The following is a 72,089-nucleotide window of genomic DNA, read 5'->3' as shown; positions in this document are numbered from 1 at the left end:
CCACACTCCTTTCCAACCGACCACGACACAGTGGGAGACGCGGCCTCCTGGTATTCGGCCCTCATGCGCTCATATATCCACTCGGTCTCGACGTTGGAGTCATCCTCTGGTACCATCGGGTTTAGGGATTTTCACCCAGGGACATCTATGGCGCCCGTATGCTAGAACCAAGTATTTTCGGTATCCAATCCTGCCATCCACGATGTGTCTGTGAAGGCTATGGCCCTGATGTCGCTAGGGCATACAGTAACTACAATCACACAAATGCAAGTGCATGAATCACACTCTCAGTCATGCAACAGTCTCGCGTGTACCATGCACTTATATGGGGCAACTCCGCCTATCAGGGAGCCCATAAACAGTCCGCCCGAAGGCATATGCTATGATCGGTCACTCCTCACATCAGGCATACATATGGTGCGAATGATCATGAATCATGGATCTATACTAAACATGTATAAAGAGATGGGCTCTAGGTATAATGGAGATGGCCCTAGACGGCCTACTTACCATAATTATGGGCCTATCAGTGGGCCTTAGGGAGAGTTATAATGCGGACATTTAACCAACATTATCCATTCAATGTGGACATCAAACCAACATTGCTCCCAAGGAATGACCTTCTATGAATCACACATTGTAATGGGCCTTTTATATATCTAATTGGGCCTTGACCCAAGGACCCAAATACATCAAATGGGCTACATAACATGAGCCCCATATCTATATCAAGGTGGGCCTCAATGGGCCTCATAATATGGGCCTAATATAAATTAAGGTGGGCCTCAACAAGGACCACTAATGCATGAAGATGGGCCTCCATAATGGGCCTTAAATTATCTCCAAAAACAGTTGGACAGTGGGATGAAACACATACATTATGATGGAGCCCACACTAATAGAGGGTGTGGTTTACAATACTTACATAAGTGGGGCCCACCAAAATGCTCATTTTCCACCCAGCCTAAGGCCCAATATGATGTTTATTTTCCAACAAACTATTCATAGGGTCATGTGGACCAGGGTAGAGCCCACTGTAATATTTATTTATCATCCAATCTATTCATAAGGTCATGTGATAGGGCCCACTGTAATATTTATTTATTTTATTTATTTATTTATTTATTTTATTTTATTTTTATTTTTATTTTTCATCAAAATGGCCCACTGAAATGTTTATTTGTTTACCATCCAAACTATTCACGGGTTGTGAGGACCAGAGGAGGGCCCACTGAACTGGGGCCCACTGCATGTTTATTTGTCATTCAACTATTCATAAGGTCAAGTGGACCATGGTAGGGCCCACCGTGAAACTTATCCATCATCCAATCTGTTGCAAGGTCACGTGGACCAGGGCCCACGGAAACGTTTATTTGCCATTCCAATGGCTGATGAGCCACCCAAACTTGGGACCCACCGAGATGTGGTCCACAGATCCAGCCCACCCATTATGTGTGTCCCACTGGACTAATGGTCCAGACCGAATTTCAGTGACATCCAAAACTCTGGTAGCCCCCACCAAGTGATTTTACATGTTGTGGCATGTCTTCACATGATTTTAAATGGTATGGCCCACCTGAGTTCCGTATAAGGCTGATTTTTGGAGTGGACGTGTGGGCTGAGGGGACTCATCAAATGCACGGTTTTGTGCTTTTATTTTCTCTTCTTTTTTGTGGGAGAGATGACAGGTATTCTTGATGGGAGAGGTGGCAGATATATATATATATATATATATATATATATATATATATATATATATATATATATATTTAAAAGGTTTCTTGCAGTTTTTCATAGGTGGGGTCCACATCAGCAAAATCCACTGGCTCGATACAAACCCATAGAGCCCAATATTGGGCTGTTTCAGATATACAGGAGCATCAGGGAGTAAATCAAAGGTAGGAAACTTGTTCGCCATGCTATGGCCCACCAAAAGTTTAGATTGAGATCATTTTTCGGCTCAATGCCTAAAATGATCTGGAAAATAGGATGGTCAGCTTGGATTACATAAAAACATCAAGGTGGGGCCTGCATGAGTGGTCCACCTCTCCCTTCTCTTTTTTTTTAAAGTACACACCCATTGCTTGTGCACACACTCCTCTTGCCAACGTCCAGCGTCCAGGGACGCTGGACGGCATACACAGATATATTATTGGGGTGGGTCCCACGTAGATGTGGCCCACCAACCTATATACATGTAATATATATATATATATATATATATATATTATATTATATTATATATATTATATGAAATATAACATATATATATATATATATATATAAATACATTGGGCCCATCCAAACAGTGGATGGTGTGGATCATCACCTGCAATAGGGTGGGCCACACCGTCTGATATAGATGGACGGGGTAGATATAACACATATTGGTGGGATCCACACCATCACAACAAAAGAGAGAGAGAGAGAGAGAGAGAGAGAGGGAAATATACGGTGAGATAGAGAGGAGGGACCCCGCCACTATGGGCCCTCCATTGATACATCACACACATCAAAATGGGTCCCACCAATAAGTGGGCCCTAAAATTTAAAATAATGACAAATCACCCACCTTATCTTCCTTCTCCTTGCTCCCTTGGACTCCTTAGCTCCTTACCTTCACTTTTAATGGAGGTTGATGAAAGATGAATGGTTGAGATTGGAGATGAGAGGGTGGGCCACACTTGAAGTTGAGAGAGTGTGTTGGATGTGTGAAATTTCTCATGGGATTTGGATATTTGCTAGAGAATGAGAGAGAGAGATAGAAATAATGGGTGTAAGGATGGATGGAGTGGTGTTGTAAGGATGGGAGATAGATGGGTATGGGTGAGTTTTGAAATTTTGTAAAAGAAGTATGACCTTAGTTGAAAATGAGGTAAAAGAGGAATGGTGAGGTGGAAAGATGGTGGACTTTTGGAAAAAGAGGGAATGGGTGTAGTACTTGATGTATGGGATGCATTAAATGTTGATTGATGGGACTAATTGTGTAGAGATTCCCTCGAAATCCGCAACACGCGGTGTTTCTTCGGAATAAATGCAGATCGGCATCTTCTTGCCTGGGTATCGGTTCGGTGCGCAAGTCACGGCGTTGGAACCGCGGCGATGACGCGGTCGCTATGATACAACTTTCGGATCAAGCCGACGTCGGTGCGCGGGACCTGGCTTAGGATCATGCGCAAACACTGAATACGGTGCGAAGGTTGTCGAAATTTGACTGGAAGGACCGCGGAAGCTAACGGAACAGTACGGATTAGGACACGGGTCTTACACGGCAAGCTGGCATAGAGTGTAATAGACCCTGATGATGATCCCAGAGATGAACCGTACTGATATGTGGACTTATTAAGTAGGAGTTGCATACTCATTCATTCATTCATTCACTATCCACTTGGGCTGGTGATGTATAACTATTTGTTACATGTACCTTCGCAATGGTTAGGATTTCGGTTGGGGCGCGCGACTAACTGAGATCAGGAGTTTACCACATTGAGTCTGACTATCCAAATTTAGGTATGGGACTGGTTTGGATAGAAGTCCCTTGTGATGGACCCCATAGCCTGTGATATTACGTACTATCATCCCGACTTCACACTCCAACATGGTCATTCCATTCGCACCGCAATTGCATTACATTCGCAGTATATGGCATTTTGGGTTACACGTGTTTCTGCATTTATATGGTTTAGATACGACATTTGATATTTGACTCTTTATGACTCCTCGTTATATAGTTGATCTATATCGCGTATTCTGATACATTCCTCATTTGTATAGTTGATCTGTATTGCGTATTCTGATATTGTTTGACTCATGGACTTATCAGTATTTTCGCTTACTCTGATAACGTATGATTCATGACCTTGCGCCTATTTCGACATTGTATGATTATGACATTGCGTTGAATACTTGACACTTACCTTGTGCACACACTTACACTACCCTCTAAGCTTTCTATAAGTTTATGCACGATAGATGCGTGCAAGTGATGTTAGGTTACAGCAGTGTTGAGCTTGGAGCGTGCAACAGTCTTTTAGAGCTTGATTTTTTATTTATGTATTTCCCTTTCAGCATTGTACTCAAATGATTATGTTAGTGGATATGTGATGATGATGTTGCCTTTGTGAATTGGGTAATCTTGTGGTTATGCTTATTACGAGTTAAATGTAAAAAAAATCCTTCTTGTAGGATCCTAGGATCGAAATCTGGTAAATGAGTACCGGGAGCTGAGAATGGGGCTCTACGGAGGCTGTCGGTGCCGAATTCGGCGATCGAAAATTTTATGAGCTCAATTTCTGAGTTTGGGGCGTGACAACAAATTTGGGTGAAATCTGTCGGGTGAAATGTCCTAATTTATTGTCCTAAGTGGCGAAACCATTTGTTTTAAAATTCAGATTTTAGGCTTGTGCTAGGGCGAGTTGCACTTTACAAGTGCTGACTTGAAAGTGTGAATCGTTTATTTCTGAGCGTCATCTGAGTCTGTCGTCCGCGGTGAACCACAAGCCTAGTGGGACGGACATTACTCTATAATTTCAAAACTAGCGTCCCACTAACGAGCGGTCTAGAGCTTGTTCAGGTAATCAAGGCACTTCTGGAATAAATTGGATAGTGAGATTTCTTGTGCACAGTTGTTGAGATATTGATTAACTAAGTTCACAGTATGGTCTATTCAAAATTAGTGAAAGTGGAGATCTGGTCATGATCACTCTACATTATTGATTTTAGGCTAAAAGAGTAACTGGGTTGATTTAGTCTGTTAGTCAAGATCCGAGTCTCATATGACTCGGCTTCGGGTAGATCTTTTAATTTAGTTACGATTGTTTTGATTAATCAGTGGTAGGTCGGTTAGATTTGGCCCCTATGTGAGCATATCATGGAGATAAACTTGATGTTTAAGTGATCGGTTGAGTTCATTGGTTTTCTACGGTTGATCAATCTTATTTGTACGGTTCTTTATCGGTACCAGTCGCGTGTAAGCTCACCTTGAGCGTCAATAGTCCTTAAGTGATGACGTGGCTAGTTATTAAAAAAAATTAAAGGGTTTTTGACAAATCCAAAACAGCGAAAATTCGGGGTGTTACAATCTACTCCCCTTAAAAACAATTTTGTCCTTAAAATTGCTTAATGTAATTTGGTAAAAGTATTGTAATTTTATATGCTTAAGTTTTGTTGGTTTCACATTCATGTACATGGTATGGTGCCTACTATCTATGCTAGTCTGGCTCATTTTAGTCTACCCCTTAAAACTTTTCACCCTGATGGTTTACTATAATTTATTTATTCATCTATTTATTTTTAAAGATTTGAATTCATGACGACGATTTTCCTCTATCCAAAATAAAAATATATATTTCAATGTTCGACCAACGAGGAAGAACGGTTGTAGTGGGCTTGAACTCGATAGATCGATTATCTACCTAAGCAGGGTACACTACACTAAAACAGTGAAAAAAGGATGGTCCAAAACCATCTCAAATGACCAAAAAGGACGGTCATGGACCGTCGCATGGGCCATCAAATTTTGACGCGTCGTATTACTTAAAGGACGGTTGAAAACCGTCATTCTTATTGACGAAAAAAGGATGGTCATGGACCGTCTCTTATGAGCCTTCAAAGGATGACCATGGACTGTCCTTTAAAAGGAAGGTCATGGACTGTCCTTAAAAAGGACTGCTATGAACGGTCTCTTATGAGCCTTCAAAGGACGGTCATGGACCGTCCTTAAAAACGACTGCTATGAACAGTCTCTTATGAGCCTTCAAAGGACGGTCATAAACTGTCCTTAAAAAGGACTGCTATGAACCATCTCTTATGAGCCTTCAAAGGACATTTTTAAATTTGAGACGATCAATATACACCTGTTACAATATATTTCATCGTATTCTTCCTGATATACACCTGTTATATAATATATTTCATCATATTCACATTCACATCCATCTAAACCCAAACTACGTAAATTCATCCAAACATAAACTACATTAATCCAAACATAAACTACGTCCATCCAAACATAAACAATCTTATCCACATTACATTCATCCACGCATAAATACATATAAGTTTAACATTATAAATAAAAAAAGGAAAAAAAATCAGTAACAATTTTCTTTTTGTGTCTTTCATCTAATAAAAAAATATTCAACCAACAAAATATTATAATTCATAATCATGAAGAATTGCAGAAACTTCTTCCAAAAAAGTGGGCACTTTTTAAAAATAAAACTGATGATTAAAATAAACTAATGCAAGAAAATAATGCAAAAAAGTGTTTCAATTCAAGTTAATAGAAATAACAACAAAAATTAAAGCTTTGTAAAAAGGGGCATGTGTTAAAGGGGATACATTCTTGTTTGTTGCCATGTGATTGGGCTACAATTCAAGTTAATAAAAACAACAACAAAAATTAAAGCTTTGTAAAAAGGGGCATGTGTTAAAAGGGATACATTCTTATTTGTTGCCATGTGATTGGGCTACATTATTACAGCAATCGGGTTCGGGTTTAGGTTTGGGTTTTCAAGTTTAGGTTTAGGTTTAGGTTAGGGAGTTGAGATTAGGATTAGGTGTAGGTCTAGGTTTAGGGATTTGAGAATACATTTAGGTTTTTGGTTTAGGTTTAGGTTTTAGGTTATAGGTTTAGGTTTAGGTTTAGGTTTTGGTTTTAGGTTTAGGTTAAGGTTAGGTTATAGGTTACAAGTTTAGGTTATAGGTTATAGGCTAAGGTTTAGGTAATAGGTTTTAGTTTAGGTTAAGGTTAAGGTTTAGGTTTAGGTTATAGGTTATAGTATATATGTTATAGCTTTAGGGAATTGAGAATAGATTAAGGTTAAGGTTTAGGTTTAGGAAATCGGGTTCGGGTTGAGGTTTGGGTTTTCAAGTTTAGGTTTAAAGGTTAGGGAGTTGAGATTAGGATTAGGTGTAGGTTTAGGTTTAAGGATTTGAGAATACATTTCAGTTTTAGGTTTAGGCTTAGGTTTTAGGCTTAGGTTTAGGTTATAGGTTTAGGTTATAAGTGCAGGTTATAGGTTTAGGTTTAGGTTAGGTTATAGGTTAATGTTTAGGGAATTGAGAATAGGTTAAGGTTTAGGTTTAGGAAATCGGGTTCGGGTTCGGGATTGGGTTTAGGTTTGGGTTTTCAAGTTTAGGTTTAGGTTTAGGTTAGGGAGTTGAGATTAGGATTAGGTGTAGGTTTAGGTTTAGGGATTTGAGAATACATTTAGGTTTTAGGTTTAGGTTTAGGTTTTAGGTTATAGGTTTAGGTTAAGGTTAGGTAATAGGTTATAAGTTTAGGTTATAGGTTATAGGTTAAGGTTTTAGGTCATAGGTTTTGGTTTAGGTTTAGGCTTAGGTTAAGGTTTAGGTTTGGGTAATAAGCTATAGGTTTAGGGAATTGAGAATAGGTTAAGGTTTAGGTTTAGGAAATCGGGTTCGGGTTCAGGATCGGGTTTAGGTTTTGGTTTTCAAATTTAGGTTTAGGTTTAGGTTAGGGAGTTGAGATTAGGATTAGGTGTAAGTTTAGGTTTAGGGATTTGAGAATACATTTAGGTTTTAGGTTTAGGTTTAGGTTATGGGTTATAGGTTTAGGTTTAGGTTTACTTTAAGGTTTAGGTTTAGGTTTAGGTTTAGGTTATAAGCTATAGGTTTAGGGAATTGAGAATAGGTTAAGGTTTAGGTTTAGGAAATCGGGTTTGGGTTCGGGATTGGGTTTATGTTTGGGTTTTTAAGTTTAGGTTTAGGTTAGGGAGTTGAGATTAAGATTAGGTGTAGGTTTAAGTTTAGGGATTTGGGAATACATTTAGGTTTTAAGTTTAGGTTTAGGTTTTAGGTTATAGGTTATAGGTTTTAGGTTTAGGTTAAGGTTAGGTTATAGGTTATAAGTTTAGGTTATAGGTTATAGGTTAAGGTTTTAGGTCATAGGTTTTGGTTTAGGTTAAGGTTATAGGTTGTAGTTTAGGTTTAGGTTAAGGTTTAGGTTTAGGTTATAAGCTATAGGTTTAGGGAATTGAGAATAGGTTAAGGTTTAGGTTTAGAAAGTCGGGTTCGGGATCGGGATCGGGTTTAGGTTTGGGTTTTCAAGTTTAGGTTTAGGTTAGGGAGTTGAGATTAGGATTAGGTGTAGGTTTAGGTTTAGGGATTTGAGAATACATTTAGGTTTAGGTTTAGGTTTAGGTTTAGGTTATAGGTTTAGGTTAAGGTTAGGTTATAGGTTATAAGTTTAGGTTATAGGTTATAGGTTAAGGTTTTAGGTCATAGGTTTTGGTTTAGGTTAAGGTTATAGGTTTAGGTTTAGGTTTAGGTTTAGGTTTAGGTTTAGGTTATAAGCTATAGGTTTAGGGAATTGAGAATAGGTTAAGGTTTAGGTTTAGGATCGATCGGGTTTAGGTTTGGGTTTTCAGGTTTAAGTTTAGGTTTAGGTTAGGGAGTTGAGATTAGGATTAGGTGTAGGTTTAGGTTTAGGGATTTGAGAATACATTTAGGTTTTAGGTTTAGGTTTAGGTTTTAGGTTATAGGTTAAGGTTTTGGTTTTAGGTTTAGGTTAAGGTTAGGTTATAAGTTATAAGTTTAGGTTATAAGTTATTGGTTAAGGTTTTAGGTCATAGGTTTTGGTTTAGGTTAAGGTTATAGGTTTAGGTTTAGGTTTAGGTTTAGGTTAAGGTTTAAGTTTAGGTTTAGGTTTGGGTTAAGGTTTAGGTTATAAGTTATAGGTTTAGGGAATTGAGAATAGGTTAAGGTTTAGGTTTAGAAAATCAGGTTCGGGTTCGGGATCGGGTTTAGGTTTGGGTTTTCAAGTTTAGGTTTAGGTTTAGGTTAAGGAGTTGAGATTATGATTAGGTGTAGGTTTAGGTTTAAGGATTTGAGAATACATTTAGGTTATAGGTTTAGGTTATAGGTTATAGGTTTAGGTTAAGGTTTAGGTTTTGGTTTAGGTTAAGGTTTAGGTTTATGTTATAAGTTATAGGTTTAGGGAATTGAGAATAGGTTAAGGTTTAGGTTTAGGAAATCGGGTTCGGGTTCGGGATTGGGTTTAGGTTTGGGTTTTCAAGTTTAGGTTTAGGTTTAGGTTAGGGAGTTGATATTAGGATTGGGTGTTGGTTTAGGTTTAGGGATTTGAGAATACATTTAGGTTTTAGGTTTAGGTTTAGGTTATAGGTTAAGGTTTAGGTTTTAGGTTTAGATTAAGATTAGGTTATACGTTATAAGTTTAGGTTATAGGTTATTGGTTAAGGTTTTAAGTCCTAGGTCTAGGTTATAGGTTAAGGTTATAGGTTAAGGTTTGGGTTATAGGTTAAGGTTTAGGTTTAGGTTATAGGTTTTGGGATTTGAGAGTAGGTTTAGGTTAAGGTTATAAGTTTAGGTTTAGGAAATCGGGATCGGGTTCGAGTTCTGGTTTAGGTTTGGGTTTTCAAGTTTAGGTTTAGGGGTTTAGGGTAGGGAGTTGAGATTAGGATTAGGTGTAGGTTTAGGTTTAGGGATTTGAGAATATGTTGAGGTTTAGGTTTAGGAAATTGGGTTCAGGTTCGAGATCGGGTTTACATTTGGGTTTTCGGTTTAGGTTTAGGTTATAGGTTATAAGTGTAGGTTTAGGTTTAGATTTTAGGTTTAGGTTATAGGTTTAGTTTTAGGTTAAGGTTTAGGTTTAGGTTATAGGTTTTGGGATTTGAGAATAGGTTTAGGTTATAAGAATAGGTTTAGGTTATAAGTATAGGTTTAGGTTTAGGTTTTATGTTTAGGTTAAGGTTATAGGTTTAGGTTTAGGTTTAGGTTAGGTTATAGGTGAAGGTTTAGGGAATTGAGTTTAGGTTATAGGTTATAGATTAAGGTTTAGGTTATAGGTTAAGGTTTAGGTTTAGGTTTAGGTTTTAGGTTTAGGTTTAGGTTTTAGGTTTTAGGTTATGGGTTTAGGTTATAGGTTTAGGTTAAAGTTTAGGTTTAGGTTATAGGTTAAATAGGTTTAGGTTATAGGTTATAGGTTTAGGTTTAGGTTATAGGTTTAGGGATTTGAGAATAAGTTTAGGTTATTCGTTATGCGTTATAGGTTTAGGTTTAGGTTTAGGTATTTGAGAATAGGTTTAGGTTATAGGTTATATGTCATAGGTTTATGTTTAGGTTTAGGTTTAGGGATTTTAGAATAGGTTTAGGTTATAGGTTTAGGTTTAGGTTTAGGTTATAGGTTTAGGTTAAGGTTATAGGTTAAGGTTAAGGTTATAGGTTTAGGTTTAGGTCAAGGTTATAGGTTTAGGTTTAGTTTAGGTTATAGGTTTTTGGTTAAGGTTTAGGTTATAGTTATAGGTTTTGGGATTTGAGAATAGGTTTAGGTTATAAGTATAGGTTTAGGTTAGGTTATAGGTTAAGGTTTAGGGAATTGAGTTTAGGTTATAGGTTTAGGTTAAGGTTTAGGTTATAGGTTTTGGGATTTGAGAATAGGTTTATGTTATAAGTATAGGTTTAGGTTAGGTTGTAGGTTAAAGTTTAGGGAATTGAGTTTAGATTATAGGTTATATATTTAGGTTAAGGTTTAGGTTGTAGTTATAGATTTTGGGATTTGAGAATAGGTTTAGGTTATAGGTTAAGGGTGTGGTCCCTGCAAATACAGATATAAACACGGCCTGCTCTAATTGGCCAGGCCCTTTCAATGCTATCCATAGGAAAAGGACAGCTTCATCATGGTCATAACAGCGGTTCCCACCTTTCAGGGACCCCCGCTCAACATCCAAATAGCTCCGACGCACATCCGGGTCTGCTCCATTAATTTCGAGCAAATACATAAACACGGCCTGTCCAAATGGCCAGACCCCTCCAATACTGTCCATAGGAAATGGAGAGCTTCATCATAGTCATAATAGTTGTTCCTACCTTCCAGGGACCCCCACTCATCCGGATAGCTCTGACGCACATCCGGGTCTGCTCCATCAATTTCGAGCTAATACATTTAAAAACAACATAAATATATCTAAAAGCATCTGGATACCTGAGGAAGGCCTCCCATATTTGTATTATTGGTTACTAATCTCTTTGTCTACAAGCCACAATCGACTAACAATTTCTATCGCTAACTGTACTCTGAAAGTAATACAAATATAACTGGGAAACAATATAAGGAATAAGAAAAAATGAATTTACCTGTACACATCATTAAATGTTTCCCTATAAGGAGGTGATAATATATCTTTGATAGCCACAACCTGTATGACAGAGAAAAATGTAACCGATACTGTCTGTTACAATTCAAAGGAGAAAAAAGATTTGTGGCTGTACCGATATTCTAGTACATTACGAACGTTTGCCTAGTACCCAAAAGTCAGATTGGGATCAAGCCACTACATAGTTCTTTTTAATTAACCAAGTTACTAAAGGTCATAAATTTCATATTTAACAAAGTATCATTGAACGTCGTCTCAAATTGTTTCTGGTTGGGATTTGAGAATAGGTTTAGGTTAAGGTTATAAGTTTAGGTAAAGGTGGTTATAGGTTAAGGTTTAGGTTAGGTTTTAAGTTTAGGTTAAGGTTATAGGTTTTGGTTATAAGTGTAGGTTATAGGTTTAGGTTTAGGTTAGGTTATAGGTTAAGGTTTAGGGAATTGAGAATAGGTGTAGGTTTAGGTTTAGGAAATTGGGTTTGGGTTCGGGTTTAGGTTTGGGTTCGGGTTTAGGTTTGGGTTTTCAAGTTTACGTTTAGATTTAGGTTAAGGATTTGAGATTTGGATTAGGAGTAGGTTTAGGTTTAGGGATTTGAGAATACATTTAAGTTTTAGGTTTAGGTTTAGGTTTTAGGTATAGGTTTAGGTTTAGGTTATAAGTGTAGGTTTAGGATAGGTTATAGGTTACAGGTTTAGGTTATAAGTGTAGGTTATGGGTTTAGGTTATTATCTACTATTGAACCTAGTATTATCTACTACATACTAGTAACATACAACCAATATTGGGGCACCATACCATCAGCTACAAGAATTTCATGTCTCCCTAAACAAGGTATCCTCCATTGATAACAAATATATATATATATATATATATATATAATAAGTTTTTTTTATTTTCATTTACATTTGCAAATACATTCATCATCCATCCAAGAAAATTGAAACAAGTACTATCACTCTTTGAGGGAAGGGAAGGGACATGATATTTCAGTGACAGCTCACCTTGGCATTTATCTTCAAAAGAACATTTGTCAGGTATTGGTCATTGACTCTTTGAAGCGCAATGCATTGAGTGACAATACCAAATTCTAGCAGGTTCTTTTTCTTCCATGGACCTTCAGAAATGGCACAAATATCATCTTGATCTAAAACTTTCGTGGCCCTTAAACAGTTTAAAAGTGTGAAATTCTCTAGAATGAGAAACTAGAATGAAAAAAGACTGAGTCAAGCTTCTCAAGCACATATGGAAGCCATCAAGGATGAAACCAGAACTTACATTCTCCACGAGACACCAAGGACATCATCAACAAATCCGAGCATAAACATGAAGCAGATTGATGCTAATGCTGCATTGTACTCGACATGACACCTCATGAATTAAACATCTAGTGCTCAGCCAGGAGTCCAAATAACAATATAAGCAATAGTTTTGCAGCCATATTAGTCAAGCAACACTTCACAAAAAGAGTTGATTAGACTAAAATGAATATTTTGCAAGGAAAGACACTACTAATCATCATAGTCAGAGAATTACCTAACAACAGCAGCAGAAGCAATGGCTGTGGTCCCTTCATAATTGAAGCAGTAGTATAGCATATATAGTATGTGATGGCATACTGTCCCAACAGTCACATTTGTGACAGTTGGCTTGGCATATAGTATGCGCATAGGCAACCTGGGTCACTCAAGATGGCTAATGTCATTTGACAATATTGCTGGAAAGTGAAGACACCAAAAAAGATATTGCTTCATGTGAGATTTCAATGTCAAAGCAACGCACTTGAAATTCCATGATTAGAGAAACAACTCAGGTTGCATTTAGCTGCACTATTGAACTCAACTATGATTATTAGCTCAACAGAGAGGAAAATGATCAAATTCCAAATACCGACCTCAGGCTGCATCTGGACACATAAGTCAATTTGATTGGGAGCATTCAGTCTAATCAAGATGGAATGATCAAATTATAATCATGATACCAGGCATTCATGGCAAGGAACTAGCCCAAGTTGCATTCCTTTCAAGTTTTAGGCCCAACTAGAAATGTAGTAGCAATCCGAAGCCCGGACTCATAATATGAAGAGTTATTATACAATGTTTGGGTTGAAAAAAATGTATTGTTCCCTTTGCATTTCCGGTTTGCACAAGTAGGGGCAGGTTGCAGCCACCTTTCAGTCTTATAAACAGTTGATATTATGGGTCCCATAGGTCCTATGCACCAAACTCCCACAGATTGTTAGAATGCTAACCCTTCAACAGACGGTTAAGAGAGAAAATACAACAACTATGCAAATTCAACCAGGAAAAGGCCAAATACAGATAGGATCTTCCAAGTCCACAACAGGGCCCATATATCAACTATTTGGATCACTGAACCATTAGCTCCAGCAGCATCCAGTCAAGCAAACTGAAAATCTGAACCGTGCTGCTAACCCTTTTAGCCTAAACATGGTAAATTACCTGTAATATGAATGCTAAGGAAAATACAATCTTTCTTTCTTTTCTTTTCTTTTCTTTCTTTTTTTTTTATTACTTTTTTTATCAGCAAAATCAATTTTATTAGAAGATCCCAAAGGGGAAAAGTTTATCAGCAAAATTGCATGGGATGTGTTTGGTTCGAGGGATTGAAAGGGATTGGAAGGCTTAATCCCGGGATTGGCCGGGCGTGCCAAACAGACCAGATATAGCAATCCCGGGATATAGAAATCCGATAGATCTTGCACCAATCCACTGACGCAGATAGCATTACCTTCAAATCCGTGCAATCCACTCTAATACCATCCAATCTGCCCGGCCAAACAGGCCCTTATTGTACTGAGTAAACTCAATAGGGCCCACTTAAACCCTAAATCCCCAAATCCCTAAATCCCTAAATCCCCAAATTGTTTCAATCGGTATTGAGATTGAGAGGGATTGAGAGAGAGAGAGAGATAACTGTTTGAGTTGGAACCCCGATCACGGTCAACCGAGCTTTAGAGGATGCGTGAGAGAAAGAGAGGACCAAGAGAGACAGAGAGAGGATGCACGAGAGAGAGAGAGAGAGAGCACCGAGAGAGATAGAGAGACAGAGAGAGAGGGCGCGGTGGAGAGAGGACCGAGAGAGAGAGAGAGAGAGAGAGAGAGGACAGAAAGCGAGAAAGTGAGAGAGGGTGCGAGAGTGAGAGTGAGAGAGGACAGAGAGCGAGAGAGACTTCAAGTCTCTCTCACGGTCTCACAAGCGGGTTATGTGGTCGGTGCTCTATGGGCCCCACCATGATGTATGTGTTTCATCATTGCCATCCATCTAATTTTCCATTTCATTTTATGGTATAAGACAAAAAATGAGGTGTATCCCAATCTCAACTGGACCACATTATAGGAAACAGTGTTGAATAAGTGTCAACCACTAAAAACCTTTTGGGGGTAAAAACCAATCTTTGCGATCTTGTTCAATTCTGCCACCTAGGCATAGGTTGTTGCCACCCCATGAGACACATTGGATGGTCCAGATCATGAAAAGTGATGTTGGGTGGGGCCCACTGTCAAAACCCAGTAGTAAGCACGTCCATCACTGGACGTTTTTCACCAGAAGGGAACTGTTTGGATGCTTTCTTCAAAAAATAGGTAGGGCCCACTTCTGATGATATTCTCGGGGATCTACTCCATTCATCATTTTCTCAGTAATGTGTAAGCCCATGGGTCAAAGTATGAAGTAGATCCGAACTCTATGTGGGCCACACTATCCACTTGTGATGAGGCACTACCCATCGTTGAAGCAACCCTATGTTATCCTTTACATGCATGCATATGGAATTTTGTTTATTTACAAATTTGCCACTCTCCCTTTTAGAATAGTCTGTCATTCGTTCCTCCTTACTGCACCGTTCAAAAGAAGTGAAATTTGGTGAATATCCACCGTTTTTCGTGCTCTTTCCATCGGTTCAGTTTGGGTCTCGATCGCCCAAGGATGTCTAAGATGCTTTCTTAATGGTTATTGTCTGATCTTGCCCATAGGTTCAGTTTTGTGGGCCCCACTATGATGTTTTTCTTATATCCACACCGTCCATCCATTTTGAGATATCATTTTACATCATGAGCCAAAGAATGAGGCAGATAAAAATTTGTAGTGGACCCCACCACATAAATCTTAGGTGCACCACACCACATGAAATCAATAGTAATTGGATATCCATCATTAAAATCCTCCTAAGGCTTACTGTACTATTTATTTGACATCCAATATGTTGATTAGGTCATACAAGGCCAGATGAAGGGAAAAAACAAAAATCAGCTTGATCCAAAACTTTTATGGCCCCAAAATGGTATGACATCCAATATTGTACTGTTTATATTTTTTTAGATGTCTTCACATAGTTTTAGATGGTAATCAACACCTGAGTTTCGTATATGGATGATTTTTGAGATATCTCATAAGCTAAAGGGGAGACATCAAATACATGGTGTTGATGTTCGACACACATCATGATGGACCCATTTTACATGTCTGGTCTATTCACTCTATTTTACTGAATCATTACCCTCAATTTGACTAGTTACTCGCCTCGATCATACTACATATGATAAAGATATTGGGCAAATAAGATTGATCAACAATTTGAGTGAATTTTGATTTAAACATCTGAAGTTATTTACTCTTCATGTCCGGACTAATCAGATTGTCCAAAAACAATTAGAGGTTGTTCATAATATCAAAAATATATAAATGAATAGAAAACACAAACATCAGCTTGATCCAAAACTTCTATTGCCTTCGAGAAATTTTAAATGGTAGAGGTTCAATCACACTATTTCCTGTGGTGTGGTCCACTTGAGCTTTAGATATGCTTCCTTTTTGTTCTTTAGACCTCAAATTATCTGTTAACATGGATGAATGGAGTGGATAAAATAAATAAATAATGGTGAACCCCACAGAGTTTACTCTGGTAAAGGTAACGAGTAACTCACTTAAATGTAGTGGAGAAAGGTTTCCTTAAAACATTCATAATCATATATTGGGCTTGCCTAAATGTGATTCGCATATCCAACCCACTCATTATGTGTGTCCAACTTGGATGAGGGGTTAGACCAAGTTTCAACCGCATCCAAAACTCATGTGGGCCCCACCAAGTGCTTTTATATTTTTTAGGATGTCTTCACATAGTTTTAAATGGTATGGCCCACTTGAGTTTCATTTACCGATGATTTTTGAGATATCTCATAACCTAAAGGGGACATCAAATCCACGGTGTTGATGTTCGACACACATCATGATGGGGCCCACAAAACTTACTAACATCAATTCTTAGGTTCTCACGAGGTCAGTAAGTTGGGTCACAATTTTAACCAGAAGATTTGGCCCATTTTATGTCTGGTCCATTCACTCTATTTTACTAATCGATACTCTCAATTTGACTACTTACTCGCCTCAATCAGGCTACATATGAGAAAGATATTGGGCATACAAGATTGATTAACAATTTCAGTGAAATTTGATTTAAACATCTGAAGTTATTTACCCTTCAATTTGAACTGATTAGATTATCCAAAAGCGATTAAAGGTTCAATTAGTGAATGTGCCTAATAATTTAGTAATTTTATTTTTCACAAATAAATTTAACATTTTTTTTCAAAATGTATATTTTTTTTCTCTTTTAACTAAACATCATTTTTTATTATAAATAATTTTAATATTTTTTTTACAAAATCTAGTTTTCCTTTTTAAAAAATATATTTTTTTACAATTTGTCAATTTTTTCACAATTTTGTTTAATTTCTTAAATTTTCTTTTTCAAAATATCATTTTTTTAATCTCACTTTCGTTATATAACTTTTCAATTTTTCTTGTCAAAATACAAAATCTAGTTTCCTTTTTTAAAAAAATAATTTTTTTCAATTTGTCAAATTTTTCACAATTTTGTTTAATTTTTAAAATTTTCTTTTTCAAAATATCATTTTTTTATCGAAATCTTTTTTTTTTCAAAATTTAAATTTTTCTTAAACATTGTTAATTATTTTTCTAAGCTTCTCAACTATTTTTTTTTTCGAAATTTGTAATTTTTTTGAGCTTCTTAATTTTTGATATTGTTTAAGAAAAATGATATTTTGAAAAAGAAAATTTAAAGAGACGGTTTAGGACCGTCTCTAATAGAGACGGACTTTGACAGTCTCTAATAAAGATGGTCTTTGACAGGGCTATATGATGGCTAAGGATTGTCTCTAATAGAGACGGTCCTTGATAGTCTCTCATAGAGACAGTCTTTGACAGTTTCTAATGAAGACGGTCTTTGACAGGGCTATAAGACGGCTAAGGACCGTCTCTAATAGAGACGGTCTTTGACAGTCTCAGATTATAAGTAAAAGACAGCCAATGACCGTCTCTAATGTGAACGGCCAATAACCATCTCAGATGACCGCATATAAGACGGTCAAGGACTGTCTCTAATGCGAATGGTCTTTGACCGTCTCAGATGACCGCATATAAGACGGTCTTCGACCATCTTAAATGATTTGTGGACGTTCAATATTTTAAGACAATATTAGGGATGGTCAAGAGCCATCTAAAATTTTAGAGACGGCTTACGGTAGTCTCTAAACCATCTTTAAACCAAGGAATTTTAGAGACGGTCTTAGACCGTCTCAAAATCTGTCCTTTTTTTTCATTTTTCACATAATGGTAGAAGACTCATTGTATCCCTTCTTAGTCCTGGTGGATCCTGGTCTTCTACTCGGTCAAAGCAGTGAGTCCATTGGTAGTCGCTCAGGATTGAGAATTAGGTTAAACCGCGAATGCTTTGCAGGTGTATAACTCCGTAATTTCGTAGTCGAATTAATCTAAATGTTCAGGAAATGTCCATCATTAAAAAGTTTAAATATCCTATTCATAAGGTTGTCCTTTGGGTCTTGATCTAAAAGAGTTCTCGTTTTAATTTATGTCCAAACTAGGGGTTAATAAATATCTCAGTATGCTTATGGTCAAAGATCATCCTAAAAAGGTTTTTAATGGCATAAAATTTTATATGTATATCACCATTTCGATCTTATGGCTAGTGGGTTATGAGCAGACTGCACTTCAGTTTCATAAATTTTAAGGAATGAATAATCGAAAGTTCTAAGGTATTCTGAAGGTTTAGAGTGCTAATAATGATAATAAGGACGCAGAAAAGGAAAGATGAAGAATATCATCTTCTCGATGTTGTTTGAACCTTGAGTTCATAAGAGAATAAGAACACTCAAAACATATTTTACCGTAGTCTGCCTCTAATATAAGCTTCCAGAGTATTAAACCATGAAACTCAATCCTACTCATGGGTCCTAACTTAATTACACAAAAACAACTTAAATAAATAAATAAATATATATATATATATATAGATATAATCAAATTAATTACGGGATGATTCTTAGTACGATTATAAATAATTCCTAAATAGGCACCAAATACTAAACCTTGATATAAAAAGACACGACTAGACTATTGACAATCCTGAAGTTGCAGAAATTTCTGGTTTCAACCCTTCTATTATTTGTAACATATTCGTCATTTTTTGTTACTATATTATTATTATTATTATTATTATTATTATTATTATTTATAGCAATCCATTATTAAGCTTACTTTTATTTTACCAAATTTCGTTTCATCTGAAGTTCTATAAAAATTATAAGAAATAGGGAAGTACTAGTTGTCCAAGACCAACGAATTTTTATTTGTTTCTAACATACCCCTATTGCTTGTAATGTTTTTCATACTTAAGATAACTAAATTATTTTTAAAATTTTTATAGTGAGTTATCAGTAAGTTTAATTTAATATTATAAAATTTTATATCATTTTGAGTTGTAGAAAAATTATTAAAATTCTAGAAGTGATAGTTGTCTGAAACTAACGATTCTTTATATGATTGCAAAATATCCTATTATTTTTTTAAAAATTTATTACAATTTATCATTAAGTTTAAATCCATCTCACAAAATTTCATCTTATTTGGAGTTGTACATAAATTATTAAAATTGTAGAAGTAACCACTGCCTGAAATTGATGATTTTTGTACAGTTGTCAAATTACCCTAACTTTAACTATATTAAAATTTTTATTTTATTTTTTATTTATTTTTATATGAAATTAGACTTATTAATCTTAAATATGGATTTTGAATCACCCCAATTGAAGTTATATTGAGGGAGATATGACTTTTTGAAGTTAGTTAAAAAAGCAGAAAATCACAGAAAATCCAGTGGCCTGTGGCAGTTGGCGGCGTACCGCCGATCTAGCGGTAGAGCTGGGCATCAGACCGAGTCGACTCGGATTGAGTCCAACCTGAATCGGACCGAGTTTTGCATGGCCTGACTCAAACTCGGTCCAATCCGGGACCGAGTTAGGGTCATTTGACTCGATCCGATCCTAACTCATGATGGCTGTAACCGATCCGAGTCCGACTCGGTCAGGAAACCGAGTTGGATCAAATTTGACCAGGTTCGGATCGGTTGAAAATCAAATGACAAAAAGTTTCAAAGTTTCCTATGTTTTTGCAACTTAACAAGTTATTGTAACTCAACCTCATAAAAAATTTTGAATAGAGCTTGCAAAGATAAGTTATGGCAAGAATCAAGTACAAAGATTGGTTTCTACAATAAGTAAAATGATGTTAATATATTAACCCAACTAATACATTGTTAAACATGCATTAGAGAAAAAAACAGAGGTTGGTTTGTAGCCTAACTGGTAGAGTTCGCTGTAAAATCTAAACTAGTAGTCGGTCTAGAACTCAAAACCAGGCAATGTCGAGCATTGTAAGTCTCAAGGATGACTAGGAAGAGGGCAAGCAGATACCTTATCCTTTCAAGCATCCAACTGATTATTTGATTATAATATTGGATAACATATTAACAATTCAACTACTTTTCTTTACAGCTGCTCGTTAGTTGATAAAAACAGCAATTAAGATAGAGTGTATACAAAGGGCCTAGAGAATCAAGAAAAAATTGCATTCTTTCAACAAACATGTAAAAGAGTATCGACTTATGAGTCTGATTGGTGAAGAAGCATAAAAGGTAGGGAGAAAACTAGCTTCCACAACTGGAATGCTCTAAGTAGTGCCATGGACAGAGGAAATCAAACATGGTATTGCATGACATCAACAAACACATATCTTGAAATATTGCAATACTTGGTGCAACCAAACACTCCCAAAACAAATTCCTCTCACGTTACTCATAGTGCAATCTAAACAGGCACACACTGGAGATATTTAGACCATTCATAATATGTGGCTTGCAATTGAGGATTTGTACATCCGAAAGCTATACTGATTGGTTGATCCTCACTATTCAAATTGGTGACATACTAAATAGGGGTAGAAGCTCAAGAAGTAAAATTTAAGTAGTTGTCCTACACTCAAGAAAAGTCAAGGACCATCCATAGCCCTAACTAATGTATGGTCTGGATCTTAAGTGTACCCTGTTTGCAAGCTCTGAAGTTGGCACCGAACTTGGTTGAATTGTTGTTTCAAAAGATAAAAGAAAAGCTAAATAAAATAGTACAGCCTATAAAGGGGGGTTTGGGCTAAATGGATGGTCTATATTGATGATGCAGATTGTCCACATGATTTTCCATAACCTTGGTCCAGTGAATTTTGTGTGTGAGAATTACACAATATTAGATTACAAGAAAAATAAAGAAATCAAATCATTCCTATTTTTCTTTGGAAGTACTTCTACTCATTTCTTTAGCTCTTTTAGTAGGTAACCAAGGCTAGAAGCTGAGACCCCAAAACATAGGCTGGCTACCATTGGGCGGCCCAATTTTTCTAGTTCAAGACAAGCATTTGAATAAATCACTTTTCAAAAACATGGTTACCAAAGAATTACTTCTTCCCCAAAGAAGAATTTAGATTATGACTGTCACCAACCCATGGGAATCTGGAATCAAATTCATGCAAAATGAGTTGCTTAAAGTTTTAAAATGAACAAGTGAAAAAAGGGAAGAAAAAAAAAAAAAGAAGTAAACTTCCAAAGGCTTAAAATTCAATCATGCGATAAAACACGAAATGCCCTATCATATCAAAAGGAAGAATTTTCAGCTGAACCTTGGGAATGGACTATTTTTTACTGCTTTCTGTCCATACTTTCGCCACCTATAGCTATCTTCCAGATGATTGACTTCACTCTTAGTCATGAAAGCAAACCATGGCAGGCGGCTTCGTTTTTGCCCCTTCTTCTGACTTGTAATCCTACACAACATTTTACCTACATATATCAAATAAAAAATATAAATTTGATAAATGAAAAATACAATTAAACACATGAAAGCTCAATGAATAGCCCCAAAGGTAAATGAACTTGAAATTTATTGAAAATTTGATGTGGGTTGTGTTATGCCAATCTTTGTTGACTAACAAAATCAGATTATGAAAAAAATTAAAAAAATACTACCACTTCCCTATAGAGATTTATGTTAATTTATACACAATAGTTCATATTGCAATGAACAATGCTTTCTTTTTTCCCAAAAAAGAAAAAAAGAAAAAAAAAGAAAAAAAAGAGGCTGCTGCAGTAAAAATTATCACTACATTGCAGATACTTGCACAACAATTAAATAGATTAGAACCCAATATTGCCAGTAAAAATCAACAAACAGTCACAATAAACATCGCCCTTGTTGCAACAGATAAAATATTGAGAAAAGAACGGAAGCATCATCTTCAGTAAGGTGGGTCATTTCAATCTAAGACTAGTATTTGGCAGAGGAATTATATAATGCTTAGCTCGAAAGTATCAACAGTATCCTTGCATTTTCAGCTTGTATAAATGGGATAACAATGCACTTGGTCAAAAGAAAATATAGCAGACAAACAATGATGAAGTGATTACCTGATAATATCTTGGGATATGTGGAACCAGATATGACCCATGACCATGAGTCAATGCTTCAACCAGCAAAGATGGGTCACTCTCAAAGTATAAGATTTTGGCAACAAAATATAAAATGATAGCACTAAATTTAGAGAGAAGGATGAAGCAAAAGAACTAAACTAGAGAAACCCACCATCTGAATCTCACACAATTTAAGATTCTTGAAAAGAGATTAATAGAAAATTGCTTAGATGTACATACTGATTACTAAGTCATAGATTAGGTAAAACTTTCATACATTCAATACCCTCTATATGATGAATGCCTTTGTGGCATGTAACTAAATGAACCTTGTCCACAATAGTAACCCCCTCCTCCACCTCCACCTTCGTCGTCAGATTCATCCTTCGGTTCTCTTTTTACTAATTCAACTGCAGGAGAACTCTTAGGCAACTCCGAGTTAGATGTGTCCAAAAAATGGTCGTTCACCTCTGATGAATCGAATGGTGAGGATCCCTTCCCATCGTCCTCATTCACAGATGCAAGAAGTTTTTTCAAACGCCTTTTATGATCCGATTTGTACGAGATTCTCAACCACCTATAAAATGCTGCAAGACTTTTAAGAAACTTTGATGGTTTACTTGTGCTCGCTTTAGCATCATGTTGTCTCGGAAGTGGATGTTGTTGTCTGGTACTTCTTGATCTGTATGCCATTTGCATGCTTTCTTTGACGGCCTCTTTATAATCTCGTTCTTCTTATCCCTTAAAATTCTCTCATGTTCTTCTTCTCTACTAATTGTCGTTGTGGAAGGCCTGGAACTAGAGTTAGAGGCAGTTGCAGTTCCTCTGCTAAACCCTTCTTCATTTATAATAGCCCTACTTCTATATATTCTTTACTTAGTTGTATTGGTTGTAGTTGCAGGGTGAGCGGTGTGGGAAGTCTTCGCATTAAAATCGAGAATGACTTTCAATAAATCTCAAACCTCCTGAGAAGCTTTGCTACATGGTGCGGCATCTCCTCCCCGACAAGCCAAATGTAATTTGAGTTGATTTGTTTTGTTGAGAAACTGTTTTCCATACAACTTACATTTCAACTTTATCTTTCCATCCTTGGAGTAGATTTGGACTCCATAATCCCAAATATCCGCTGATGCATCATCTTCCGATAACATATCTAATGTATATCTGGATAGCTTAGGATAACAAAAAAAAAGTTATGAATGAATGCAATTACCCAACAATATAATAAGAGATTTAAACAACATTATCTAATTGAATAGTACTAATGAAAAAGTAAAATATTCATCCACGCATAAGACATAACCATAAAGCTTCAATGTAACTGTTTTAACAAAATTACAAATAATATGATATACAAAATTAGAATGCATCAAAATCATATTGCAGCTGCAGGTACTGTCTCATTAATCTTGTCACTCTCCTCTTCATCGAACTCCTTATCAATAGAGGTCTCTTTCCCCCACATCGGACGCAGCCAATCCTAAGTACAAATGAGCGCTTCAACTGATTCAGGTGTAAGTGAGCTTCTATACTTGCTTACGACCCTACTCCCCATACTAAAAGCGGATTCTGAAGCTACAGTTGAAATTGGAATTGATAATATGCCGCGTGCCATTAACGAGAGCACAGGGTACTGTAATTTACCAGATCTCGTCCTCCACCACTCCAAAATATCAAAATCATTGCCTTTGTTTAGAACTAGAAGATCCTCATTTAGATAGTCTTTAAGTTCTGATCTAGCCATCCGTACTTGAGTCCCTTTCAGCTGTGCATAATAAGACATGAAATCATCTACCGTGTCTTCTTGTGATTCATCAACAACAGAACTAGAACCCACATGAGGAGATTGTTCTTTTGCGACACACGCATACAAATTGTACAATTCATTGGCTGCACCTGAAATCTTTTTAGCCTTAGCAACACCCATCACACCATACAACTTATTACCTATGAAGCCAACCATAATCATCTTGTATTGGGGATCAAGAACGACTGCAGCACCCATTACCAGACTACACTCAGACCAATACTTATCAAACTTTACCTGCATACCCATGGTCATGATGTGTAAAATGTCTTGTTAACTATTGCTTTTGCGTAAGGCATCTTTTACCTTCCAAAGTTCAGATAAAAATATATTTACTGTTGGATACATCAGCCCGAACATTTCTTCGTGCAGTTATAAAAAACAGAAAGGAACTTACGAACTGATTCAACTCTTGACCAATCATCTTCAGAAGGTAGCCAAATGTATGCACTATCATGCTCTGCATAGTGAGAGAAGACAAGTCTCAAATCTATCGCTAAATCTAACATTTCAAAAGTTGAATTCCAACGTGTCGTAACGTCCAACTTCATCGTTCTTTGAGTTGACAAATTCAACCGCTTTACAATCTTATTACATACATGTAATCGTGAAGGGGACCCCCGTAGTACTTCACACTCTCTTATGCTTTCGATCGTGGGATCGATTGTTTTAAGGCCTTCTTGTACAATCAAGTTTAGGATGTGGGCACAATACCTAACATGAAATATCTTTCCACCAAAATACAGGTTACTGATGGCCTTAAACTAGTTGCGCAAATTCATTATCACGCTATCATTTGCAGAGGCATTGTCTAGTATAATTGTCGAGATCTTCTTATCAATTCCCCACTCCATTAGACATCTGTGTATACAGTCTGAAATCATCAAACCACTATGAGGAGGTGTAAGATAATGGAAGTTTATTATTCTCTTGCAAAGCTTCCATTTAGCATCAACATAGTGAGCAGTTAGGGACATATATCCCTTTTGTTGATTGGATGCCGTCCACATCAGGCTAATTCGGGAAATCATGGCCAACTCTCTTTTCAACTTGACCTTCTCGCCTTCATACATCTTCATACATACCCTCCTGATTGTTGTACGAGAGACCTTGTATTTGGGGTTAAGGCATTTGGCTAGTCCACAAAAGCAGGACTCTCTACCATCTGAAATTGTCTTTCATCTGAAATAATTAACTTGGTCATCCACTCATTCACCGACTCTTTGTCATACTTGTAGATGGACAGTGACGGACCCCCTGTAGATTGCAAAAATGAAAGTGTTTATTGCCTTGATGCACTTCTCACTTTTTTAAAACACTTTCCTAGATGTTTCTTCAACGTTGTGGTCGAACCATCTGCTTGCTTAGTGTACTGACTCTTGTAGTGCTTGCATTGTATCTTCACTTGGCCGTTCTTCAGGGTTACTTCTTCAAAATCTTCCCACACTGCCGACCTCTTTTTTCGTATTTCCCACAACATGTGATGTATAGCACTAGTATCAATGACGTCGACGGGCACCTCTTTATGTTCAACACCTAATCCTTCATCTTCAAGGATCATCGGTGATGTAATTGACTGACTACCAGGGGCCAAGGACAGAGTATTGGAAAGACTCTCACTTTCCATCTGATAGTTTAAATATACTAAATCATATTAGCATTAGCAATCTAATGCTAAAATAGTTATACTAAATTCTAAATTAGTTACCCATCCAAGGTTGGATAGATTGTAATACTTTCATATTCCCATATAAACGTCTATGCCGAAAATTCGACAGCATCTCCCCTTGCCTCTCCAGATAAGTTGATCTTACGTTACATTTCGATGCCAAATATCTAAAACAATGTAAAGATATTTGACATTGGATATGAAACAAAAGAAACATATCCAGAGAGAAATGAAGAGATGGACTGCGGATTAAGCATGAACATTTAAATAGGTTATATGAAAGCATACTATCCATCTAACCTTGAACTGTTCAAAAAAGGACAATTTGAGCGATTTCTATGCCACCAAAAATACATTGTATCTATGTATGGCTACATAGAAATCCTCAAATGGGTAACTAACTATCTAACTTACAAGTAACAATTAAATCCTAAATTAGTTAACCATCCAAGGTTGGATAGATTGTAATACTTTTATATTTTCATTTAAACGTCCACACCGAAAATCCGGCAATATCTCTCCATGCCTCTCCAGATAAGTTAATCTTACGTTACATTTCGATGCCAAATATCTAAAGCAATGTAAAGATATTTGGCATTGGATATGAAACAAAAGAAACATATCCAGAGAGAAATGAGGAGATGAACCACGGATCAGGCATGAACACTTAAATAGGTTATATGAAAGCATACTATCTATCTAACCTTGAATTGTCTAAAAAGGGACAATTTGAGTGATTCTATGCTACCAAAAATACACCATATCTATGTATGGCCACATAGAAATCCTCAAACGGGTAACTAATTATCCAACTTACGAATAACAATCACAAGTCACAAATATAAACTAACAAGTCACAATAATAATTTAAGGAGAAAAAATGTCACAATCATAAGTCACAATCACAAGTCACAACTATAAACTAACAAGTCACAATCATAAGTCACAACTATAAACTAACAAGTCACAACTATAAACTAACAAGCTAACTGTATAATGAGAAAAGTGAAGAAGAAACTTGAGCAGGAAACATGCTTCCCATCTAAAAAGAAAAAAGAAAAAAAGAAGGCCCCATTAAACTAGTAAAATCGATATCAATTGTTTTGGATGACCATTCACTTTCTGATACACCTTAAACCCTCTATTGGTGGGCCAACAAATATATGCTTAAGATAGTAAATGTAGCAATGGTTCACATTCAACAAAGATGGCAAATATTCCATAGTTAGGATTGCTAGATATTCAGCTTAATGTTGAAGAAATAATGCCTGAATGTGGGTTCTATCTGAATCTGACTATGTCCAAATCTAGAATGGCACACTCATTAGGTGGGCGACACATTGATTCAATCAACGGCTAGGAAAATAGATGTTCCATATTTATCATGTGGATCCAATATTTATTTTTATTAACCATCCCTCTCAAAAATCACTTTGATCCATTGATTTTAATAATCCAATCAATGGCTACAGAAATGGATGAACTGTATTAATTATACTAAAAATGGTTAAATCATTGATGTGAACCAGCGTCCAGTTAATGTGGGGCACACGTTTTTATTGCCCGTCCTTAGTGAAAATTACTATGATCCTATGATCCTAATCATTAGAAAAATAGCTAGGGAAGTAGATGACTCATGTCAATTAAATAAAAAAAAGGCCCAACATTAACAAGGACTATCTATCACGTGGGGCCCACCTTTGATTGTCCTTCCCTTTCAAAATCCAGGAAATGGATGCTCTATATTCCATTGATTATGTTAGAAGGCTGGCTAATTAATATGGATCTTGGGCATCATGAGATGCCAGCCCCTGATCGCCTATCCCTCTAAGGCTTGACTTTTGATACAACCATCTATTTTGTGGGGCCCAACTTGGATTTCCCAGCCCATATTAAAATCATTTCAACCGGATGATGCTAAGTTCCTAACCATTCAATTAATGGCTACAAAATAAAATGTGCATATAGATTTTACTAGAAAAGAAAATTTTGGTAAGTGATTTGGAATGCAATTCAAGTGGGACCCACCTATGTTGAATTGTTGATCATCATCTAAGCCTTATCCAAATTAATTGAGGTTGGCTTCAAGAATCCTGTTCCAACTTGTAAATTTTGGTGAAACAGGATTATCAAGCCAACAACAATTGAAAAATAGACCCACCTGGAGATAATATGTTGGAAGATAACTGAGATGGTTTAGCCATCTGCTAAGAAATATGTATAGCAATCATTACCTTCTTTTCGTAGCCAATTGCACATCATGAGATATGAGGCAAACAAATTCTAACTCAGCTCAAGGTATTCAACCCAACCCAAACTCCTTTTCTTAACCAAACCAATCCAATCTGACCCTAAATACATGTGATTATCCCAACCTAACCCAACCTAAATTTGCTCAACCAAGGCTAGATCTGAAGTCAAATAAGACTAGAGGTTCTCAACCCAAACCCAGTCTTATGAACTTGACACCCAACCCAACCCAACAGATCATAAAACATATATTACAGGCTAAAATTTTCAAAAATAACTATTAAGAACAAGCTAAACAATGCAAATGAAATTCTACAACTCGATGAACGAACTAACAACACAAACATGCCAAGCTACCCAAATCAACACAGTTATCAATAGTAAAAATAAATAAATAATCCATGTAAATAACATAATGCAATAGATTTTGAGGATCAATCTTACCTTGAGATAGTAAGTCTTTTTAATCTCAACCATAAATGCAATGCAATAGTATTTTCTGTTTACTGCATTCAGGTAAACAGAAGTCCAAGACTCATGTCAAAACTCCCATGTAATCATTTATAGGACTCAAGGTTTACAAATTCCCATGTATATAGCATCCCCTCTACATGCATCTTGTTGTGTGTGCCTGCTTAAAAATCAGACCATCCCCATTAAAATATTACTGTGGGCCATAGATGTTTTGGATCTTATCAACAGATGACAAATAAACATTCGGTGGCCCCAGGAAACTTTTAGTGGTGGCCATTCAACCACCACTGTTTGCTGTGGTGTGGTCCACCTAATATTTGGACATGCCTCATTTTAGGGGAGCTGTCAAAACAAATGAACGGCATGGATATCTGTCAAAATAGATGAACGGCGTGGATATCTGTCAAAATAGATGAACTGCATGGATATAAGGCAGATCAGATGCATCAGATTCACTCCACAGTCAGGGATTCATTAGAATAAGAAGAAATAAGAAGAAACTATCAAAATGGAATCCTCACCAAAACCTTATTCAAACACGAAGAAGGAGAGGAGACTAGCGTTGGGCGACAGGCAAGTAGCAGAACGGGTGTTGAAGAAGAAGAGGAGAATGGAGAGGAAGAAGATCGTCCGTCGGGCAGGCAGCAGAACGTCAGGCAGCGCTCGTCCGTCGTTCGGGTTGGGTTAAGGTAAGAAAAGATGGGAAAGGGAGAGTCAGTGTAAAAACGAATAGGGTAAGAAAAGAGGAGAAAGGGAAAGTTAGGGTAAAAAAAATATTATTTTATACTACCTGCTCGGTCCGAGTCTATTCGGTTCAGTGCGGGTCCATTCAGTTCGGGTATCCGGGTCGGATCGGTCCGGACAGAGGTCTATCTGGACCCGACCCCAAAAAAATGGATCTGGAAATCCTAACCCGATCAGGCCCGATATTGACCGTAGGTTCTGTTTGAAATAGGCCGGATCAGGTCAAAAATGCCCACCTCTATCTGGCGGTGGCTCTGCCACTTTCTGGTGGTTCTACTACTTGATATTTGAAATCAGTGTATCTCTCAATACAAAATGAGTTACTTAATGCGCCATATATGAATTTGGGGTAGGAGAAGCTGCTCTATCCAAATAACCTAGTTATTTTATGAAATTTCATAATTTTAATGGTGAAAAGTCTAATTTATTTATATTTTTACTATTTATAGTAAATTTTTATTTAATTATAGATCTTCATACTTTGAGCTTTAGGATTTGTGTCTAATATGAAAGTAATTAGAAATATTTAAAGAATAAAGTGGTATAAGGTGAGATTTTTGAAGGAGATGGGTTGGAAGGGGGAATTGAGACTTAGGGATTGAGTTTTGAGAGCTTGGGAAGAGAATAGGGTGATGATTTAAGAGTGAAGAGGGTAGGAAAGAGTAGAAATAGGGTAGAAATAAAGTAGAAATGGCCTAAGTTCCTTCTATACTTGAACGTTAGGTTAAGACTATAGTGTTCAGATTAGCCGGATGGCTCGGTCCTAGGGTCCTTTAACGTCGCTAAGTTCGATCGCTCCTTCCTAAGTCGATAAGGCGCTATGATAGACCCATTGCCCAAGGCCCAACTTAACCCGAAACATGCTTTGATACCATCTATAACGCCCCAAATTTTCAGGGGTCGAGTAGGAACTCAGCTCCCGAATTCCTGGGTGCCACATATGCCCTAATGGGCTCCAAATTTCAGCGTATTTAGGTTTATTTATAAGCAATGATGGGTTTAGCAAACCATAAGCATGAGAATATCATAAAATATAAATATGGGCCGTTAAACAGGTAAGATGCCTAAACTACAGTACCAAGAAAATTCAACCGGAAACTAGACTCACCCAGATAAATATTCCACGATGACTAGAACCCTGACCCATGTCCCGCGACCATCCAACCATAAATTAAAAGAAACCGCCGAAGTCTGGGAGTGCGTCCGCTCCTCGTCGTCACCTGCATCGACATCATCCAGCGCGTCCCACTCCAAGGTACCTGCATCTATACTGGATTCTGTTTGGTGTTTTAGAACACCGTCCCAGAGTGGGAGTGAGTAGCTAACTCAGTGGTACCATTAGTAATGAGCATATGAATTATCGTGCATAGGATACATTTAATGAACATCAAATAGCATAGAATCCTAAACACTGTTGTTAATGCAAATGCATGGTTATGATATGATGCATGCTCCTCTTAAACCAACACTCCCTCAAGCGATGACATCTCACGTTCGCGAATAAACCAACACTCCCTCAAAGCGACCTCGACTGCATAATCACCACAATAATAAATGCAATGCCGTGGAACATGTTAGCCAGGTTAATTAGTTAAGTTCATTCATTCAGTAGGTTTGGGAAACCGGAATACCCTAATGGAGTTATTGTCCTAACCCGATCGCGCGGCTCAAGAGCCGTGGTCATGTGAATCTCGCGACCCTTAGCCCTATATTGGGGTCGTCAATCCTGAAAAGTAGTATAAACATAGAAGAAATAGATTGGGACTTAAATGTCCTACTCGCGGCCACTATAGGGAGGTCGTCACCCCACCACAGGCCGACAGCACAGGTAAAGTGTCTCATACCACCGTTCCTAGTTCACAAGTCTAAGTGCTCAATGGACACTACGGGGAGGCTCGTCACCCCAGCGTAGGCCGACAACACTGCATAGTATCTCATACCACCATCCCCTACTCATGAGACTTTGTGGGCCGTACATAACGATTAGAAGTGGGCGTAATGGTCTTAGGGTACTTCAGGTTCATACAGGCATGATTAAAATATAGTTAACGTACAAAGATGGTCAACTTATAGTCAATATATGCCCCGACGGGCTGAACCGTGGCTAATCGGCCTGAGAACGTTGTCTCGTGTAATCCGACTACGGCCAACAACTTACAGCTCAACTACTCGGGCCAGATTCACTCATGGACAGGTCCAACAAGGACCGCCCACGTAATTCCAGGTAATCGACCGATCCATAGGGGAAAATGCATCAATACACAACAAACATGGTTATTATTGGGCACAATTCACATATGGCAGACACAATTTTAATAAAATCAGTACATGGGTAGCAACAAATTAAGTTCCACCCCAAATTTATAGGTTATACATAACATGGTCCAGTCATGTATTCATTAAAACAGTTATACACCATCACCTCGCAATTAATCTTTCATAAATCAATATGCATTGCATAATTCTGCTATACATTGAAAATCAAGGCAAGCAACTCAACCAATCAACCAATTCACAACATTCCATGCCTTCACCCAAGCATAATTAATCACAAAATTAGGAAATCAACTATTAATCATCAATTTACAACATTTCATGCCTTCATTCTAAGCATAATTAACACCTAATCAGGAAATTAACAACCAATCAGCAACATTTTGGAGAAAATTAAATATTTGTACCCTATATGAGCATGCAAATCAACAAGTCACATATTTAGGGGTATTAGGACCAAACCCCTTCCCATAATTTTAATAATTCCTAGTCTATTATCTCATTCATGCAATCCAAATGAAATTTCAGCAACATGCACTAACATTGCACCACACACATTCATTAAATCTACACTAGGCGCGATAATCGGCCACCTAAAGGTAATATTCCGCACCTATTGTCGACCAGAAGCCTTTACAAGCGTCCTAACATCACCGAGTCCACAAACTCGACGTGCTGGGGCCCTACGTTGCAAGAAAATGGCAGTAGGATGCATGCATATAGCTAGAAATAAAAGAAACATGATTTGGAGCCCTATCTTACCTTAGATTGGGCAGAATCTCTCTCCAACGGTGATTTGAGTCGGAGTTTTTTGGCAAGAGGGAGGTGTAGGTGCTGGGATTCCTAAATCCCAAGCACCAAGATCAAATGTACACCTAAAAATCCTCTTTCTCTCTCCTCCCTTACTCTCTCTCTCTCTCTCTCTCTCTCTCTCTCTTAACTGTTAGGGTTTATGGGAGTGAGAGAGAGAGCTGGACTTTTATATGTCCAGAATTATTTCAGTTGGCCCTATAGTTTAGTGTAATTCTCTCAATGGCCCTATGGGCCCATTTCTGGTTATTGGGGCCATTCTGATGGCCCCTTAGCCCATCTAATTTATGTGATAGGTGCCCCATGGCCCGATGAAGGGCTGGGCAAAGTTTGACGATAAACGGATGTGGGATTTTGCCCTAATAGCCCGGTTTGTGATCAATGGTCATCGATCCTCGATCAACGGTTAGATTTTGAGGGTAAGTGCAGAGAAATATCTTCAATCTATGATGAAATTTTGGGTGAAATCCGACAAGTGAAATGTCCTAATTTATTGTCCTAAGTGGCGGAGCCATTTGTTTTAAAATTCATATTTTAGGCCTATGCTAGGGCGAGTTGAACTTTACAAGTGTTGACTTGACAGCGTGAATCATTTATTTTTGGGTTTCGTCTGAGTCTGTCGTCTACAATGGACTACAAGCCCAGTGGGACGGACATTACTCTATAATTTCGAAACTAGCGGCCCACTAACGAGCGGTCTAGAGCTTGTTCAGGTAATCAGGGCACTTCTTGAATAAATTAGGTAGGGAGTTTTCTTGGATGTAGTTATTGAGGTATGGATTAACCAAGTTCACAGTATGGCCTATTCGAAATTAGTAAAAGTGAAGATCTGGTCATGATCACTCTAAATCATCGATTTTAAACTAAAAGATTAACTGGGTTGATTTGGTTCATTAGTCAAGATCTGGGCCTTATCTGACTCGGCTTCGGGTAGATCTTTTAATTTAGTTACGATTGTCTTGATTAATCAGTGGTAGGTCGGTTAGATTTGGGCCCTTTGTGAGCATATCATGGGGATAAACTTGATATTTAAGTGATCGGTTGAGTTCATTGGTTTTCTATGGTTGATCAATCTTATTTGTACGGTTTTTCATTGGTACCAGCCGCTATAAGCTTACCTCGAGCGTCAATGGTCCTTAAGTGATGACATGACCAAAATAGTGAAAATTCGGGGTGTTACACCTTCCCTGGACCTTCATGTAGCTGCACAAGGGACAGACAAAGGAGACACTGGCTAACACAGGGGACCCTCTGATGCCTAAGTCAGGTAGAGAATCTGGATCTAGTCGAGCAATGGGTTTTAGGCTAGAAATTATGCGTACCTTCACCATTAGAGGTGCTCTTATTTATAGTCGAGGAGAGGCGGTGACACAGCAGAGAGCTCCCTGTTTAGCAAGAATGTTTTGTAGTATGATTCGAGTTCCGTATATGTCGTGGAGATCTTCAGGGATTCTCAGGGAAGATCTCGAGCAGATCTCCATGTCGACTGTCCTCCTAGATTCTTGGTTAGGATCTCGCATAGATATCGTTAAAACCAGGTTGGACCTGGTGGAAGGAGACTTGGGCTTACCCGGGTTTGTGCCGACATGGGGTCGCGTCGACCTGGGATTATGCCGGTCTAAGGTGCGGGAGTCGGGCTTCCATTAGTGATGGGCAGATCGGTGGATCTTCCGACCCGATGACGAGAGGTCGAGCTCGACCTCAGTGCATACTCGGCCAAGGGTCAAGAGTCGAGCCTCCAGTTGCATTTGCCGTTGTCCGAACTAACGAAGTGCACAATGTTCCAACATGACCTCTTCTCATTTGTCAATCCAATTTCCCTACAACATATACTTTTCCTGGAAATGATGAAATTCCAAGACTCGGATGGGCCACAAGCACATGATCACATCCTAGTGACTAACCAACGATTTGTAACCGACGATTTACATCGACAATGTTTGGACAATGTAGATCATCCTATAAAAGTGATTATAGTGATGTTGTTGATAATCTAATTATTTTGGGATATCATCGGTGGGCCATGTGCCCAATAGATCAGTAGCCTAGTAGCAAACATGTTGCACATGTGAGTGTCCATCTGAGTCATTCCTAGTTAGCCACTCATTTGTGTATGTGTTTTATCCATGCCTTACATCCAGTTACTAGACCTTTTTATGGACCGCCTACATGAAGAGCCAATGTTAGTTCAACAAGAGTTGCACCACAGACCTCTATATTTCTAGTGGGGCCTTCCATTTGGGTCTTACTCTTTGTATATGATGTGTCATTTAAGGCTGATTATCACATAACATGTCTGATAACATGCTAGTTTACTTGGCTTGATAGGATACACTGATAATATGCTTAGTGTAATGGATATCATGCCCAATTATATGCCCATACACATCATTTGTATGCCTATTGTGGATGACGATTGTTCATAGCATATGCCCTTTGGCTTGAGACACTTATGGGACTCTATATAAGATAGGGTTGCCCCACATGATCGCGCGCTATGCGCAAGTTTGGTGCATGACCTAGATAGTATGACTTATGCATTTCGCATACTGTATGTTACGATTACTTTTACACCCTAGCAACATCAGGGTTATGGCCTCCACAGGTATACCGTCGATGACTAAATTGAATACTTGAAACATGTGTTTTAGCACTTGAACGCTATGGATGTCCTTAGGTGAAAGTCCCTAAACCTTGTGATGCTAGTAGGATACTCTAACATCGAGACCGAGATAAGATGAGTGCCCGAGTGCCAAATACTGTATGTTGCGTCTCCCATTGTGTTGAGGTCGGTTAGAAAGGAGTGTGACCTTATTTACTAGGGTATTTAGGGCTATAAGTTAGGTTGAGTTTGACCAGCTCGTGAAATGGGTCTGCTATCGACGAGCCAGGTGGGCATTGGCGTACCATTGATGAGGTGGATAGTGAGGTATTTTCTACTCACTTTGTCATGCACGCGATGGGCAGCAACCAGTGTTGGAATATACTAGACCCCGGTGATGTTTCTAGTTACAAATTGATCTAATACATTGAGGATTGACATGTTTGCGTTGCATCTCTAACATATGACACTCGACCATATAGTCCTTACATTATATAGCCTGGTATAACTAATAGCATTCATAGACTTGGTAGCTTAGCCCTCAATCACCTTCTGCATACTTTGATATCTATATTCTTATCATATGCATTGTGCACGTACACATGCATCTACTGAGCTTCATAGGAGGCTTATGCACATTTGTTTATGTTGTAGGTGATGCTAGGGCATATCAATAGCATTGAGACCAGATATGAGCATGATCTTTTGAGTTCTTGGTTATATTTTATATTTTCCTTTCCAACACTACACTCAAAGATTATATAATAGATATGTGATGATGATATCTTTATGACTTTGGTACACTTATGTTTATGCTCCTTTATCTTTATATATATATATATATAAAATACCTGAAAATTCTCCTTGTGGGATCTCAAGATCGGAACTTGACATATGCGAGCTAGAAGCCGATAATGAGGTATTACGGAGACTGTTGACACCAAATTCAGCTGCCAGGAATTTAATGAGCCTGGTTTCCAAGTTTGGGGCACGACACAAAGCAATGATCAATCCGCTATAATTGGAAGAATGTTACCAGAGATATAACAACTTATAGTAGAAACCTTAGCTTTCCTCTTAAAACTCTTGAATATTTGTATTAAGCTCTCAGCATTAACTCTAATTACAATTAGTAAGGTATTTATACACTCTCATATCAGATTTGAAAATAAAACCTACATTTACTCGAGCTTTTGAGTTCTGTCAGTTGGATTGATGGGACCTTTGGTCGGACCGATGGGAATCAGTTCACATCCACCGGTCAAACTGAAAACATGAAAATGGTCATGACGATCTTCTCTGTGCTAAGATTAAAGGAACTCAAACAACCCTTACTTTTTCACTGTTGAAAGGAATTCATTGTTCATATAACTACATTTCACTTGCTTGTCTCTATTATGATTTATGATGTTGTTGTGGTGTACATGTGCCGTCTATTACAAATGTCATCTTTCATTTTCAAACACCATAAATAAGTGACATTCCACAATCAAGTACCCCTTACATGGGGAACGTGCTACATGTGCCAAGTTGTACACATGGTACATTTGTCATGTGTCCATCCATATATGTTGTACATCCTCCACACGTGCGGGGCCTTCTACAACTAATTATTAGGTACACATGCTGACGCCACCTTGGACATGTAGTGGCTCTCTCTCTCTCTTGTGATGAATCAGGAGGGACTTTCTAATTTGGAAGAGCAGTAGTGAAATTCAAATTAAATGATGGCAATCAAAGTTTTTTTTTTTTTTTTTTGTTTTTTTGCTTTTGAAAGTTGATAATATCTAAACCAGTATCCATTATTCTGGTTTGTTAATTTCCGCTGTCTTGTGAAAAATCAACAACAGTAGGTTTTACCACACCATACGTGTGTCTCAAGGGTTTACATATACTGATGAAAGGGGGATTTGGAGAATGTAGTATAGTTCAAAAATTCTTTGGGTCGACTTGAAACTCGGCAGAGTCAACTCAGTTCAACGAGATTTCGAGCTCTCTTGAAAACTCGATGACTACCATGACTCTGTCAGGACTTGAGAAAACTTGTCGAGTCAGCCTGAAAACCTGATTGACTCTATACGACTCAGCAAGACTCGGCTGAGTTAATCCCCCAATCAGCCATTTTCGGGAGTGCCAGCTACCATTGCAGCAAACAATAAAACTACATCTAATTTTGGATTTTGGTTATTTATCTATTTTATCTTTATTCCAAGAATTTAAACTTTTGTAAACAACCCATATATATAGTTTTAATTATTAAAATATTAGGTCAGTAAGGTAAAGACTCATCTTCGGGCTGACCCAACCCAGCTAGACATCATCTCTGAATTTTCGAGTTTTTGAATTACAGATGTGGCCCATCTTGTTCAAACTTAGATTTCGAACTTATTTCGTGCCGAGCATTGTAGGCCATTTAATGCAGGGGCTAATTGTCTTAACCCATGAGATGTGGGGCTAATTGTCTTGCATCACCATTTGATCAATGGTTCAGATTTTATTTTGGTTCGGCCGAGGTCTTAACCCATGAGATGTGGGGCTAATTGTCCTGCATCACCATTTGATCAATGGTTTAGAATTTATTTTATTTATTTATTTTTTTTTTGTGACAGAGACGCACTCATATCAGAAGCATTATAGCAGTAAATAATGATGGAAACATGGTAATGGACTTTCTCATCTAAATAATGATGCCACATACATACCAGCAGGGCTGAAACTTGGGTTTGGGTCAACCCAAACAAACCTGGGTTAGGGTTGGGTTATCAGATTCCTGATTTGAAATTGGGCTTGGTTCAGTTTGAGCAAATTCAGGTCAGTTTAGGTCAAGTTGGTAGTAGTCACATGTATTTGGATCAGGTTGGCTCAGTATAGGGTTGAGCAAAGGAATTCGGGTTCGGGTTAGGTTCCAGTTAGGCGCCTTGGGTTGAAATTAGGGTCAGGTCTGGTTACTGGTTGGGTACTCTTGAGGTCAGGTCTGGTCAGGTTCAGGTTCCAACCTGCCTGAGTTGTACGGCAACATACTAATGGAATATCTCATCTAAAGATGAAAATCTCACCATGATAAGGATTACCCCTACAAGCTTTTGGTCACTCCAATTCAAACTTCATATGGAGGACAGGGCTCCAAAAATCGGTTGATCTCTTCACCTTTTCTTCTCTTCATATGCCAACCAAGTCCTGAAAAGTTTCCTATTAATAGAGAGAGTTCCCATTGCTGCCTGATCATTAGAAGTGATGCCCATTCCAGTTTCAGATTGAAAATCTAGAGCGTCCAAGCTAGTCAATCCAGTTGATCATGCAATCTCAACCATACAGTAAGGCATGCATTTATAATTCCTGGTTTCAGTTCCATCATCGTGCTTGATATCAAGCGCATTGCCTTAGCACTTCTCTTTATGATATAATCTGAAGAACTTCATACAAATACATTATAAACACAGCATTACAGACATAGATTGAAAAATGCAAATTAAGCCAAAGCAAACCGAGAAGGAAAATTTTAGATTGAATGGGTTACTGCATGCAAGGGGTGGTGGTAGTGTCTGCTTTTATCATAGACCATGGAGATGGCGTTGGGCGTCAGCTGTCAGTATGGGGCCAATCATGATGTCATGAGAGGAGGGGAGCTTCAACATGTTCATCGTCATCGTTGTTGTCTGCAGATGGGTCTGGCTTTAGCAGCCAAGCATGACCCAACGCAATCACCTGGACACCAAGTAGGATTTGCAATGATAAATGATGGATACATATGAAGAGAGAGAGAGAGAGAGAGAGAGAGAGAGAGAACCATGGAAATCGATGCGCACAAGAGGCTAAAACCCTTGCAATTAAATGGAGCATGGCTTGATAGGAACAGAGCTGCAAACATTTCAGATGGTTAGGAAAGGTATTCTATAGCTTGAGATATAGATGGATTTGGAAAATGAGTCTTCACTGTTGATGTACACTTGTAATTGAGCAATGACTAAAATACCCATTTCTCTGCCCGCCCGCCCACACATACCACTTTCTCTGCCCACAATCCCACAGCACACACGTGTGTGTGCACGCATGCATGTGGATATGTATGGATCATGTTTTCATCATCGGTATCAATGGGATGTATCTCACCCAAGGGATACAAAAACATATCAGTTATCACATGAGAAATATTGAATGTATTGCATGATGTTTTTTTTTTTTTGAAAGGTAACACTGCCAGGGATTGAACTTTGGATCACTCATCCACACTACACTATCTCCACCAGCTCATCCACCAACAGCCATGAAAGAGCATTTAAAGGAGATTGTCCATATTCAAGAAAAAGAGTTCAATGATCAAAGGGTTGAAATATCCTATCCAAGATTTTTATTTTATTTTTCTTTTTTGCAAAAGGTATCCCCCATTCACAATGAGGCCCATCATAATAATGGTTTGGATTGTTGAAACACAGCCTCAGATTCAACAACTGAAGTCCCAATGTAAAAATAGCAAAACCTCAAGACATTCTATATCAAACCCCTCATCAAAGAGACATTTTCACAACCGCTTCTCCTCCCCTTTCTCCCGCGTCTTACAAATCACATCTCCCTCCATGTGCATTGCATGTGCCATATCGGCCAGTATAGATGAATTAAGCAGATTTTATTTATTTATTTATTTTTTGAGAGGTATGATTTAAGCAGATTACAACCATCTCTACAAGATGTCAAAGAAATATGAGTGCTATTACATGGTTTAAAATATCATAAACCACAGGACACAATACAATATCAAAGTCACTGCTATGTGGCACTGAAGTGGACAAAAAAAATTCACTGTTGGGAATTATAGAAGAGGAAATATAGGATGCACAATCCAAAGCTTTCAACAGTACTGGTGGGTTTTCAATTATGAGAAGTGGGGCACATGCTGTGGTAGTCGACGACCTTGATAGGAAAAATTGTAACCTTTATACTTGTGGCCTACAAATAGATGGGTGTGGAAATAAAACACAGGCAACAGCACACATTCAACTGGAAAATGTCCAAAAAGTGGCAACTAGGATCTTCCAATCTGGGGGATTTTAGGGGTAGGGTCCATTCATGGTGGGACACAACAGAACAAAGGTCAGGATCACTGGAACATGTACTCCAATTGTCAGAATTGAAAACCAGCATGTACTGTTCAAAGCTTTGAGTTGCGTGTATAGCAAGGTTCCTGTTCTTTCTTGTGCAATGAATGGATCTAGTGGCTTTTATATAATGGGAATTTTAAACAGTGAAAGAATTTCAATTTAAGTGACTGCTTCAATGCAACTTACAGGTCAACGGACTCATTGCAATTGGTGATAAGAAACTCGCCACAGACTGCACGCCAGCAACAAATCCTTGCGCTTTTCCCTGTAATACGGATTGGATTTTCAGTGAGTTAGTGTGCAGCATGAGGAAAATAAGTAGGTAGTCAGTAGGAATTTCATGAATTTGAACATTATTTTTATAGATTTTAACAGGAAAGTTCATAAAATTTAAAGTTGTTAGCCTGCAGGCATTCTATAAAATGGTTGAAACATGAAGACATGGATTTCTTTTTTTCCTTTTTTTCTTTTTTTTTTTTTTTTCTTTTTTTTCTTTTTTTTTTTTTTTTTGTGAAAGATGAATAAAAAATTTATTAGGCAGAGCCCAGAAAAAAAAAAAGACCAAAAAGAATCAAAGATGAGGGAATATTTAGACAACGAAAATATCATCATCATTATTATCTTAGCCTTGTCCCAACAATTTGGGTCAGCTTTTCTATGGTAGATTTGCATGAGTCTTAAGATTGGATGCCCACCAAGATCTAGCCATGCAAAATATGCAACCCACATGATGAAATTATATATTTCAAAATTATATTTAAATGTGGAAAATATGCAACCCACATAACTGAAATGAACTGCAAGGAATACAAGGGGGAGTAGAAGCGCAAAAGAAATCTTAACTGGGGTTAATAAAGAATACTTTCCATTATACAATTCAAGTCAAGCTGCATAGGTAGAAAGACAGCAGACTCTGATTGGTCCTGTAAAATGGGGCGCACCTGTGGGGGGGGTCTGTCTGTGTGTGTTGGAGAGGGAAGCACACCGCATTGTGAAATCATGTCTGTGTGTGTTGGAGAGGGAACCACACCGCATTGTGAAATCATGTCTGTGTGTGTTGGAGAGGGAACCACACCGCATTGTGAAATCATGTCCCCTTCTGTATTTATCCTTAAATAATATATTTACACATGAATTTGAAGAATGTGCCTTGGGGAATTTTATGGCTTCATGGACAGAATGTTGGGCAGTTAAGGAACAACATGTTCATTTGGATGAGTGTAACTGAAATGTTGGGTAGTAAAGGAACAAAATGGGGCTCGCACTTTAAAACTGTCTCCCTACATTGTTATCCTTAAATAATATATTTACAGATGAATTAGCATCTGGATTTTTATGTAATCGTTGTGTACCACTCAAACTGACAAGGAAATTTTATAGGATAGCTATAAGACCAGCCATGCTTTATAGGGCAAAATGTTGAGCAGTTAAGGAACAACATGTTCATAGGATGTGTAGCTGAAATGAGGGTGTTGAGATGAGTGGCAAGACAAGGAAGGATAGAATTGGAAATGAATGCATTTGAGGGAAATTAGGAGTAACACCAATAGGTAATAAAATGAGGGAAAGCAAACTTAGATGGTTTGGTCATGCGTGTAGACCAAGAACTGCGCTAGTTAGGAGTGAGTTGCTACGAGTTGAAGGCTCTAAAAAGGCAGGGGAAGGCTCAAAAGGACATGAATTGAGGTAATAAGGAAAGGATCGATGACCTCTGGGCAACTGAAGGTATATGGCCCTTGAAAGGGTGGAATAGCAGAACAAGATTCATGTAGCCAGCCCCAATTAGTTGGGGCAAGGCTGAAATGATGACAATGAATTTGTTTAATGCCCCATCAGCATTCTATGACAGACTCAATTCATTGAAGTGAAAGAATGACACAGCGTACTTGCTGTAGGCATGCCCTTTTCCGTGCATGGCAATTCAGAAAATGGAAAAAAAGAAAAAATGCCTCTCACTTGGCAGTTCAGAATATGGGAAAAGAAAAAATGCCATGACGGAATCATTAATACTATGGCCTGTGTTTTGTTTTGGTTCCCTAGAAGGGAAAGAAGTCTCAGTTTGGTTAGAATTTGGTGCCACCAGCAGGTCTAAGCAAGAGCTTCCATTGTGCTTTTGCCAATATGACTTAAAAGTTATAATCATAACCATATGATGGTAACAAGAGACCTGAATTAAAACTGTATAGCTCTTTTGAAATATAATATCATGGCCCCTGCTTTTTATCAAGTGCTTAAAAATAAAAAAATTTAAAAAAAAAAAAAAGAAAAAAGAAAAAAAAGAAAAAAAAAAAAGAAGCTATAACATTATAGCATGTGCAATTCCTGTCCAGGAAAATCACCAAAGTGATACTAGATAAGGGACTTTTACCTGGTCAGCTGAGATCGCTGCTTTTGAAATTACTGCATAAGTCTGTCCAATGTCAAGAGATGAAATCAACGTTGTAACAATCGAAACACAACTGAATGAAATGAAGATGAAAAATAAAGGTATGTCTGAGGAATAACACCAATGTTGTCAAAATCGTTATTATGTCGTAAATCATACTATGGGTTGAGTCATATCGAATCATAAATCGTATCGTAAAACATAAGATTTTTTTAATTAATTTCTTAAAAAATGATTATTTTTTTTTAACATAAACAAATCAGAATTTTTTGAAACTCATCAATCTTCCTTTTGCCATCAATGTGCACTGAGTAATACCATGCCATGAGGAATCCTATTCCTTCTTCTTCTTCTTCTTCTTCTTGTTTTTTTTTTTTTTTTTTTGACTTTCGAGAAATTTCCGTTAAAAATATATATACGAGGGTCCTTTAATAATTTATGTTCTTGTTACCTTTCTAGAATGCAGAATCAAGGTGGAAAAGCGGCCTTCGATATTGTAGACCAACGAAAAAAGATATTTTGATTTCGAAGTATCTTTCCATAATACATATAAGTCAACATGATCGTAACCATCCATAATAAAATTCCAGCAAGTCATACATCAATTTGGTGTTTCAACCAGTTAAGAAGTAAGAAATCAGAAAAAAAAAAATATTAAAAAAAAAAAAGCTACATGATTTAATGTTGAAGAGAATACATATCATCTAATCTCTTACAAAGAACAAATAAAATAATTTACCTTTTCTAAACGATTCTTAAAGCTCCCATCAATTTAAAAACATAAAATGAAAGCCAAATGAAGCTTTAAAATAAATGAGAACAAGTATAATTTGAATCGTAAATCGTAAGATTCAAATTATATAATCATAGGATTCATACGAAAAGGGATTCAAGGTTAGGATTCAAATCATTTTGCTTAAGATTCGACTAAAATCGTATGTCGTAAATCGTAAATCATAGGATTTTGACAACATGGAATGACATAGATGATTTCCAACTGAGATCATGCTGATTTCATGATACTTACAGATGGTTTCACAAGGACATAGATAACTCCAAATGAGGCACTGAGGTATGGTACCTGCATATTAGAGGTATTGTTAATTCCAAAAGCATTAATCATATGTATGATACAATCATGAAACTTGATTTGCTTCATGGTGTTGTAAAAGAGACTCATCTAGCCCAAAGATGAGAACATAAACTGTAGTAGAAGCTGTGATGGTTTGTAAATAATTGCTATTGAACTTGTTAACTTACAGTCATTTGGTTCAAGTTAACAAGTCAGGGGTGGTGATTTTATGCAGTCCACCTTAACTGATATGATTTTCTATCATTGAATTTTCTTCAAATGATGTACATACACATGGAGATCATAGCAGACCACTGCATAGATGCTGATTTGAATGACTCACAATTCATCATGGGCTTGTCAGTTGGCCAAGACTCTTGAGTACTGAACCATATTCCAGTTTCATAACAAATCAACCAAGCTATGTTGTGGCCAGTGTTCGAAATCTCGGTATCTTGTCACGTATCGCATCCTTGGGATACAAATATGTATTGGTTATCGCACGGGATATATCGTTTGTATTGGGTAATTTATCATACTTTTCGCAAAACATGGGGAAACATTGCGGAAATGTTTGAATTTTTCAATGAAACGTCATGGATTATTAAAAAAGACCATAATACACACTTGTAAAGATAACATCTCAAAAAAGAAGTGCACATAATAGGTTTCCTTTATTTAGGCTCCACAACTATGCCTTGTCTGACTGAATTAATGCAACTATATTCAAATTGAATGCAAAACATTTAGAGTGTATTTGATGACATTTCACCAAACACTCCTAAATACTTCGATATTAGTCTCAATTGATAGCTAGTTGAAGGGAAATTTTAAAGAATAGATATTTTTTAATACTTTTTTTAATTAATTTTCAATTAAAATGATTTTTTTTTTTCAAAAATTGACAAGGACTTAAAAAATCAATAGATTAGCCTTCATACATGCTTGATTTCATATTTGAAGTGCAACATTGCAAAGAATTTGGGAGAAATTAAGGAAATTTTGAATATTCCCCAAATTAGACCACTTACACTCAAATTTCGAAATTAGAGTGTATGTGATAATCATTTCATCAAATGCACCTAAATACTTATTAGTCTCAATTGACAGCTAGTGGAACGAAAATTTTTAAAAAAAAACATGGAGAACATGAAGAACCAATGGATATCGAAATCAAAGCTCCAACTTTATGATTTTTCATGCAAAACATGAAGAACCAATGGATTTGTAACCATTTGACACTGATTTAACATGATTTCGATAGAAAAAATGGATCGGAAATTGAAAATGCTCACCGAATCGAACATATGCGATATATTGGCAGTACCGGTGTGTTTCGTATCACACAAGTGGGATGCAAGATATATCATGGGATATATCGGCCGATATCATCGATATTTAAAACATTGTTAAAGCAGCCATCAGAATCCTACTTTCCCCATGTATGCCAATGTGTTGCATGTGTGCAACATCCAGGCCCTTCAACAAGCAGGCTTTGATAGGTACATGCTGTGGCCTGTAGAAATCAATTTGGCCTAATCGTTTGGCATGCCATGTGTGAATGCAGTACTCAATGTCTACTTTTTATCCATTTCTTCCATACAAAGTCTAGCCAGCCCATCTGATGGCCGGACACTTCTATTGCAGAGGGAGGCCTACCAGATAAATGACTTGGATTTTGCACAAAATTGCCACATCGGCAAATGCGAAGATAGAAAGATAAGATGACTACCCCAGGGGATGGCTAAAGTTGCTATCGCATGTATATCAAAATCAGACAGTTCTTTTAATTAATTGAATCAAACTTGGAAATCAAAAGACCAGTTTCCAAGAGCCTGCCTAGTTCTTTAATGTTGCAGTACTCATTTGGGTCCTAAAAATGCAGTTTCTTCACTAATCAAAAAGAAAATCAGAAAAGTGATGTACTGAACAAATACATACCCAGGGTGCCCATGCCAAGCCAGCCAGCACACCCTGCAGCAAAAAGTATATTTAAGAAAATATAAGAAAAAGAAGTTCCTCATAAGGTGATCCTCTCTAAAAATCAACTTTGATCAATACCAATTAGGCAGGGGAAATCTACCCAAAACACAGTGTATCCATCTAATTATCTGATGCACACCTCTCAAGTTGGATGTGAAATATTGGTCCATGATCTGTTACATTCATCAGGTGCATCGTTGATGGACAACTGACCACAAATCACATGGATCTGACTACCCATTTGATTGATGGACCATTTCCCATTGAATGCTTACAGTTACGGAGTTACCAATAATCTTCTCTTCCATCCATTGCATGCCACAGATCAGATGGCTAAGATGACCTGGGCATTGAAGTTTTCTGCCATGGCAGATCCAGTGGGACCCACCTGATGGATGACCCAGATCACCATGCACCCAAAAATTGAACCCTTGAACTTTTCAGGTTAGCTTACTCTTGAAGAAATAGAGATAAAAAAAAAAGTATGTTTTTGAAATGTAAGACTTACATAAGCAACTGATGCAGTCAAGGCTATGCACAATACCCATTTTTCTCCCAACAAAGGATTGACAAGTGGAAGCACCAAAATCTGAAACCAAACCACAAATTTTCAGCACCAGCTAGCAAGTACATTACAGTATTGTTAGCCATAATGAGCCAACAGGTGTAGAGAACTCCCAAGAACCACCTTGCGGATGCTTATGGAAAAGATGGACTTTAAAAAATAAAAATAAATAAAAAAAAAAATCTAAGTTGGATATGCTTAAACAGAAGAACCATCAAATGTAGCTATAAGATGTTTCCAACATCGTTTGAAAATCAGTTTTTCTTATCGAACCACTGACAACCAATATGGAGTGCTATCACCCTTGTATCAGGCTGTATCGTGCCGATACAGCCATTTCTTTCACGGATGATACCAGTATGTATGTATAGGGCAAGGTACCGGTATCAGACGACACGTAAAACCTTGGTTCCCGCTGTAATCAAGAGGAATCTGATTGGAAACGTAAAGTAATACGAAATGCATCACACATATTACAATGTATTTTGGATAGTAGATGGCATAATATCAGAGTGTGGATGATGTTATAAGGAAGATAAAGTCCCTTGTTTTGGAGTGGGCAGATGTAAATGCGGCTTTGTGATGGGGACATCAAGCGCACACGTGCACTCACGCCGCCCCCCTACGCACGTACGTACGTAGAAGGAGGACCCCACCATCGATCTGGCTCGATGACGACGTCCAGGGAGGGCCTCCTAGCTAGAAATTAAATTTTGGTTCAGAAAAGTGGCTCGATAATCAAGAAAAGCCCACCATGGGATCTCATGATCGTGGCCCACTCGTCGGATTGGTTTTATATTTTAAGTTTTGCTTATTGTTATTATTTAGAACATCGTGAACGCTTTAGATATCCATATTTGGTTTTTATTTTAGTTTACTTCATCGCCAAGTAATAGGTGTCGCACATGGTGCGAGTTTTTTAGTATAGGATTCTCCCTATAAATAGGCACTCCTTGTAGTTTTTTTTCATTGATTGAAGTTAATAAAAAATTCCTGTTTTATTTTTCTGCTCTCTTCGTGAGTTGTGGAAGAATTCAAAAGTGGGTGCGAAGCTCTCCCTTTTCGAAGGGCTAACTACCGTGGTGCGAAGCCACATCGATCCCAATTCACCCCCATCTTCCATCATCTTTTTTTTTTCCATCTTCCCCCACCATCCGTACTTCGAATTTGTCCTTTTGTTGCATCAGATTTCTTCATTACAGCAGGTTTTCAGATTTCGGCCCGCAGGTGAGCTGAAACTTCGGCGGAGCACCACGCACAAACCGTATATCGGATCGAGCTGAGATTTGGGGGTTTTGGAGTCCATCCCTGGCCGACCAGGGCCAAGGTGGCCTTTTTCTGAATAGTGGGCCCCACACACGTGCGGCCGGGATCACACGCACGTCCGTCTGGGCCATTGTTGCTGTCCACACGCGGGATCATCTTTTGGCTCAGGTTTTTATCCTCTCATAGCCATTTTTCATGAATCCTAACCCTAAATTACATGATCCCTAATTGATTTGTCCCTTTTTATCACCTTAGGGTTCCTTGAATTGAAATTAGGGAATCCCTTGGATTAGGGACTAACTTTTATGCATGAGTAGTTGATTTTATTTCCCTTTGACATCGTTTAGTTTATAATTTTTATTGGTCCAGTCCTAACCTGTGTCGACTTGGACCCGCATAGATTCCCCTTTTTAATTGAATGTTTGGATTTTCATGTGGGACGTGGAATTTGTGTGATTGTTTCTGAATTGGTAGGATCTAAGCCTGAAATCTTGCATATCATATTTAATTTTCCATGTCCTGCATCAAATTTGGTATCAAAGCCTAGGGTTCTTGCAGGGGAATTCATTACATGTTTAGGGTTTGGTTGTTTATGTCCATTACGCATCAATTCTCATCATATATGGTTGTTAAGAGGTCCATAAACCCTGAAATAAGCTGCTGAAATTTTCTGTTATCCCCTTATTTGAATTATTTTAGAAATTAACTTAGTTTTCTATTTCTAGGTTTGGAAACTTTCCTTTTCTGTTTTTTTTATAAACTAATTTTTTAGAAACTTTCTTAATCTATTTAGAAACTAAATTTCCTTTCCTTTTTCTTTTTTAGAAACTAATTTACTTTCTTTTTCTTTTTAGAAACTATCTTACTTTCTATTTTTAGCAACTTTCCTTTTTTCTTTTTCTTTAGAAACTAGGTTGTTCTTTTTAGAAACTTTTCTAATTTGTTATTTTTTTTTTTTTTTTTAGAAGCTTTCCTAATTTGTTTCTTTATAAACTAGGTTGATTCTTTTATATATATATATATATAAAAACTCTTATATTTTGACAACTATATTGCTGAATTTTGGTTGGCACCCTACACTAAACATGGAACAATTGCAAGAGTTACTAAACAAGTTGTCCCAGAAGTTGGAGTTTATGATTAAGCGCTTGGAATGGACCAATGCTTTGAGCAGCTTGATGAACGCATTGCTCGACTAAAGACCATAGCCAGGACAAACCCCACCATTGGGGTAGATGTCCAATCTCAGGCAGGTGGCCTGAAGGATAGACCAATGAATGGAGTTGGCCAAAGAATCAGTTATGGGCGTGCACCTGTGTACCCACCCCATGAGGGACATCAAGACCACTATTTTGAGGGGTACAACATGTGCAGCCTTGTGACTGGAGAGAGTGCACCAGATGTTAGTGTAGAGTTACCCACTAAGGTCATTCCAATAGTGGATGAGTTTCGTGATGTTTGTCCTGATAATCAACCGGATGAGTCCCCTAGGAGGGATATAGAGCACACCAGAACATGGGACACCATAATACCTACAACCGAGTTTAGGTCCACAAGTCTAAGTCCTCGTGAAGTCGTTACTGATTATAAACCTAGGAAACTTATTGATCTTGTCCCTATGTCACTGTCTCATAGGCCATCAGAGTCTGCAGAGTCTTTTGCGCATCACATTCATTCATGGCATCAAGAAATCAGGCAGAAGATCATGACTAATAATGAACATTGCACATTTTCTACAGACCAGTATAAATGTTTCAAAGATTCAATATTGGGGACTCTGTGATGGTTTGCATCAGGCCCAAGCGGTATCCTTCGAAGGCCGTTCGTAAGTTACACGCGTGTAGCGCTGGCCCCGTCAAAATTATAAAACGAAATGGTCTCAATGTGTATGAGGTAGATCTTCCACCTTCCATGGGAATTAGTTTCACATCCGATGTGGAGGATTTAGTTACTTTTCAGGGGACCAGTGATACTTTGTCCGGCCCTTCGCCCACCCATCCTGATTCCCCATATTTATCCCTTGAACCATGGCCCCTTCCCAACCCATTTTTCCAACCTCTACCTCTCATATCTACTTTTCCTAACCTTTCTTCCCAGCCTCTACCTCCCATACCTACCCTTCCCGACCCATTTTCTCGGCCTCTACGTCCCATACCTACCCGTCCCGACCCATTTTCTCAGCCTCTACCTCCCATATCTACCTTTCCCAACCCATTTTTTCAGCCTCTACGTCCCATACCTACTCGTCCCGACCCATGTCCCCAGCCTCTACCTCCCATACCTACCCGTCCCGACCCATCTTCCCATCCTTTACCTCCCATACCTATCCTTCCCGACTCATTTTTCCAGCATTTATCTCCCATACCTAACCTTCACACACCCAAAAAGGAAATAGAGGACATCTTGAACCATTAGATAGTTTCAACGTTGGACGGCGGGTTTCAAAAGTACGTGGTTAAATGGAAGTCACGCCCAGCTTCAGACAGTACGTGGCTCACTGAGGAGGAGCTTCAAAGACTTGATCCTGACATCCTGAAGTGGTTTAAGAGTTTTATTTGGCCAGTGGCGAAATCTTTGCAGCCGGAGAGAATTAATGGGGACATCACACGCACACGCGCGCGCCCCCCTACGCACGTACGTACGTAGAAGGAGGACCCCACTATCGATCTGGCTCGATGACGACGTCCAGGGAGGGCCTCCTAGCTAGAAGTCAAGTTTTGGTTCAGAAAAGTAGCTCGATAGTCAAGAAAAGCCCACCATGGGATCTCATGATCGTGGCCCACTCGTCAGATTGGTTTTATATTTTAAGTTTTGCTTGTTGTTATTATTTAGAACATCGTGAATGCTTTATATTTTCATATTTGGTTTTTATTTTAGTTTACTTCATCGCCAAGTAATAGGTGTCACACATGGTGCGAGTTTTTTAGTATAGGGTTCTCCCTATAAATAGGCACTCCTTGTAGTTTTTTTTCATTGATTGAAGTTAATAAAAAATTCCTGCTTTATTTTTCTGCTCTCTTCGTGAGTTGTGGAAGAATTCAAAAGTGGGTGCGAAGCCCTCCCTTTTCGAAGGACTAACTACCGTGATGCGAAGCCACATCGATCCCAATTCACCCCCATCTTCCATCATCTTTTTTTTCCATCTTCCCCCACCATCCGTACTTCGAATTTGTCCTTTTGTTGCATCAGATTTCTTCATTACAGCAGGTTTCGAGATTTCGGCCCGCAGGTGAGCTGAAACTTCGGCGGAGCACCACGCACAAACCGTATATCGGATCGAGCTGAGATTTGGAGGTTTTGGAGTCCATCCCTGGCCAACCAGGGCCAAGGTGGCCTTTTTCTGAATAGTGGGCCCCACACACGTGCGGCCGGGATCACACGCACGTCCGTCTGGGCCATTGTTGCTGTCCACGCGCGGGATCATCTTTTGGCTCAGGTTTTTATCCTCTTTTATCCTCTCATAGCCATTTTTCATGAATCCCAACCCTAAATTACATGATCCCTAATTGATTTGCCCATTTTTATCACCTTAGGGTTCCTTGAATTGAAATTAGGGAATCCCTTGGATTAGGGACTAATTTTTATGCATGAGTAGTTGATTTTATTTCCCTTTGACATCGTTTGGTTTATAATTTTTATTGGTCCAGTCCTAACCTGTGTCGGCTTGGACCCGCATAGATTCCCCTTTTTAATTAAATGTTTGGATTTTCATGTGGGACGTGGAATTTGTGTGATTGTTTATGAATTGGTAGGATCTAAGCCTGAAATCTTGCATATCATATTTAATTTTCCATGTCCTGCATCACTTTGACTGCTAATTTCTCTTGTTCTTTTTGAGTTTTCTTTCCTTTGTATTCTTTTCTCACTTCTGGCGAGCCTTCTAATAAATTGTTGTCATCTCTCAAATAAGAATAATAATATCAAAGGAAAACCATCCCATGTATCTGTAGCTGTGAGAGAAAAATACACAGCTAGAATCATTTCTCTTCCTCATGTGACATCAGAGCTGCAACTTGCTGATTTTTTACCAAAAATATGACATCATCTCGTCATAGGTTTCTTCATGGCAAACTGATGTTGGTTCATTATTCCACATCAGTTTGAGGGGGGATGTGAATAGAATATTGTGTATATGGGTTGTTAGGTGGAAAATACCATGTATAGAGAAGCTCTTAAATAACCTTCCTTGTATAGCCTTGTAATATGGTTATTTAAACCCACCTTTGGGTTGAAGAAAGATAGAAAAACATTCTCCAAATTCGTGTGTTTACAGTAGCAGGGTTGGAAAACTCGGGACTCAGACTCAACTCGTTCACCCTTAAATTTTGACTTAGGCGAATCGTGTTTTGTAGAATGGGGGGCCCAATATTCCTTATTCAATGATCAATACTACTTATATGATTTGACCATGGCTATCCATACCATTCATATGATAGGCCTTATATGCTATTTGTTGCGTTGAAGAGTCACCACCATTTTTACTATGCCAGTGAAGTATCCTAGGAATCAAGCCCATAATTAATTCCTGCCTTATGACAACAATTACAATTAGCGCCCCCTTTGTCTAGGAGCTATTTTGTACTCTAGCAGAATATGATGGTTGATATTCAGGCACTTAGAAATTGTAAACATGTTATACATGTTGACTAACAATAAAGTCCAAATTGGAGGATCAATGGCATATTAATCATATCCAAAAATCAGATTCTTTGAGCAGTCCTAATATATGGTTTGAATGGTTTAATCTTTAGTCACTTGTATGGGATATCAAAGCCGCCCATCAGATGCCTACTAAATAGTCAGTCTGGTTTTAATTTTGTAGTCGATACAAATTGTCCCACAATGTGGACAATTTGATTTGAGTCACTTGGGCATTAGATGCATAATTTCTTAGTCCATGCATATCAACCATCACACTTTACCAGAGCATTATATTTCTCTCCTTTGTTTCAGCTTTGGCATTGAATCCTTAATGTGAACCGTTGCAGAGAAGAGGGAGGGAGCTAAAGAGTCTCCCTCTTGACATGTTAATAGAATGAAGTTTTATTTCATACTGTAGCTAATTATGATGCGTGATACACTGGCACTTAGAAATGGTATGCCTGGCATGTATTAACTCAAATTAAACTGACCAAATCGTGCCAACCACTATCACTAACTCTCCAAAAATCAGATTGTTTGAGCCATCCTAATCCCTGATATGTGCACACCAATGTTTTAAATAGCAATGCTATGTGGTGTATGGCTTACACTACGTAGCTCATGAAAATATCTTAAGTCACACAGTCTACACTACATCATAATCTGCATACACTGCACGCTTTGTAGACTACACTACACGCTATGTAGCTCACATGATGTTTTCAATGATTTGTTACATTTTTCCATTTCCAATAAAAATTAGTTAACCTTTTTAATGCTTAGTAAAATAATATAAATAAAAATATTAAATCAGTTTCATTGCTCTTTCTTTACCTTTACACTTAATCGTTGCCCTTTCCTATTACTTTAGTTTGCATTTTGTTGCACCATATATGATAAAATTTTGTTAAATTTCATTATTAATCAGTCTAATCTAGTATAGAATATCATGACATTGGTGCAACCTAGCACCTTGATTAAAAATTTAGAAGTTGCGTGTAGCTTACACTACATGCCATGTAAGCTTATGCCTCATGCTTCAAAGGGGTGAATGCTATGCTACACGCTATTCACTATTTAAAACACGGGTGCACACTTGTTGAAAAATGACCATTAAATATTTTTATTTTAACCATCCAATAATGTCCACTAGTCATGACTCGCCTGGATTTTATCACTAGGCCAAATCACCGTCACTCAAAAACTTCGTCAAACTCAGATGGGTCTTGTTTGATTTTGACCTCCATCGAGTCAAAACCTATTTTAACTTGCTGGGCTTCAAAAATTAACGGACACAGGCGAGTCCCGAGTGGACTCGGCGAGTCGACTAACCTTGATATGAAGCTATCATGTAATGCCTAATCTATCCAAAAGTCGATGTCAATATTCAGCCTTTCATGCCCATTTTTCCATATCTAGAAGAATTAAATTGTTGGACCCAATAACAGAATGGTGCAAAGAATTCGAATGTACAATCAATGTTTTCAATATTGGTATTGACGGATGTATCGGCACCCTTGGGATACAGCCACATATTGGTTATCGCATGGTTAATATCCGATGTATCACATAATGTTTCGCTGTTTTCGGGAAGGAATTGGTTGAATATTTTGATGAAACTTCAGAGAATGTTAAAAAAAAAGAAGACATCATTACACACTTAGAAATCAAAATATCACAATTTAAAATAAATAAATAAATAAATAAAAACAAGTGCACATAATAAGTTTCCTTTAGATAAGATCCGAAACTATTCGTTGTCTAACAAAAGTAATGCAACTATATTCAAAATCAATCCATATCATTTATAAATCTACGAAATGGATTATAAGTAGAAGACTTGACAAAAAAGGTATTTTGCAACTTTTTTTTTTCTCTCGAAATTTTGATTTTTTTTGGAAAACCTGAGTGTTGTTGTTGGGATCAATGTATCGAAGATACTATCGTTCATACATCATTGATACAATGTGATATATTGTGAAACGATGCGATACATTATGATAACATCGTCGATATCCAAAAGACCCACAACTTCCTGCAGGTTTCATATCGCTTAGGTGCGATAATATATCGATCGATATTTATCAATATCACAAACATTGTTCGCAATGATGCAATCCATAAGCTTTAACAACGAAGTTTCTTCTCATTATTTCAGCTACATTTGGAAGTTCCCATTTCCGAAGGCTGATATCATAAGCTAGCTACCACCAAGAGTAAATGAGATGCATCTGAGACCTTGTACATATCACACTTCAGATTTGGGCAGAAAAGGCAGGATTGCTTAAAACATTTTTCGTTGTCCAAACAGCACCTGATGCACCTTGTTGGCTTGAAAGTCCCACCCACCAGTGTTTTAAGGTACATCCAAATACACCCTCAAATAATGGATTACAAGGACTAACTGATTAACTTATTTCAGTCTAAGCATTTCCAATTGCCAATATAGGTTGAACTCAGACCAGCTAATACATGATTACCGATCTCCATTCACCCACTTATGCCGTAAAACAAGACTTGAAGGCTAAGCAGACTACATAAAGCAGGATCAACTGAGAAAATGTAGGAAACTGATGAGGATGTCAGGAAAACTTATCATGATGAGGAGGTGCTTAGAGGTGGCAACAAGCGAGGCAAGGATCAACCCAAGCCTAACCCAATTATTGATCAAGCCAGGCTAAGGTCTGGCCTGTTTAGCAATTGGATTTATTATTTCAGGGCCTCAACACCCGTTAACATTAAAAGTGGACTATTTTTGGGCTGAGATTGGGTGTTAGGCCTGGGCCCAACCCATTTATTGAATAGGCCTCAAAATCAGGCCCATACCCCAACTCACGGGCCCCTATTACTAGGGTTGCAACTCAGGCTGGTTGGGTCAGGTTGAGGGTCAACTCGAGCCTAACCCTATCTCAAAAGGACCCAACTTGCAAACCAGGCCCAAATTCAAACCTGAGGTTCCTAACCTGAATTCCTCTATACTCAACCCTAAACCGACTCAACTCAATCCAACCCGATCCAACCCCAACCAAAATAAATACGTGATTATTCCCAAACCGACCCCAATTTGGTCAACCCAAACCCAACCCGATTTCAAATTGGGTTGGAGTTTTCCAAACCTAACCCAACCCACGGACCCTGACAACCAGACCCAGCCTAACCAAACTCAGGTTTGGTCAGTTGGGTTCGGGTCAGGGTTGACCTGAATCCTACCTATTACAAGCCAAAGCCCAACCCATATCTATCCAGGACCCAAAACCCAATGGGTACATCCTAGCATCCCATGAGGTGGCGGGCGAAAAAGGTCATATGTTGTTACTTCTTACCACTAAAGATTTAAAATCAGATCAATGTGAAATAATGTTCATTATATTGGTAATGGAGAAATCAAACTGTGTTTGGCAGTTTGAGCAAGTTTAGAAATGATAAAGCCCCATACAGTACCTGAGAAAAAATGGAACCGATTCCAACCATCATTAAAATTTCAGCCAATTGATTCTTGTTGAAACCAAAAGCTGACTTCAGATAATACTGCACAGGAAGTCATGTGAAAATCAAAAGAGCAGTCAAGGTATAACAGCTCTAGAAGTGATAGGTTGATTGACTAAAGAACTGATCGATATTAGTATTTAAAATCCAAATGCACAAAAGTAAAAAATAAAATAAAAAAGAATGCCATTAACTCTTACAGCCTGTACTAGAACATGCAGAAAGGAAACATACCAGCAAGATGCTCGTGATGCCTGACATTCCCAGCTCATAGAAGAATGAAACAAAAGATATCCGCTGAAGCATTCCACTGTGGAGAAAAAATACACCTATTTAGACAGAGAAACGCAATTTCATATGCAGACTGGCATGCACACAAACTATTACATGCATACCTAAACATAGATCCCAAACTCTTCTACATGAGAGTGTTTGTGGGTATGCAAGAGATGCTAAAGATAATTGATCAAAGTAAAAATAATTTCAAACAATCTTCAAGTAGTGTGTATCGACGAGAAACATCTAATAAGTAGAACCATGCTGTGGATTTACAGATGAACAAACCTACTAGTAACCACCGTTACAGTTTCTTTCATTGAGTTCCACCGATCCTGGAAGACCCCAACAACCATTGCAGTAAAAGGTTTATGTTGATTTGGCCTTGGACTTGCATCCAGAGTCTCGACTAGAAATATTTTCATGTAGATTGTGGAACAAAGCAACAGAAATATTGAAACCTGAGAGGCACATCTTGTCAGTAAGATGAGCAAAAAAGCGAATGCTATAGATAGTTCTCCTAGCAGACTGATTTTGTGGTTTAAGCAGAAAATACCCCAAAAATGTAATTTTCAGGAAGGAAGCGTGCAAGAACATTTCCTAATACATGCGATGCAGAAAAGAGCCCTGTAATACATCCAAATGCTGCTGCCCTCTTACTCCCCTCGACAACATCCGCCTGCAGGAAGGAAGAGAAAATATGTTATTTTCTCTGCAGCTCTGTTGTCTGCTGCCTCTTTGAATAATTAGCATGCATGAAAATAATAGGGAAAAAAAAAAAAAAAGAAGAGCTAGACCAATTATCATATGCAAGTGATTGATGTGAAATATTGAAATGTGAATATCTGCTCTTTCTTGTAGAGCTTTTCTAAGCGCACGTGTGTACAATAAATCTCATGAACGCCACACATGTGCCAGGGTGGCACATACACGCGAGATCTAATCCATCCATCATGTTGGTTCGACTTTGAGCATGTTTTTTTTTTTTTTTCAAAAATTAAATATGGTCTAATCAGCATATGGACACCTATATTGGAACATGTGGATATATTAGAAAACTTCAGCCAAGCTTTTCAGATCTGTACATTTGTTTTGCAAACTGTGGCCCATCAGACCAGTGGATCAACCTGATTCTTGAGCTAGAGCAACAATACGGTGGTGGTGTTCTGATGAATGGATTAGATCTCAGACCTTCATGCCATGCCGGCACATGTGCAGCATGTACATGAGCTTTATTGCACATGCATGTGGGCTTAGCAAAGCTTCTTTATTTTAACATGGATAAGGAGGATAAATCCACATCAGCCTCATCAGCAATTAAAAGAGAGATATGAATCGGATGCTAGAAATCCATGTATTACCCTGAATACAAAGCATAAAGATTCACAAAATATCACTAACTGAACAGTAATGAAGTAAACATCAAAAGTCACCCTGTAAACTTGATTGGAAAATCAACACATGATCTTTAGAAATTGTTTTAGCTAATGCTAGGTTCCACATAAAAGTACCATGCTAGTTACCATGAGATATGATGACATTGCAGTTACCACAATCTACCTTGCATGTATTTGCAAATAAGATATTTATAAATGCATATTATACATTTTTTCTAACTATTGGATGATTCGTAATTCAACAATCACCAGAAAAGGAAAGCTTAATATTGACTATAATCTGGTTGGATTCACAGATATAAGACGGGCAGCAACATGCTTTCCAAATTGAACAGAAGTACAAAAAAGTCTCACCGCATAAGCAACAGATATGCAAAATATGCTTCCTTGGCTGATGATGAATGAAATTGTACGAAGCACATAGTACACATACACAGCTCCCCGTGATTCATCCCAAGCAAGTACAGCTGAAACAAGAATAGGTGGTTTGAGAAAGTAAAACTGGATGTTTGAAAAATTAAGTACGTAGTATAAACACAATGGAATTTATAAAATAATAATAATAAAGAAAGAAAAGTATAATGCCACATGCAGAATATAGTTTCATATAGATACTATGGGTATCATAAGCCACAGTAATCAGTTCTAAAATACACTCCGTCCAATTTACGTATTGTAGCCATCATCACCATACTTCATTAAATCAATTTATGAATAACCACTGTGCATAATTGCACTAATTTAGAGAATGTCATACCGAATGGAAAAATAGACGTAGAAATAGTAATAAGAAGCATCGGTTTACGCCCATACTCGTCTGCAAGCTGACCCAAGATGGGGAGGACCACCATTTTGAAAATTCCAACAACCTGCAAGTGGAATAATAGGGGCTTGAATTGCAAGAAAATTAGAAAAACCATGAGCACATGATTTTATGTAATAATCTGGAGTCTGGATTGATGGATTACATCTATAAAGTTCAAGGGTGCTCTGAACAGATCCAGAAGCAATGAAATGTGAAGAGTAAGATAGTGTTAGATTTAAATAGAAGATCCATTGAACCTAAATTACTGGCACCAATGGAAAATACTTGCAGAGAGAGGCAACATTGATAGAAATTGGGTATGAAATACAATCTCGTATTAAAAAAGGAAAAATTCATCTCTTGTAGTTTAACATTTATTTATCCATCAAGGTACCAGTCCTTCCACTTTTCCAAAAATCCTACTCTGCTAATTACCAGTACAACTTTCTCTAAAGAGGTATTCCACAATGATGCTTAGCCATAATTAACAGAATTCTTTTCAGCAGTCTAAGGAAGGCTGTCAGTGGGTTGAGTACAGACCATTAGGGCCCAGCCCATATTGGGTCTTTCTTGGGCTTAACTTTTACAGCCAACAGCTAGGCCAGGATTAGCCTTCGATACCCAGCAGGCTGTTATTTGTTCGCACTATGCAGAAAATCATCATCATCTGTTAAGAACCTAACCAGTACGTCAAAAGCCCCAACATTGACGGAACGCGTCAAGCTAGGCTCTTTAAACCATTGGGATCATAACATTCCACCACGCTCTACAGCCAACGTCCACCGTGGCCCACTCTGTGGCGGCACTCACTGTGGCCTCTTTTCCAGGTAGCCCCTTCTAGGGCATGGCAGCTGCACTCTTGTTGTCTAGGTAACCCTTTCCACGCGGTGGCGGCTTTCACTCTAGTCCAGTTTTCCCTCTCCAAAGGTCACCCCTTCTGTGACTCGAACATAGGATGTGTGGCTCTAATACCAATTGTTAAGAACCTAACCAATATGCCAAAAGCCCCAGGACTAGTGGAACACATCAAGCTAGGCTCTTTAAACCATTCGTATCGTAACATTATCTAAGCTTTATCCCAATTAATTGGGGTCAGCTACATGAATCATGTTCCAATGTTCCACTCTATGTGGAATTTATTGCAAATACTATATAGTAGAACTATTATGTTAGAAGTAACATACTTGGAATTCCACTCTAGATAGATTAGGAAATGTTTAGTTGTTCTGCTTAGGATTTGAATTTAAAGCAACATCAATTTTTCTTTTTCAGTTAATACTGATTTCTAGAATTGATTACAGTGAAATCATCCACATATATTGCTTGGAGCTATAGCTAAGATCATTTGATCCCCGAGATTTGGGATGTCCATTGTGTGGTCCACTTCTGATTGCCATTTTTCCCAAACGTCGCTCTGAACTGATGGTCCTAACCATTCAATCAATAGATGGGAAATGGAGTCTATATCTATTGCATTAGAAAAGGTCTAATAAGAGATCTAGACCTCCCATAATGTGATGCCCACTTCTAATTGCCGATATCCACTCTTAAAATTCATTTGATTAGATGTTGTTGACCAACCAACCATGGTTAAAAAAAATGGACAGTCCGTATTGATTATACTAGAAAGGGTCTGGTCATTGACTTGGACCATTCAACCATGTGCAACCCACCTTCGATTGCCCATCCCTCCCTACATTTTCTATCATATAATGATCCTAAACATCCAACAATGGATTACACTAGAAAAATGTCCAGTGAATAATCCTTAACATCCACCGTGTGGGGCCCACCTTTGATTGCATATCCATCTCAAAGGTCAATTTGATCTTATGATTTTGAGCATCTGAACATGGCTATGAAAATTGACAGGTCATATTGATTATACTAGAAAGGTTCAAACATCCGTTTAGACATCCAACATGAGGGGCCACGTCTGTTTTCCCACCCATCCAAAAATACTCCAATCTGATGATCCGAAACAATGGACAGGTGTTTATTATACTTAAAAAGGTGTGATATGTGATAAGGTCATCCATCATGAGGGGGAGCAGCTTTAATTATTGACCTTCTTAAAAGTCGCTTCTATCTAATGATCCTAGCCATCTGATCATTGCTATGAAAATGGATGGTCATAATGATTACGCTGGAAAAGGTCCAACCATTGATTTGGATTGTCCATGCAGGGTCCACCTTTAATGTAACACCCCGTACTTTCCAGTACTTGGGTGTTACCATTTAATTTAATTTAATATAAATACAAGAAAATAATACAACCTAAATATATATATTATGGAATGTTATTTATACATTTTATAAATATTTAAAGTTTCGTAATAAAATAATATATAACTATAATTCATGTTATATGCATATACTTACAACAGCATTAATATAAATTACGAACTATAAAATCTGTAATACATAAAAATGAAATATACTGGAAAAATTTAATGACTTATATAAAATTTAAAGCCTAACACATACATGACCATACAAATCAAATACAAATAATATATAAATATATATATATATATATATATATATATATATATATATATATATATATATATATTTATCTTTACTTACTGATATTCATATAATTTATATATATTAACAATTTGTGGTAATATAAAATATATATGACAAAATATATATAAAGGAAATAAATAATGATAATAATAATAATAATAATAATAATAATTGATGTTGAAAACATTATAAAAAGGGTATTTAATATCATAACTGTGTATATTAGACATTTGATCCTTAACCCAGCCATTAAATCCTAGTTAAGTGGTCCTGTAGACCCTTGTACCATTGATGACAAGTTTAGAGGCAAATTGACCATCGAATCAAGGAAAAACCCACAAATACGATCTGAATCAAGTTGTGGGCCCCACCTGGACATTTCACTAGCCTGAACATTGATCCCGGACCCTGCTTGGGAACTTCCAAATGGAATGGACGGTTCCGATTAGCCCCACCACCCCTGTCGGACCCATTCTAGGGCGGTGTGCTTGTATAGCAAACGGGCACTCGAGGTGTACCATATCTGTCAACACCGTCAGACCGTGTTGACCGAAAATTTCCCAATAAAGAGAGCATTCTCTCTTTCCTGCTCCCGCCTACGGGCGTTTTTGAAAAACGGAGGGCGCCCGTTTGATGCAAGTGTGGCCCACCATCGGTCACCGTCCCAATGATCCAAACCGTCTATCTGATTGAGGGGGCAGGCTCGACCAAAACCCAACTATCAAAACTGAATTTCATGCACGTGTGGGCACACGAGAACCAGCACAAGACAACCCCAAAAACACATAGTTCCCAGAAATAGAAACCTGCTGTGTTGCAGGCAGGGCGATCCGTGTAACGTCCCACCTTTGCATCTCCACCGTTCAAGACAAGGGAATCCTAGCCGTCCATGAAACTGGTTTAAGGCTCCCTCAATACCAGAGAGAGGAAACCACACCCGGTTTTCTGTTGCCAGCGGTTTAGGGGAGCTGTTGTAAAATAAATCAAATCCTGATCGCTCTCTCTCAATCCAATGGTTCTGGGATCTGTTAGGGCAACTCTAGGAAAGGGAATAAAGCCACCACAACGCCCTCCTTTCATTGCTTGCAGCAGCTCGAGAGAAAAACGGACCGCCACCTTCAAACCTTGAACCCACCATGAAAACCTCCCTGGAGCTTCACTCCAACCATTCTCCAAGCTCCTCTGAGCTCATACACACCACCTACAACAATCAGTTCGAAGAAATAAACTCCCGTTTGCAATCTGCCATTAACGGCTGAGCCTTCTTCCCCGTTCACCTGCGGCTCGAACTGAGCCAAGTCCGGGCCGAGCCTGAGTCAGGCCAGGCTGGCGTTCCTTGCTGGGCATTTCCAGTAGCAGGAAAGAGAAGAAAAGAGAAGAAGGAAGAAGTAGGTGCGTGGGTGCGGTCCGCCGCACTGCCTCAGCCCAACCGAGTTGCTGGCCATGCGCACGGGTTGCTGCCGACCTCGGACTGAGTTGGGGGTTGCTGTTCGACCTCCCGCTGCACCAGCTTGAGTCGGGATGACTCACTCCAGGCATTTCTAGATGCAGACAGTAGAAAGGAAGAAGAAAATAGAGTAGAAAGAAAGAGGAGAAGGAAGAAAGAAGAGGTGGTGCGGTTACTCAGTCCAAGCTGGGCTGAGTTGGGTCCGAGCTCGGTTGAGTCTGATCAAATCCAGACAGTTCACCTGGTTAAAGTAGTGAGGAGAAGAAAGAGAAGAGAGATAGGAAAGGAAGAAAGAAAAGAGAAGGAGAGTGAGGAGGTAGATGGCAAACCAGCGGAGTCGAGTGCAGGTTGCGCTGCCAGCCCAAGCACTACTGACTTGGTTCTCCTTGAGCCGAACCGAGTCTTTGGACCGAGTCAGACAACACCTGATGTCTGTTGCTGAGTGTCCATCATAGAAGAAGAAAGAAGGAAAGAAAGAAGAAGAAGAAAGAAGGAAGATGGGCGTGTTGCACCGAGTTGACTCTAACTGAGTCAACTCAGTTGGGTGGGGCCTAGTGTTTTGCTGGCTTCAATCTGGCTGCTGAAAAAGAAGAAGGTAGAGGAGAGGACCGAGTTAGATCGCTGTCCATTGGGTGGTTGAGTCCAGCAACCCTGCTGGTGCATGGGTCTAAGTAAGAGAGAGGAAGAAAAGAAGATGGGTTGGTGGCAACCGAGCCAACTCGGCTCGAACCGAGTCGACGTATGTAAGTCAACCTTCTCCCAAAATAGATTGTTTTAACTATCTTTAGCATTATCATAATTAGTGCGGTATTCAAACCTGATTAGGCACTAGCATATTACTACTCTAGAGATAATTGTTATAGAAGGAAGTACAACGGTTAGGTATTTGAAGCTTATTCACCATTCTTAACTGTTGTCAATGACAGTAGAAGTGCACTAATTATTGTTATTGCCCTGATTAACTAATATCAGCATTATCATTAATGTGATGATTATGCTATGGTTACTAGATTAGCATGGTAATTAATTTTGCCTTGATTAGCTTACAAATCCTAACCTTAAGATAAATATGGGTCAAGTCCACCATATAACCTAGTTGGTGTATACAAAATTGTAATTATTAAAGAATAGTATTTTGCTTAATGATAGATTATAAGTATCATGGCTAGACTCATTATCGATAACTATTATTATTATCTTTAGAAATTATTATCATTTTCATTATGGGATTAGTATATATAATTCCCGTTAATGTGATTATTAGTATTAGTCCTTATTATATTAATAGATTAATACACCCATCATGAATGTTAATTGACCCGTTGTGCAGTATTAATGGTAATAATAATATTTAAAATAATTTAGGATCCAAATCCTAGGATCTAAGGTTAGAACTAAACTCTAAGATGAAAATCTAAGTAATCCAAGCCCTAGGTTATATTAATCTAGGCCATGGATACTTTGTAGAACATTGATCTCATGTACAACTTCACCATTCATGGTAGGATTCGATTCTAAGGGTGCACGCGCTCGCTAGCAACACCAGTTGGCGATTCAAAGTGTAAGGTGATAATTCTTCCCCTTGAGCTTTCCATATTCTCATTAGCTTAAGTTATAGTTTTTATTAAAAATTATAATTGATATCTCTCTCTTATAATCACATGTATTAGCTGGTGGAAATTGAATTGTTATATTGCATGCTTAATGTTCATCCTGTATATTTGTTCATGCTTGTGAATTATTTGTGTATTGCTTATGGACTTTAAACTGGTACATTAGTGGGAAACCCCCACCTATAAATGTACACCCATACTTGGGATGTAACCCGACTGGTTGTGATTAAAATGGACCTTCGACCTAGTGGTTATTGAGTAGTGGTCTAAATGGATCATTGATGTGGGCCTATCATCCAGGGTTATTGTGTCCAAATGATTTTCAAGGATGATCTTTTATCGCATGGTTTTGACACTCGCCCTATGAGGCCTATTTTGATAATTGCCCTATGTGGCTTGTTTGATATCGCCCTATGTGACTTTGTTTTGATATTTTCCCTATATGGGTTCGATGTTTTATACTGTGTAACCATACGATGGTAAGCCCCATATATTGTAACATGATTGGCCACTAGTCGACGGGTTTCCATTAAACATCCTAAGATGGTAGCCTCATGAGCCGGGGATGGTGGTAATGGGACACTATGCCCGAGCTGTCGGCCTACGCTGGGTGACTAATGACCTTTGAGCTTATCTAAATTGGCTGGTTGTAAATGGACTAATAATGACTTGGCTAATCATGCATGCATGGCATACTACGACGGCTTGGATCATTATGCCCATGCGATTACGCTGCGAGTTGCGCTAATGACCAGCCGATCGATTTATGATGATGACTTGGATCACTCATGCCCATACGATTACGCTGCGTGTTGCGCTGATGACCACTCACATCTTTGGGTGACGACCCCATTGCCTGTCTGGATGTTTTTCCTGGGGCTCCGACCGTCCGGATGATTTACCCGGGTCGATGATTGCATTCATGCATCCATGCACCTAATAAGACTGCATTTACTCTGTTTTGGTTGTCTGGATGTTTTATACTATCTCTTACCTAATGCGGCGGTGTGTAATCTTGAGGGGAATTCACACTGAGTTGGCCACTCATCCATCAAATATACAACCGTACAGGTAATACAGGTGGCTTTAGTGATATCTATGTTTAGACTTGATGGAGCAGGGTACGATCGCCAGGGACGCATGGCTGTATTTACCTGGAGGAGCTGCGTGATCTTGCTGTTGACATTTATATGCTTTCCGTCATTCTTCATGTATTAAATTCTTGTAAATCTTGTACTTGTTAAATTTAGAGACATTAGTTTGTATAAGTCATTATGGGCAGCTTCTTGTAAATTTGAATGATAATGAAATTTTCCTTTATGTCGATTTGTCTATACTACGCTCATTTGCATACTCTGATGAAGGAAAAAAAAAATGTACACTCGACTTCGACCATCCTTTAAAGTTAACACTCGGGTTTTTGGGACACGGGTCATATACTCGGGTCCTGAAAACCGGGGCGTTACATTTAATCACCCATCCCTCTCAAAATTAACTCTAATATGATAATCCAGACCATCCAATCAATGGATAGAAATTGGATGGTTCATATTTACTATGTTAGAAATGTTACAATAATTGATCCGAACCATCCATCATCATGTGGAACAAACCTTTGATCATCGATCCTTCTCAAAGGTCGCTTTTGTTTAATGACTTTGATCATCTGACCACTGGATTGGAATGAGACCATCCATATTTACCATACTAAACCATTAAGGATCTGGATCATCCAAGAGGTGGTGCCTCAATCCTTCTAAAAATCATCGTAGTCTTCCAATCAATTGCTAGGAAATTGATGGTCCATATTGGTTATAATGGGGAAGATCGAATCATTGATCTAGATTGTCCATCATGTGGAGCCCATTTTGATTGCCAATCCCTAAAAAGATTACTTTTGACTGGATGGATGGACAGTCCATGCTGATTATAACAGAGAAGATCCAATCATTGCATCCATGATGCAAGGCCCACCTTTCATTGCCCATTATTACTTTGATTGGATGATCCTAGCACTGTTTAATAACTAGGAAAAGTGGGACGCGGATTGCGTCCTACCCCCGCCTGGATGGAAATCCATCCAGGCAGAGCTCTGTGGGGCCCACTGTGATGTAAGTATTTTATCCACACTGTTAATCGTTTTTCTCAGATTATTTTAAGATGTTATTATGGAAATTAAGCAGGTATAGGTCTTAAGTGGACCACAAAGTGGGGATTTAACGGTCACCATTAAATATTTCTTGGACGCTAGAGAAGCTTAAGATCAAGCGGATATTTATTTTTTCACTTCATCCATGTCTACATGACCTTATTAATAGGTTGGATGGTAAACAAAACATCACTGTGGCCCTTAGAAAGGTTTCAACAGTGGGTGTCATTATCACTGCAGCTTCCTTTGGTGTGGTCCACTGGAGGTGTGGACCTGCTTAATTTCCATAATAACATCTTAAAATGACATGAGAAAAATAATTAACAGTATATTACATCACAGTGGGCCCCACAGATACCTGCCCGGACGGTACGCGTCCGGAAAAGTGAATGATCCTTGTTGATTATAAGCAAGGAGGTCCAGTGATTGATCTAGAATGTCCATGACATGGGGCCCACCTCTAATTCCACCCTTGTGTGCATGTGTGAGAGAGGTTACTATAGTTGTAGGGTGGGGTGTTGGGAACAAGGAAAAGAGAAAGGATAGGGGTAGAATCATAACAAGGTATCTGAACGGGCCTTAATCGTGTATGGCCCCAAAGATCAGTCGGATTATATAAATCCCATGAATAGGCGATTGTTTCGCCAACTTGGACCACTGACTGCTGATCGGATACTTCGAGGTAGTGTAATCTTTGCACTATACTCCACAGACCGTGGGGCCCACAATTTGGACAGATTCGAATGAGGTATATGCATGATACGTGTGCTGTCACTGTGCACATGCGTATATGTAGTATTGCTCTGCCAGCCTACCCAATAACTATTCTGAGGTGGTTATACGTAGGTGAGGCCCTGACCGTGGGACCCACTTTGATGTATATCCACACCATCCATTCGGTTTTCCAGATCATTTTAAGGCATGGTCTCAAAAATGAAGTACATATAAATCTGAGGTGGACCACACTATAGGAAACAGTGGTGATTGAACGCACACCATTAAAAACTTCCTAGGGCCCACGATAATGTTTATTTGCCATCCAACCTATTGATAAAATCAGTAAATCACACAGACCTTGATGAACGGAAAAACCAAATATCAGCTTGTTCCAAAACTTTCGTGGCCTATAAGAAGTTTTTGATGGTCAATCGCCACTGTTTCATGTAGTATGGTCCACTTAAGGTTTGGATCATCATGGCCTAAAATCATCTGGAAAAACAGATGGATAGCGTGGATATACTAGAAATACATTAAGGTGGGCCCCACGGTCAGGACCGCACAGTGTTGGGTGAGGCCGGGGCCACACCTAATCAGCTCACATTTCAATATTGAGGTGCATGTGCACTTGTGTAATCGTACTCCGCCAGCCTACCAAAGTACGACCGGGACGTTTCATTGAGGTGCATGTGCACAGCGGATTAGCTGTTACCCGGGTAACACTTTAGTGGTTTTTACCCTAACCATGGGGGCCACCTTGATTTATTTGTGGTATATCCAAGCGATCCATCCGTTTTCCCACCTCATTTTTAGTACTCAATCCTAAATCATAAGAGGATCCAAATCTCAGGCAGAACATATCAATAGAAACAGTGATGAATAACCATTAAAAACTTTCAAAAGTTTTGGATCAATATGTTATTTCTATTTTTACTTCAGAGGTTGGATGGTAAATAACCGTTTTGAAAACCTTACAATGGGCCCTTTGGAATTTTTAATGGTGAGGCACTCAATTACCACTGTTTCCTGTGGTGTGATCCACCTGATATTTGGATCTTTACAATTTTTAGTACCTAACATAAAATGGACCGGAGAAACGGATGGACAGCATGGATATTCAACACATCACCAGAGTGGGGCCCACAGTAGGGATAACACCCACAGAGCTGTTACCGGGGCAACACCTAATCCGCTTCTCTGTGAAACTGTACAGCTGGCATATAAGTAATTGAAATTGTATTAAAAACAAAAAAACAAAAGGAAAAAAAAAAAGGCTTATTTGATTATCTTTCAATCCTATCAGTGGCCTTTTAGTGGACGGTTGGAATGAAAACTATCCAATGGTCCTATTTTGAGCAGAGTCGTGTCCACAAATCAGTGGATAATATCCTTACAAGGAATCTGATTTTGGTATTATGACTCATCCAATGGTCCCATTATGACTTATTTTACAACAGCCATAGCATCAACGCCCTGTCTTAATCCTACACTATCACAGTAACGTAGTGGAAAACTCACAACATATACCTTACAATAACATTGAGTGGATATAACCAACTGCAAGACCACATCATCCTGGGGAATCGGACGGTCATTGCCTAGTGGCTACTGGACGGTGTTCTATAGCCCACACCATGATATATTTCTTTTATCCACTCCGTCCATCCATTTGTTTATATCATTTTAGTATATGACCCAGGAAATAAGGCAGATCCAAATCTCATGTGGACCACACCACAAGAAAAAAAAAATGTGATAATTAAACGTCCACCGTTGAAAACTTCCTACGCCCACTGTAATCTTTTTTTTGTCATCCAATCTGTTAATTAGGTCACACAGACCTAGATAAAGGGAAAACACAAATATCAGCTTCATATAAAACTTTCTTGGTCACCGCGAGGTTTTTAACGACGGGCGTTAAATCACAGCTGCTTCCTTTGGTGTCGTCCACATGATACGTGTATTGCCTCATTTTTCTGCTGGTTCCTAAAAATTATCTAGAAAAATGTATGAACGGATAAAACACATCCATCATGGTGGGGCCCAGATCACCGTCTAATAATAGCTAGTGGATACTGACAGCGTCAGTAGGCAATGGGCGTCCCTTGGGAATTGCAGGAGGTGTGTTGACATGGCGTAGTTTCATGGGCCCACCGTGACGTATGACCCTTATCCATGTTAAAAGAACATTTTATAAAATGAGATAAAAGATGAAGTGGATCCAAAGTGGACCACGCACAGAAGTGTTGGATTAAGCTGATATTTGTGTTTTCAAAATCCACGCTGCTCTTGTTGTACATTTCAGGCGGCAGTACAGTGCTTGTCCATCTCGGAGAGATTTTTTTGAAAAATAATCTTCCATCGAAAGCATGATTCAAAGGGCCCCACCATAATGTACGTGTTTTATCCATGCCGTCCATATAAATTTAAAGATAATTTTAATGTATGATTCCAAAAAATGAGGTATATCTCAATTTCAAGTGGTCCACATTACATGAAACAGTATTGAATGAGGGTCGACTGTTAAAAATATTTTGAGGGCTATAAAAGTTTTGGATAAAGATGAACTTTGTTTTTCCTCTTCATCTAAGACTATATGACGTAATGAACAGATTGGATGCAAATAAGCAGTATAGCAGGCCTTAGGAGGATTTTAATGGTGAATATCCAATCTCTATTGTTCTCTATCATTGTGGTCACTCTGAGATTTATATTCCTCTCAGTTTTGGGATCAAGCCATAACATCGTCGTGAAAACTAGATGAACGGAATGGATGAAACACATTGATAACAGCAAGGGGAGTATCCAATCCGTTTCCTACGTTACTGGTGGGTGTACGTTACATCAATACTTCATGGTACAGCATAAAGAAAGACTTTTTTTTCATTTTCCAAATCTAATTGTTTAGGTATACCTTTTACATCTAACTCAAACGATGTAATGGCTTTTTAAAATGCAGACCTCGTGATACTACAGTGCCGTGATTTATTTGATGAGACAATTTTACATCCCTATAAATTATTGAGTCGGGATCCTCTGTTATCAGGTCAACAGAGAATTCCTGTTACCCTAATGGTTTGGCGTCCGAAGCTATTTTTTATTTTTTTTATTTTTTTAGTGAGTGGTGACGTGGACCAATGAGAATTAGGGTATCAGGATTTCTCTGCTGACCTGATAACAGAGGATCCGGACTCTAAATTATTATATGCGAATCCGAACACTACATAACGGATGGACCGTATGCATAAGACATGGATATCAAGGTCGGTATGCATATATTTCACCTGGCCCTCAATCGTAAAGACAATAAAATAAATGTCAAATCAAGCATAGATAACAGTGCCTAATTATCCCGTAAAATAATTATTACCCTCAAAGATTTGGAAAATAAAAAATACCACTGAAAGTAAAATACTTTAAAACATTATTATAAATTACGAAATAATTTTAAAAATTCATGCAAAATTATAAAGTGAATTATTTTAACTTCTAAATAATCTTTACGTTAATTTCAAGATAAAATCGCGAAAATATAAGACTGCCGAGATTTTTAAAATCTCGCAGTAATATCGTTCAATCAAAATTCCGAGAGTAATATCGCGATATTTTCAAGATCTTGGCGATCTTTGTCATAATTAACAAGGTTAGGTTACCAAGGCGAACGACGATTTCCGTCATCTCCGTTATAACGGCAGCATAAGAGATAAAGCCAAGAGAAAGATCAGAAATTCTCGATCGAAATCATCTGAGAGAGAGAGAGAGGGAGGAAATCACCGTCTGTTGGAGGCCAGTGAGGTAGATGGCTTGAGAGCAGGTGGATTTTCCAGGGCAGAGAGCTGTTGTGGTGACATCGACGAGGACGGAGACGGTCATCTCTTCTGCAATCCAATGAATGCAGAGAGGGATAATCAGATGAATGAGAGGCCTCAGAGCTAAAAACCCTCTCAAACCCCCACACTCCATTCTCCTCAACATCCTCTTCTTCGTCTTCTTTGTCAGACAGAGTGACGATTTTGGGGTTACTGATGCATACAGAGAGACGATTCTAGGGTTTTCTGCTGCAGACAGAGAGACGATTCTAAGGTTTCTATTGTACAGAGAGAGAGAGAAAGAGAGAGAGAGAGAGAGAGTCAGTCTTCTCTGTTGTTTGTTTTTTCCTTTGAAATGGGAAAGAGATGGATATATATGTCTAAAGGAGTGAAGACGGCGCGAGAATGCGTGCCATCCGAACATTCACGTGAGGATGGCTCGTGCAGGCACGTGCCGGGCTTGCGTGGGACCGTGGAAGTGGGACTCAACAGTCACAAATCTCGTTCTCGGCAATTTCTCGGGATATTTTTAAATTTTGAGGTTTCTCTTCTAATGTTATAAGGAAAATCTTGTAGAAAATATAAATATCCAAACAATTAAGATTAATAATATGATTATGTTTTAAAATCAGCTTATATTTTTCAAAATCCGGTGATAATAACATTTTTATTTATTTTTTGCATTATAGCGAGATTTTGAGTTCACACCAAGAAGCATGACGTTTATAGTTGAGATTTTGGGGGAAAAAAATAATAATAATAATAAATAAATAAAAAGGGGCTCATTGGGATTCCACTTTAACCTGATAAGAGCTTTTCAAACAAGAGTTGCCCTGGTAAGCTCCGTTTATTCCTATTCTTGCTTTAAATAAGCATCAAGGAGTAGATGGTGGGTTTTTTTCTTACTTCTTCTCATTTGGGGTGATAGTATTTATAAGATCTTTAGGCGGTTCTTAAAGTATCATGTTTTAACACGATATGCTATATAGTACCTATTTGAATAGGAAATTGCTATTGATATTGTCATCACGCGCCTCAGTCGGTATGTTCTTATTAATCCTATTAATCTTATCCTGAGAAAATTTGTATGTATCAGGATTTCTTCAAAGTAACTCTAATGGCTTCCAAGCCAAATAGAGAATCCAGTCATAAAATTATTTGAAAAATAAACAACATGCAAATCATAGTTAATGATAGATGTGACTATGCGTGAGGTATGATCTCAGATAATCAAATATGAAAACTTTTAGAGAAATCGCACAAGCAATAAAAGACAATAGCAATCTCAAATACATTTGTTTTTATAGTGGTTCGACTATTTGTCTACTCCACTTCCGGTGGACGCACTCAACCCTTGAGTGTACTGAATCTCACTAACGGAGGTTTCACAATAGGTTCACCTCAAACCGGAGGTTTCAAATCAAGTTCACCTCAAACCAGTACAACTTATTCTAGGCTAACTCTAACATGTCTACACGACACAAGTTTATGCCCCACACAGGAGCAAGGGTCAACACACAACACCCAAATTTTAGGCCACACAGGCCAATGATCCACATAAGGAACGTCATCAGTTTATGCTCCCATGAGCAAGGGTCAACACACAGTACCTGACTTTTAGACCACACAGGTCAAGGGCCTAAGAGTTTATGCTCTCCACAAAGCAAGAGTCAACACAAAGCAGCCCCACGTACGCTCCCGTTGGAGGTCTCCTATGAGGACTTAAAAGGGGTGAGAAATATCTTAGACCCAAACCTATAAAGGAATGATCACAAGGGTCCTCTGGACTCTAATGACTTACAGATAAGTAGATGAGCCACATTAAGCATGTTAATGAAGATCTTCTCCTTTAATGACGAACAATCTCCAGCTCCCATGAACCGCAACTCAGATGACTTACCAATATAAGGCGATGGGTTGGGTCAAGGTTATGATGGAATTATAAGACCCGTATTGTAGACCGTACCATTCCATAGGCTTCTGCGGTCCTCCTGGTCGAATTTCGGCGACTCGTAATCTGTTACCGGTATTTGCGTGCGATCCTGAGTCTTGTCCTGTATATCTGAGTCAACTTGAGTCGAAACTTGTACCATCACGACCGCGCCGTCGCCGCGGTTCCGATGTCGTGTCTCGCGCACTAAGGCGATACCCGGGTCAAGAGATGTGGGTCAGCGTTTAGCTCGAGAAAAACACCGCGCGTTACAAATTCCAAGAGAATCTATCAAATCCATTACA

The 72,089-nt window shown here is 38.3% G+C and overlaps 1 protein-coding gene across 1 annotated transcript; it reads right to left on the bottom strand.

The window, feature by feature from the left end:
• Window positions 1–37,910: 37,910 nt before the first annotated feature.
• LOC131234487 (uncharacterized) lies at window positions 37,911–70,105 on the bottom strand. Its single transcript, XM_058231405.1, has 14 exons — window positions 69,820–70,105; window positions 57,540–57,651; window positions 57,137–57,249; window positions 55,942–56,064; window positions 55,674–55,846; window positions 55,344–55,419; window positions 55,065–55,151; window positions 45,660–45,740; window positions 45,110–45,142; window positions 43,124–43,177; window positions 42,079–42,120; window positions 39,897–39,975; window positions 38,402–38,472; window positions 37,911–38,319 (listed from the first exon to the last, which is right to left on the bottom strand). The coding sequence occupies exons 1-14, from the start codon at window positions 70,018–70,020 to the stop codon at window positions 38,224–38,226; spliced, it is 1,341 nt and encodes a 446-aa protein (XP_058087388.1). The 5' UTR covers window positions 70,021–70,105; the 3' UTR covers window positions 37,911–38,223.
• Window positions 70,106–72,089: the final 1,984 nt, after the last annotated feature.

This window comes from Magnolia sinica, chromosome 19, assembly GCF_029962835.1.
Source record: "Magnolia sinica isolate HGM2019 chromosome 19, MsV1, whole genome shotgun sequence".
Taxonomy (NCBI): Eukaryota; Viridiplantae; Streptophyta; class Magnoliopsida; order Magnoliales; family Magnoliaceae; genus Magnolia; species Magnolia sinica.
The sequence above is the reverse complement of the archived record's forward strand: the minus strand, read 5'-3'. Positions and strand labels throughout refer to the sequence as shown.

Coding starts and splice junctions, on each gene's coding strand:
- LOC131234487 (XM_058231405.1), bottom strand. CDS start 70,020: ATGTTGAGGAGAATGGAGTGTGGGGGTTTGAGAGGGTTTTTAGCTCTG. Junction 55,420..55,673: donor GTAACGGTGGTTACTAGTAG/GTTTGTTCATCT, acceptor TTTTCTCCACAG/TGGAATGCTTCAGCGGATAT. Junction 43,178..45,109: donor GCTTGGCATGGGCACCCTGG/GTATGTATTTGT, acceptor TCTAATATGCAG/GTACCATACCTCAGTGCCTC.